The sequence below is a fragment of the Akebia trifoliata genome, chromosome 15 (genome assembly GCF_017979445.1).
Source record: "Akebia trifoliata isolate Shusen 1 chromosome 15, ASM1797944v1, whole genome shotgun sequence".
In the NCBI taxonomy this organism is placed as follows: Eukaryota; Viridiplantae; Streptophyta; class Magnoliopsida; order Ranunculales; family Lardizabalaceae; genus Akebia; species Akebia trifoliata.
The window spans coordinates 25,911,154-25,983,242 of record NC_141389.1 but is presented as its reverse complement, the minus strand read 5'-3'; the positions used below and the strand labels follow the sequence as shown (position 1 = coordinate 25,983,242).

Sequence of the window (72,089 nt, the reverse complement as noted above, 5' to 3'; positions counted from 1 at the left end):
AAATTATCTTCGAGCACTGAGAATGTACCTACAAAAACAATCCCATGTCCAAGTCATTAAAAAATACATTAGGAAGAATCTTTGATTGTCAAATTCTTTACCTATTTTCCCTTTTTATTGACTTTAGGAGCAAAATGATCATCCATGACCTTTACTCTTGGATTTTAGCCCCATATCATGTCAGTGGTGCTTGCCATGACATACATCCATAATTGCCAAGAGTGGTTTAGATATCCATTGCAATCGTAGGAATTGATCAAATGAATGCAACCAAAAAATCGTTTGTCTAAGTTCTGATTTTGAATCTATCAGATTAAGACGTTGAACTTAAGTATAATAACAAAAATCTGTGATTTTATGAACAAGCCGTGATTAAATCACAATTTTTTTCAAAAAGTCATGAAACTTTTGAATAATCACAATTAATCAACAATTTTTAAAAATAAAAAATTATGTGTTTTGTTTTGTTTTTTTTTTTTTAATTTCATTTTATCATTTAGTATATGAAGTACATATTTTTTTTTACACTTTTTATATGTTATATATATTTAAAATTTATCCGTAATTTTCCCAACTTTATCTATCTTTTTTCGAAGTTTTCTATTGCCAAATTATTCCCAAACCCCGACTTTATCATTATGAACTTAACATATAACATTTGACTCTAAGTATGGATTTGAAATCCTGATTTCTTATCTCGTATCTCGAAGCAACACATGTTATTCTAATTTATCCCCACACCCAAGAGACTTTTTCATCTCTTCTTTCCTATTTATAAGACCCCACCACAAAGACTTTAGAGATCAAAAATCAAACCTTGATCAAGGATTCATTTATAGTAAATGTGGGGGAGAATATTTGACTTTTGAGTCCAAGCCATCATACACGCCTAATTCTTCATTTTGTACCTAAAATATCAACAAAAGCAGCTTTCGACCCTTTATTACTGAAAATTGCAATTTTAAAAGTCCTTAATATTTTGGCCAACACACGAAAAGCACAAATCCTACACATTTTAGTTGATTTACACGCTTCAGCCAAATACCCTTTTTAAGTTTTTATTTTTTTATTTTTTTATTTTTAATCTTAATTACTTTATCATCTTTTTAGGTAAAATACAAGTGATTTGATCCGTATTACTTTAATAACATATTTAATTAGATCACAAAAGAGAAATGCCAAGACCACAAGTTAGCATCATAGACTAAAAGTGCACTGAGTCAGGCATAGTGACACAAATCACGATTTTAATACTTGTCAATCAAATCACGATTTTTCCAAAAATCATGAAATTTTTGAAAAAATCCTAGTTTATATATATAATCATGATTGATGATTTTTTTGAAAATAGTAGACTATTTTTGTTTTTAGCATTTTTAAGTATTATTTTTCATTTAATAGATCAGAATCTGATTGAAATCTTAGATCATAAACAATTTTGAATCAGATTCAGATGTACCACAATGCACTCTGAAAAAATTCTGATCCGAACATCTTTTAATAATTTTTTATTATTCATAATTTCATATAAATACATATAGATAAAATACTTTAGTCTTTTTGGTTTCCCTCTATATTTTTGAATTGGAAAGTGGATTTTTTTAAATTTTTGAATGATTTTATATTTTGAACATTGATAATTTCAAAATAAGGCATGTGTTAGGATTAGTTTCGGATTAAGGATGAAATGAAACAGATCTGATTCGATTCATATATTCATTAATTCTATCGAATCAGGTACATGTTTAAAAAAATTTGGATCGATATTAGAGTAGTATTGATCCAGTACCAAACCAATCCATTGCCAATCTTAGGCTTAAGAAACACACACATATGTTGGGCCTAACCTACTTAATTAAAATTGTATATTTTGAAATTTAAAATTATAGAGACATTTTCAGGGATAGAAATTAATGTTGTCTTTGTATTTACTCTTAAATGTATATATAATACTAAACATAAATATTATAAGTCATCGAAAACATTTTCTCTACTCTCACCCTTTCTACATCAAGCCAAATAAAAATAGTCGCCAGCCCACAACCAGTAAAAGACTAAAAAAAAAAAGACTAAAAAAAAAGAAAAAGAAAAAGTAGGCCTTTTAATTGACTTCCAAAGTTACATGTAATGTTTTAGAAGCCAAATCGAGGATCCTCTGTAGCACACGGTTCTTGTAGCATCTTGTAGCACAAATCCAAAGGATGAGAGAGAGTTATATTGAAAAAAAAAAAAAAACATCTCAACCTCTTCTTGTAATCGTGATTTAGATTTGATCTAAAAAAGATCATTTTTTTTTCTTCTTCCAAATTCATGTCTTTGAAAATGAACGGCTACTGAACACCCAATCTTTTAAGTGAGGGGATATAAGTGTATGACTAATGTGGTGCTCTTTCAATTGTTGGATCTTTGCTACAGGGTGCTACAAGGACCTTGAGCTACAGAGGATCTGCTTCCCCAAACCAAATGATGAGCTGAAGATTTATCAAATTAGTGGCACAGTGGTTGAATCCTGGTTCAATCAATATTTATGTAAATTTATATTTCTTAATTTACCTTTACTTACTTTTATGGAAAAATAAGATTCACAATATCAACTAGTTCACCAATTTAATTACATGATTTAGTTGAACCTGATCGCACCAATGGTCCCATTCAATTTTTAAAATACTTCAACAATAAGTATATTTGCACAATCTCTTGATTAATTTTAGAGCAAGCTCTTAGAGCCCATGGAGGCAATACGTCAGGTCCAAGCACATTTGAGGCTGTCATGAAGTTGTAGCATGGTTTCACCTGCAAAGGATTATAATGAACTCGAATTAGGTTAGTGTTATGCAATTGTCTTGCATTCTGTTTCTTTTTTAGGATTACTAAAACGGGAATTATGTAATATTTTCTTTTAATTTTTTTTTTCTTAGAATTTCTATTTTTGAGGAGATAGACACCTTTTAGTAACTTCTGATTTTATAAATAAAGATCTCTAAGATTGTAAAAACTACAAAGGTTTTCTTCTTCTAGGGTTCAAGAGATAAAGGAAGAGGGATGTACAAGGATTCTAGGGTTTGGGTTTGGGATTAAAACATTGTGTTTTTCTTGTATTATTTTGCTTTGATCTCTTAGTGAAAAATATTAGATTTGTCTGAGGACGTAGACAAGGGTGGAACCAAGATTTTTTGTTGGTGGGAGTTAATTGCTTACGATGGTTGACCAATAAACTCGATTTTCTTCTATACATATATTAGGTTTGTCACTGACCTAAAATCTTACTAAGTATTGTTGAGCTCACCTTGAGGCAACCAAAAGCATGATCTGATACCGTAGGGATATAGAGAAGAAAAAAAAAGTTGACGAACTTTGAATTTTTTTTTTTTTTTTGTTGATAAAGACTTATTTTCGATGTTGAATTTTAACTTTAAATTCAGAGGTTTAGTGGGATTTCAGTCGCCATTTTCAAGACCTTGGATCAAACTTAAAATTTAAAACAAAATTTGATTTTTTTTTTACTTCTTAATATAAGTTTTTCTATGAAATCTAGAGGGTTTGTGGTGTTGAATTGCATTCGTAATCCATTTGAGCTCAACGACCCTTAGTAAGGAAATTGTTTGGCTAATTTTTTTAAGAGTGGAGTGGCACTAGGTGCTTTGCATAACGTCAATTAGAAAAATACAAGATTATTTATAATATTTAAAGAGTAGGGGTTGATAATCGATTTTGTATTTTTTTTTTCAAAAAAATTAAGTGGGGGATATAGCCCCCACTAGTCCCTTCTTGGCTCTGCCCTTAGATGTAGACATCGTTATTGAATCACGTAAATCCTTATATATTTCATGTATTTTTTATTCTCTTTATTGCTTCGTTGCTTTTATAGTCCGATGAGGATTTAATTAGGATCCAACCAATTTCATAAATTTTTGGTTGAATCATTTATTTAGTTTATAAAGGTGTTGCAGAAACATGTCCTTGTCAATCATGTTTGCCCATCTTTTATCCTACATTGTCTAGCAAACAACCCCACCTTTTATATATCTTTTATAACACCTGACATTTTTTTTTTTTTTTTTACACCTTCATTTGTTAACAACAAATCCATTCTCCTTTTCTTCCTCCCACCATTTTTCTTCTCTGCAAGTCCCTCTCGCCTCTTCATTGCTCTCACCATGTCCTTGGACACCCAATATCCTCTTTTCTTCCTTACTCCCAAAACACCATTCCGCGTGTCAAGACTTCATTCTACAATTGTTCCATCTCACCATTGCCCAACCATATCGTGCGACCCTACACAAACATGATCATTTGTCAATCAATTGGTGGAATGGATGGTGGAGGAAGAAGAATGTAGAAAAATAAGTACGAGAAATAACGATAATAAAAAATATGTATAAATGAAAGAAAAGAAAAACAAATTGAACAAGACAAATAGTTTATGTGATTTAATTACATGTCGAGGGACACTTCCATTACAATCAGGTTTATAATCTTTCAATTTCAATTTCTCAAAGAAAAATTAAATTTTTATTGAAGAAATATTAAAATGAGTAAGTTTTGTTACAAATGCATAACGCTTGAATTTATTCTGTCAGATTAATATATACTTGTCTTTTTCATTAAAAAATAAAATGAATAAAAGTATTATTAAAAAAAGAATATGATGGATAATGTTAATGTCGCGTGAGGTCTTGGACTTTAGTATTCCCTACATATATATATATATATGGGTCAGGTTCAAAGGACAACCATTTCAACACACATATAGACAACGTGTTTTGTCTTATATGGGCAAAAATGTTTGGAATGGACTGATTTTTTGTGAGGATGATCTCTGTGATGAGGGGATCATCCTGGCAAAAAATCATCCCATTCCAAAACTTGTAACCCCATCAAAATTGATTTACAAAAATTGGACGGTCTATAATTTTTCAACAAAAATTGGACGGTCTAGAAGTTTTATAATGAGCTGATTTTTGGCAAGGATGATCTCCTCATCACAGAGATCATCCTCACAAAAAATCAGTCCATTCCAAACATTTTTGCCCATATAAGACAAAACACGTTGTCTATATGTGTGTTGAAATGGTTGTCCTTTGAACCTGACCCTATATATATATATATATATATATATATATATATATATATATATATATATATATATATATATATAAATAAAATCAGTCAGAACGTATCAATTATGAAATTAACAGTCCATTCTACAAATATAATTGTGTGTTAATGTAATACAAGGCACAAAAACAACTAAGAAGAAGGGAAAAATCGTTTTCCTTGCTAAGGAAAGTTTCCTAATGGACCATTCATAAGTATGAATTTTAAGAATTTAAAAAAGAAAATAGAAAAAATTATGTATCATCGTTAGATTTCAATTTTAAATTTGGCATTTTGTCGTTGTCCACTTTAAAACCTTGGGATCAAGCCAAAAATGCTTCTTTGTTTTGATTTTATATATTTTTTAATCTAATCTAATCCCCATGACCTCTAGAAAGTTGAAGTGTTATTTGGCCAACATGCTCGTCAATGTCGGACTCGAGAGCCTTACATCTTACTATGTTAGTCGTGCTAGCTCAACTCAAGAATAATGGCACTTCAAAGAAAAGAAAACTATAGTATATTGGTAATTCTTGGACAGTTATTACGTCACTTTAATAGAGTATTTATAGAGATTACATTATATAAGACATAAAAATAAATTAATAAAAGATCCTAATTAAGTTAAATTATGAGAGCTTCTATTGTCACACCAAATCTTACTATGAGCACCCAAGATGAATGCTAACTCTTCCTTAATATCTGGGAGTTAGTGTGCTCTTATTAAAAGTTGGCATGGCAATAGAATTTCTCTAAATCATTCTTATTATCTTAAATATACTAATCATTAGTACCTCCTAATATAAATAGGAAAATGCTGAAATGACTTCCTTCCACATTGTGCTCACGTGGCAAGGTGTAAAGAATCGAGAAAAAATATAGAGTGCTGATTTTTTAATTCAACGTGACAAGGGGACTCAAAACTCACCAACATGACATGGGTAAAGAACTGTAGATTCTATCCCTCGAGATATACAACCAACCTGCCATCTGTAATTATATATTCTGATGGTACAATTGTGTAAACCGAGCGAAAGTTTTTTGCATGACATGTCATTGAGTTTTTAAGTTCAACTGTCTGGTTGAGTTCAAAAATCATTAATCAAAAATATATATTTCTCTACAAACTGTCACATCAAGAGTGATTTTTTGCTCACAACCGTTTTAAATGTGACGCACAAGACATAAGTAATAAGATAGAAAAAATTTTCTCTCCAACCTACACTAGAAAATGAAAATCTTGTGACATTTAAAAATATGATCTAATGCCACGAGGTCGTAAAGAACGAAATTCTATGAGTTTTGAAATAAAATAAAAAGAGTCATTTTTCACTATTGAAATTTATTTTTAAATTTAGGTGCTCCTTAATTGTCCATCTTCAATAATTCCATGGGTCATGCTCGAAAAGCCTCCTTTTTTTTATTTATGACGAGGGTTCTCATAAAATCTAGAAGGTTTAGGTGTTAGATTGCCAATCCACATGAGTCCAAGGATCTATTTTAAGATTTAAAATCTTAAAATTAATTTTTGGGGGTAAAGGACTTGCAGGTAGGAGAGATAAATTTTCTCTGTAGCACATGTCATTTGCGCTACAAGTCAAACAATTGATGGGCTGTGTGTAAAAACTCACTCGTCATGTCAGTATTGTGTCGAAGAAAGTCATGTATCCCTAACTGTATGTCTTTACATCTCAACCTTTCATCTATGATGGGATTGCATGACAAAGATAAAGAGTGTTTTTTTTCTTACAAACCAATAGTCATTTCGTATGCGGCGCAAATGACATATGCAATAAAAGAGAAAATTTCTCTCTTACACATGATGGAAAAAAAGAAATTTTTTTATCAGATCACTTTATGTCATTCAAAAATATAATTGATATATGATAAAATTTTATAAATTTTAAAAAAAAAATTATTTTTCATCTGTTCATTTATACTTCCCTGGATCAAGTTTGAATTTTTTTTATTTTAATATGAATTTTTTCATAAAATCTAGAAGCCTATGGTATCAGATTAACAATTTGGTAATTTACATGGGACTCAATGACCTATTTTATATCTTAAAATTGAAATTTGTGAACAGAGAATGTGCGAAAATTTCTCTTTATTTGGTGTCATTTGCACCACATGTCCAACGATTGTTGAGTTGTGAGCAAATTTGTTCATAGTCCTATGATTAAATTTGTTCAATCCTGTGATAATCGATGCTTGTTGTACTTCTTCTGATGTGGCAGTGCATAGAATCATAACTCTTTTTCTCATGTATCTCGAAGAAAAAAATCTATGATTCTCTACACTCCCACATCAAGAGCGTCAAGTTTAGAGCATCAATTTATCACGACTCATGATAATGCATTGAATAATGATTTTCAGACTCTCCTATCATAGAATCATAGATCATTTGTCTCGGGATACATAAAATTATAAAATCTTTTTCTTGTGTATGTGACGTATGTGTGAAAGCCTATGGGCCTAACTCATCCTCACAAAATCGGTTTGCAAGGAGAAAGTTGCTCCCACTTTATACATTGCACCTCCCAATAGTACTCAGGCAATGTGGGACTATTCTAACACTCCCCCTCAACGTCAGGGCTAGAGACAATCGACTCTCCCCCTCCACGCAGGGCTGGAGATACTAACCCTACCCATCCCTGAGGTCACCCGCTCTAATACCATTTGGGAATCAAGAAAAGTTAGGATTTCTTATTCCTATAATGACTCAATCATTATGTTATATAAAAATTGAACTATATATAAAAAAATATAGAAAATAGGAAATCTATCAATCTACTAATAATAAAAAATAAATAAATAAATAAAAATAATATAATCTAACAAAATGATTACCATGACTCCAATGTATGTCCTTCTAATACTTTTATCATTACACTTTAGTTTATATTTTAACGATTCACACATTTTACAGGAAAGTATAAATTATCATAAAGAAGAAGAAAAATGTCCAAAAAGAGCCGTATAAATAATTTTGGAGAAGCATTTCAAACTTAAACCTCTTTCTCTTTCACACCAAACGAAACCCCAAACAAAAAGCTGAGTTTCCATTAATTATCAGAAACCGCAAAGGGACATAAAAAACAAAACTAGTTTACAAATAGATGCCCGCATAAGCCTCTGTCTGTCTCTCTCCCTCTCTCACTTTTTGGAATTATTTATTTTTTACCCTCCCTTCTGGATCAAAAGATTTCAAGAATAACTCACCAACAAGGAAGGCATCCGACGAGCCCCCAAATTATTTTCTTTCTTAAAGTAATTATTGTATATAAAGAGGTCCCATTTCCCAAAATTGCATGTTACCAAGTTCATTGAATCAGAAGAAATCCCTACTAACAAACAATGATACTTCTAAAGTCTCACATTCTCCTAATTTCTCACTTATTAAGCTCATTTTCTTCCATTATCACTGCAACCCAGTTGAATCTCACTCTTCCCCACCAACATCCCAACCCTGAATCAGTTGTTCAAGAACTTCATAGGTGATTCCCATCTGGGTTTTTGCATTTCTTTTAGTTTCTTCAAATGGGCTGCTCTGTTTTTCTCTATTTTTCATTTTTTTTTTTAATATTGGTTGCTCTGTTTTTCAATTTTTTTTATCTGGGTTGCTCTGTTTTTCTTTTCCAATTTTTCTTACAGGAGAGTGAATGTGTCGGTCTCAAGGAGGCAAACTTTGGGGATTTACGAGAAGGATCAATCTTCATGTCTAACAGGCAACCCCATTGATGATTGTTGGAGATGTGACCCAAATTGGCAATCTAACCGACAAAAGCTAGCCGACTGTGGGATTGGATTCGGTCTGGACGCATTTGGTGGAAAGGGTGGTCAATTCTATGTGGTAACCGATTCTTCAGATAGTAATCCAGATAACCCAACACCCGGTACGTTACGATACGGAGTGATCCAACCCGAACCACTCTGGATTATTTTCTCAACAAACATGCTTATAAAGCTTAAAGAAAGACTAGTAGTTAAGAGTTTCAAAACCATTGATGGTCGTGGTGCTAACGTACACATAGTTGGTGATGGATGCATAACAGTGGAGTACGTTAGCAATGTTATCATACATAACATACATGTCCACCATTGTGATCCATCAAAGGGCCACATGAAATCAGACGGTGATGGTATCTCCATCATGGGTTCTAGTAAAATATGGGTGGACCATTGTTCTTTAGCTGATTGCAGGGATGGTCTGATTGATGTCACAGAAGGGTCCACAGGGATCACAATATCAAACAATTATTTTACACATCATGATAAAGTTATGTTGCTTGGGCACAGTGATAAGTTTGAGGCTGATAGAGGGATGCAAGTGACCGTAGCATTTAACCATTTCGGTCAAGATCTTGTAGAGAGAATGCCAAGGTGCCGATTTGGTTATTTTCATGTTGTAAATAATGATTATACACAGTGGAAACAGTATGCTGTTGGTGGAAGTGCTAACCCGACTATTAATAGTCAGGGTAATCGCTATTTTGCGCCTTCGAACGACGACGCCAAGGAGGTATTCTCAATTAGAATAATGATTTTCTGACACCCCCCACTAACATATGCCCATCTCAGACCCATAGATCATTTGCCTCGGGATATGTAGAATCATAAATCTTTTTCTTTTGTATCCCAAGGCAAATAATCTACGTTGGGGACATATGTCAGAGGGGGGAGTCAGATTGTCACGACTCTCAATTATTGCTTATTTATTGTATAAGAATGGGGTCTTCTATTTTTTATTTTTTTCAAAACTTGGTGGGACATATTTCATATCCACATGATATTTTCACATGTCATGGTGGATATAGAAGTAAAATATTGAGCGGTTCTAAATCGACTTCCTTATATCTCAAGGACAAAATTTATTATTATCTGCACACTACCACGACAACACAGTGAAAGGCTGAACTGAATACCAGTGTGTAGAGAATCATGAATTTTTTTTCTCTGGTATCTCAAGGAAAAAAATCTATGCTTATTTACACATAGTCACATTAGTATAGTGTTTAGTTTAGAACGATTCTAATTTTTAAAAGACTTTTCTAACCTCAAACGAATTTTAATCATAATAACAAAGTTTCGATTTGATAATTATTCGATGAGGTTCAATTTGGATAAAGTTTGGAAATTTTTAGTAGAAAAATTGGGAAAATCTTAAGCAAGATAAAAAATGATGGTTATGGGTTTCTTACCAAAATCCTTTGTCTTTAACCTCCATAAAAGTCTTGAGATTTGAATGTTGAAAACACTACTATTGAGGGTGAAGGGTAGAAATATTACGTTATCTTGTGATTAATTAAAAAACTATTCATTAATTCGTTGATTAAATCGGCTAGTCCCTTATTCAAAGAAAAGTTTATGACTACTACGTTTTGATGAATAGAGATTTGTTACTAAGAAAATTTTGTGATAAGTCGATGAACCAATGTAATGACACCTTGTATATTGAAATTGAAAGACTAATTAGTCAGGTGGAGAGAAAATTGTCGACGACAATTCTAGAGATTCATTATCCTTAAGAATCTTTAAAGAATGTCCTCTAGTTTCAATAGTTGTTTTAATGGAGAATCTCATACGAGGCATCGTCCTTTATCTTATAGAATTTTCTAACCACTAACAACGTTCGAGATATTATTATAGTGGTGATGTTTTACTTTAATTTTCAATAACTTGAAATCTCCACAATGAGCACTTCGATACACAATTGTTCTGGTTCTGTTTCTTTCATTCTCTTTGTTGTATTAAAACATCGATGTGATATTTATCAAAGACTCTCTCGTACTTAAATTAAATTAAAATATATATATATATATATTTTAATAAAATATTATCAAATATTTTATTTATAGGTGATTTACATTTTGGACCCTTCTTTACAAAATTGATTGTCATGTTTTATTTTTAGGAACTTTGCTATCAAGTGTTGGACAGCAAAGTTCTAAATTGCTTTTGATGTGGGATTGCAGGTAACAAGTCGTATGGACGCGGACAAGGAAGAATGGAGTAATTGGAATTGGAGAAGCGAAGGGGACGTAATGGTCAATGGTGCGTTCTTTGTGCCATCGGGAGATGGGCTTGGGCTTCAGTTCTCCAAAGCGTCCAGTTTGGAGCCCAAATCTGCTGAAATTATTGACCAGCTAACCATGAACGCTGGCGTCTTTGGTGATGACAACAGGTATTACCCACAAAAGTTTGAATTTCCTAGGATCCAAACTTGATGGTCCTCGGGATTTGTGTGGATCCCACAAACTTGAATTTTCCAAGGATCCAAACTTAATATCAAATCATATTTCATTAAAATTGATAGTTATCATTGCCACACTACCTTTTACTAATGTCACACCAACTGTGTGCAATTCCTTGGTGATTTACATGGGGAGTTGGTGTGGCATTAGTAAATTTGGTGTGGCAATAATAACTCTATTAAAATTTAATGATCTATTTTTAACTTTTTAACTGCTCTGAATATGATTTGGTGTATCATTGTACATCTTATTATAATACTTCATAATCTAATACTTTCTTTGTATGCCTTTTTACTAATTAATTTGGATGATTGAACAGAGGGCAAAATACCAACACGCCTTCCTCAGGGTCCAATGGCGGTGGGACCAATATTGGTGGCGGAATGGGCCCATTTGATGGTGGTGAGGGACGAAATGGAGGCTACTTCGGAATGATCTACGGGAGTGGCACACCTCCGCCACCGTCACCACCACTTGCCTTGCCTCTTTTAATTATGTGTTTTATGTTTATGTGGTTCATCACAACCACCACCCAAATTGTTCATCAAATATTGTAACAATAATAGAATATAAAAAAAGAAAAAGAAAAATCAAGAATGAAGTTGTACCTTTCTTGTCTCTCTTATTATTGATCTTTAGGTACACAAATTTCCCATATATATGTATATCAAATTAAAATTTTAAATCACAAATATGAAGAAAATGCTAGATAACAAAAATGCATAAGAGAACATATCAAGGGGAAATAAAAACAACAGCCAACAAATGGATATAATCTAATACTATTACTACAAAACTTAATTCTCTCTCTCTTTCTTTATATATATATATTGACACCCCTTGCATCGCACGACCTCGCTTCGAACGACAAGCTGTTCTCATTCCAAGAAGGGCTCAAGCCTTGAGTTCAGACAAAGCTCCAACGACAATGTGTGCAAGATCTCGTGTCTGTAATTGCAGCAATCGAGCGGTTGATTGATTATACTCCGACGGAAGGGAGTCAGCAGAGTGTATACCCTCAGTTGAAGGGTTACTCGTAGCAACATGAGAACACAAAGAAGTTCTCGAATGGTAAGAATGGAGGACACAGACAAAATTCTAGTCAGGGATCCTCACGGAATTCCTCCCCTTCACAGAGTAGAAGTACCTCACCAGTCAAGCGTCATCACAAGCATGTATGCGTTTATATATATATATATATATATATATATATATATATATATATATATATATATATATATATATATATATATATATATATATATATATATAATATATATATATATATATATATATATATATATATCTATATATATATATATATATATATAAATACAACCCTTTAACAAATCATTTACTCATTTATTTAGGGTGTCAGAGTTCACTCTCCACCACCGTCGCGTTAGAGGTGTCAATGGGTGCCCATTACCGAAATCAAGAACCTCAGTTCCAATTCATTTTTATTGAAGTCGGTTAGAGTTGGGTCTAATATGAAATCGAACCGATAGGAACCGAAACCATTTGGTTCTATCTGATGGGTACCCGCGGGTACCCCAAATCGATTAATTTTTACATTATATATGATTGAAGGTTATTCTATATTTTAAAATTAATATATATGATATAAAGTTCTTCAAATTTCATATAAACTAAATATTTAAGCTTAAAATGAGTCATTTCTTTTTAAATTTATTACTTGTAAAGGAGATAAATTTTAATTTTTGAAAATAAAAGTCATTAAATCATCTTTTTAGTGGAACAAATTATTATTAAGTTGATAATTTAAAAATTATTATTATTTTTTAGAAGGAATTTTTTTATAATGATTTTAAAATAATTTTTCTCACTCGATTCTTGAGAATCAGAACCGACAAGTACCCATGATTTTTGGCAATTTCAATTCTGGTTCCACTTATTTTAAAATCGGAATCAGAATTGATAAAATATAGTGGTTTTGGTTCTAATATTCATAGGAATCGAACCATTGACCCTACTTCTTACAAACCGTTGTTCTCGGTAGCGGCGCCAATTTGATCGTGTAACTTTTGTAGATTTCAAAAATGTAAGATTGAACAAATAATGAGATAAAACTTTGGGAGTAAGATTCGTTCCACAGGGACAATGGAGATTCAATTTTTTTCGAATTGAAACCAAAACAGATTTTAAAACAGATTAGAAAATTTGCAGTTAAGAAGTAAATGAAATTAAAGCAATATAAGAGTAAAGAGATCAAATCCACCTGAGTAAATCCTCTCCTTAGATCAATTTGTCATTTACTTGTATCAATCCTCTCAACAAAACTAATGTCGATGGATCGAAAGATCAAACAGTTAAATCCAAAATGAAATCTAAAAGTTTGTGAATAAATCGATAAGATGAAATTAAGGGATTTGTATTTAATGTTCTTGGTGAAACATGGTTTAGCTTGAACTTATCTAAGAATAAACCATCAAAATTAGGAAACCAAACACTCAACTCAAGTATTCCTACTTAAGAATTCTCACAATGAAAACTATGAAGTAAAAGGTAAATGAAAAATTAACTCTGCGAGAAAATATTACTTCAGCTTCATCGACCACTCTAATGGAGGGTCTAGTCGTTGATCATTGCAAGAAACAACAAATAAGAAAATAAAATAAAGATGAAAGGTCTTCTTCATTGATCTTGAGCGTAAAAATTAGCTAGATCATCTTTCATTACAAAACGCCTAATTAAACTAAAAACTAAACTAAGATGAAAAGAAGAAAAGAGAAAAATACAAAGAAATTAGGAAGAAGAAGAGGGACCCCTTCTCTTAGGGACAATCACTCAATTTATAGTTTTTCTATTCAGGTTGTTGGGTCGGGGTTTCGCTTGAATCGATTCGAGAAGGACCTTCAGTTACAATGGCCAAAAAGTCTGGAAATTACAGGTCGAATCTCGAGATAAAATTTCTTGAGATTATCACGATGCAGTGATGTGGCGACTTTTTACTCCTAAATTTGGTTGGATGCTCCTTCTTGGCTTGTACATTGTAACAAAAATTGTTACAAAAATATTTAGTCTCTAATTTTACTTTTTTCACCTGCAAATAGTAGGAAAAACTATTAGTTTCAATATTTTAGCAAATTAATATAATTTATGACTATTTGGGACAAATATCAATTTGATGTTAATCATCTTTGTGTAATTTCAATCTCAAAAAGTGATTTTACGGGACCTTATCACTTACACACACATTTAAACATTATATCCCCACGTCACCACAACTAAGTTTCAACCAACCACAAATTAGTACTTTAATGATAGAATTGATTATTCTAATAAAGGAGATTTTTATGCAATGTCTTAAGGGAACACAAAAGAATTATATTAAAGTGAATCACTCCATTAATTACTATGTTTTTATTTATTTTATTTTATTTTTGTCTTTCAGGAATCTACACACATCAAGATTCTTATTACAAGCAATTTGTGTTCAATTTTCTTTTCTTATCAAAACACTGGAGTAATATTTATCAAAGACTCTTGGATGCTTAAGTTACGTTCAAAATTTATTTTTATTTTGAATTGAATGAATAAAATAAGTATATATTACTTATATTTATATATTGACTTTGTCTTTTTTTCTTGGAAATTATCCTTGTTAAGCACCTATTGCTTTAATCATATTTGTATGCATCCATGATCATTTTTATCTATCTTCGTGAATCTCACTTTGTATAATACATGGGTGTTAGGGGTTCTTTACTAGATTACACTCGTTTAGTACTTTGAGTTCTATTGATAAGGCATGACTTGTATTAGCCTATCAAGATTCAACAGATATTGTTGAATATTTTCATAATAAAATTCAATTTTTGGGGCTTAATTTTTTTATTTTTCTTAAGTTAGTTTTTGAGAATTTTTGTGTACAAAGTTTAGTGCCGCATTGCTCACAAGTGAGAAAGTGGGGTACCTTATAAGAAAAAGTCAATATAGTTAATTGTATTTGTGTCACACATTTAAGACTTTGATCCGGTGCTTTGTGGTAGTGGCACGAAGCACCACTCTCACACGCGTGTCTGACGAAATAGTGATTGAGAGTTTAGGGTGCTTTGAGACGCACTTTGGACTTCACACGTACACATCATCGTGAGGAGCTGGGGAGCCTTAAAGTTTTTGGGATACGAAAACATCCAATAGTTGTGGTTGATCCATCACGTGTGATGGATCGGATGTGATATGTACCACGTGAACACATTAGTATCCGATCGGGAATCGATCGTATACAATGGATCAAAATAGTACCTCATTGAGAATGATTAGTTGCATTGGGAGCTAAGGAACCTTAAAGTTTTTCGGATACAAAAACATCCAATAGTTGTGGTTGATCCGTCATGTGTGATGGATCGGATGTGATCTGCACCACACAAACACGTTAGTATGGATCGGGAACCGATCGAATACAATGGATCAAAATAGTATCATATTGAGAATGATTAAGTGCATTGGATCAAGCTAGTACCCAATCAAAATTAATCAGGTGTGTTGATTCATGATTGGTGTCTAATCAGGGACGATCAGATTCGTTAGACCAAGTGGCAACCGATTGGATGCACAATCAAAACCATTAGATCACACAGATTCAACTAATAGGTGTTGATTAAAATGCATGAGACACATACATTCGATAGGGTGCAATCTAGATCGGTAGATCTGAGATCAAATACAATCCAACGACTTTTGAACCAAGAGACATTAAATCATGGCTCTTGATCAACAGACACAAAAATGCCTATCAAAAATTGATCAGAAATCAAATTTATTTACTAAAAATTTTTGTGTTTTCCTTTTCTAAGCTTAAGTCTTTGGCATCTTTAGTTTCTAATTTTTTTCAAGTGTTCAAGATTAAATTGGATTGTACATATTTTAATTTAATAATTTTAGTATAGGCTTCTCTATATCCTAAAGGCATTTGTTCGTTGACCCTTTGTGTATTGTGGTTCTAACTAGTAGGGGGAATATTTGTATGAAAGAAATCGAATTTGATTTGAGCCTTGAACTCCTAAACAAAAAAATCTCCTTCATCGAATTCTTTTAGTTCACAGACATTTCCAATATACTATTTATATGAAAACAAGAGAAATCAGAATAATAGCACACCAAATTGGTGAAACCATTGAAATACTCTCAAGAGACCATCTTTGTGCAACACTGCATTTTGTTCAGGTACTTCCTGCCACATAATCATATTAAATATCACCAATAATTTGTTATTACAATAGTCATATTAAATGTCATAATTGTAACAACTATTAAAATTGTTTGATCGAGTGTTATAATATTTGTAATGTTGAGATAATAATTTGAGCCAAACATTTGTAATGTTTGAATGGCGTGTTTTAATTTTTAATTGGGTGATAAATATTTAAGAAATCCGGGCGTAATAAGTAAAAGTTTTGGTGAATATGATTTAGAGTGTGCCACATTATTTTGGTGAGATGATTTGTGCTATTGATTGATGTTTCTACTAATATTTTTGTTAGCATTGGTGACCTGAAATGACTTTTTTTTTTTTTTGATATCACGAGATAATTTTTACGTCTATCACATTTTTTTGTTGCACTTAACACTTGCATATAGAGCTTGGACAAAATTCATTTGGTGAGAGGATAAAGTCAAAGAGAAAAAGAGGCCGCACTCGATGCCTCTCATTACAGAATCTAAAGTCAGGAGAAATATTTGAAATAGTGCGAGATAACCATAAGCAACCTGTAGGGAAGCATGTGTCTAAGCTCTAAAGATACTTTGGTGTATTAGTTCGCGATAGCTATTTGTTTCTCATTGACATCCTTGATTGGCATGCAATTCCAAAATCAATGAAGAAAAATGTATGACAGAAAATATTGGTATAAATTAATTATAATATAATATTAGATAATTTATGAGTTTAGCATTGAACAATTTTGTCCCCATAATTTTCAATTTATTATTTGATGTAGGCTAAATTTGAGATCCCGCCATACTTAAATAAGTTGTGTTACAATTTATCGGCAAGAAGTGGAGGGATCATAAATTCAAATTGAAAATCAAATTTTATGATAAATACAAAGATGATGCAATCTGATGTGCCAATCGCCCATCCGATGTTTTAGAGACTCAATGGTATTCTCTCGTGGCCTTTTGGAATTCGGATGAAGGGTAGGTATATTTTATGTTTGAATTTGTACATATTGAGTTATGAAAATTTGCAAACAAATTATAAGGTACTTTATATCTCATATATTTAAATTCTCACAAATTACTTAATGTACAATCTCAGAGTCATAGAAATAAATCAAACTGTGCTCAACAGACAATGACCCATACAGTTGGGATGAAGAGTATAATTTGTATGAGATATGATGAGGTATATATTTTAATTTTTTATGTTGTCTATCAATTACTTGTCCAAATATTATTTCTATTATAAACTAATCTTGTTGTCATTATCTTAACGTGATACACATAGAAATTGAAGAGTTTAATGAATACTAAGCCAAGTCGAGAAACCTTATTTCTCATGACACACAAGCTTAATGATTTGGCCACGACGAAGGAGATTGTAAGTTTATTTTTACAATTAGTTTATCTTTGATTTTCTTCTCTATTTTGGTTTATATGTTGGTTATGTTTCCCTTGTTGAAATAGGTTTATGCTTGAAACCTAAAATGCAGCCCCTCTCTATACATGTAGTGTATCAAATATCCTAACATTTTCTTTGATTGAAATCAAATACCTCTCTAAACTAAGTTAAGACCTATGATTAGAAGCACCCACCCATGATCGACAGTGGTAGATTAGAGTTTAGGGTTATTTGCCCATTTTGAGAATTAAAAACAGTGCTAGGATCACTAATAGCTCTATTATCAGATTATAAGTTGTTTAAGATCATTCATTTGTTGTTATCAATCCAAGAGCTAGTGCATCAATCAGATGGTACTAGGGAGTGTGGAACCTACTTGCATTATGGTGTTATTGAATAGATTGATTACTTGTTATGACTTTGACCCGTCTAAGAGAAAGGCTATGGTTCCAAGAATGGGAGAATTAGACAAAATCAAAACATCCTCAAATTCTCTCTCTATCTCAAAATAGTTCCAAATATTAGGTAAATTTGCCTCTTTTCAGAGATTCTTGGGGAGGGGACTTTTAAGGAGACTTTTAAAATTGAATTTATAGGTGTTATTGGATTGATTTATCAAGCACGTTGAGTCAAAACAACTTCTAATTGGTGTGACACGTGATGTTATGTAGATGAATTTGAAGGTATTAAGAATTTTTTTAATATTTTGCAGGACAAGATAAAAGAACTTTTAAATAAATTAGCAAAAGGCTCTCAAGATATTGTAGGGAATTCAACCTGAAATTCTCAACCTGTGAGAAACAAAAAAATAGAGAAAAAATACACGTCGAAAAAGAAAACAATCACACGCACAAGACAGTATTTACGTGGTTCGGCAATTTACCTATGTCCACGGAATTGTAGGGATTCACTATTATCAATAAGAAAATAAAAGTGCGATTACAGTCTTAAAAAAATGACAACCAAGACCAAAGACCCTAATCACCAAAAAAACGATTTCTATATATTGCGCATAGGATTCACAATAGGCTACAAAGCCTCAGAAAATCTCCCATAAAAAATCACGCAATATTATTCGGGTCAAGTCGTCAACCGGATCAAACATAACTAGACTTCACATAGCTCAACAGATATTACAGGTCGAAATGATGTATTCTCTCAAGTTTTGGGTCCTGATAGACATAGTCATGGTTCTAACCAGTAGGGGGAATATTTGTTTAAAAGAAATTGAATTTGATTTGAGCCTTGAAGTCTTACACAAAAAAATCACCTTCATCAAATTCTTTCAGTTCACCAAGACATTTCCAACAGATATGTCCACGATAGGTCGTTGTTTGATGCATACATCCTGTTTATATGTGTACGATCTATTGTATTTCAAATATTGGTCCTTACAATTACTCACTACGTGAAAATGGGTAAATTCGACGCCAAGGACCTTTGAATTTACCCTTTTTCTCACGTTGTCACTCTTAGATATTACTTGTAACAAATTAAAACAAGTTAGATAGTAATAGGGTAGTGATAGACTGACTACAAAAAAATAAATTAAAAACCAAATACTCAAGTGACGTGTAATGTGCACATAATAATAGATTTTTTTCCTTACTAGTTGAGTATATTTGAGTATCTTCTTTAAACAACACTTTCCTTACTAAGTTATTTAAACCTTACTAAAAGTCATTTTGCTCAAATGGATAATCACATTGGCAATCCGAACACCAAAGCCCTGTAGATTTCATGGAGAAACTTAGATTCAAAACAAAACAAAACAAAAAAATTGATCTTGATCCAAGGTGTTGTAATGTATAGTTACAAAACTTCCTCCTAACTCCCAAATTTAAAATTAAAATTCCATGGTGAAAATTAATATTTTTTTATAAAAGACTCAAAATTCATAGAATTTTGTACTCTACAATCCCAAAGCATCAAATCATGGTCTTGGATGCCACAAATTGAGCTCAATAACTATTGGTAAGGGTTAAATCCTTACTAACTTAATAAGGCTAGTCCATCATTATTCCCAGTGACATAATCAAAACCATGAGCTCCCAACCTTCTGTCCTTGTGTTTGTCGGACTGGATCATATGCCATTATCCAATTGGTCTTATAGTGATGTTTTGGGATTTGATAGAGAATTGATCTGACGAATTATCATTTTTGATTAATCCAATCTATTTATTTTTTAGAGTATCAATTAAATGACTCCCCCACGTGACATACTCAATCGACTCCTTTAACGTGACATGTGCTAGCATCGTAGATCTACACTTCTCAGGATACACAACTGCACATCCTCATAAATATATATAATTGTATATCCCAAGAAATACAAATCTACGATTCTAACAAATGTCACGTCAAGAGAGTCGATTGAGTATGTCACGTGGGAGAATCATTTTATCACGACTGTATGTTTTAATCAAGAGTCGTGAGAATCTAACCAATCCACGTGACACACTCAATCAACTCTCTTAACATGATAAGTTCAGGAACCATGGATCTATACACCTCAAGATAAATGGTTCGATCGGGATACACAAGTTATGTATCTCGAGCTGTACAAATCCACGATTCTCGAACTTGTGACGTCGGAAAAGTCGATTGAGTGTGTCACATGGGTGGTCGAATTATCACGATTCTTTAATCAATTTTGGATTCCCCAAGTTGAGCTCCGAACTATCCATTAACAGCTTTCCATAGAGAGTGCACATGGTAACAGGAGAAGAGACAACGTAACATTTACACAACTCCCAAAATAGATTACGAATTTACTATCTGGTGTTTGATTGGTTGGATATCTGTACTGTCCAACTGCTCCTCACAATGAGGATAAGATTCCATGTGTCTTTTAGAGACTTATTTCCACGTGTCAATATTTAATTGGTGTGGGACATTTAAAGAACCTAACTACTAACTGCTGGTGAGATGAATTTGTTTGACAGTTAAACAGTCCCCAATATCACGGGAAATGTTACTGTTTTACTGTAAACCTTTGAGAAGAAAAGGGCATTTTCGTCAAATAATGTGGAATTAAAATTAAAGTCCCGCACTTGGCCTCTCATATGCATTAAAAAATATAAAATCATCATCTTTTGACTCTCATTTCCAAGTTGGATAAAAAGAAAAAATATTGTGGGCCCACCCAAAAAACTTTCCAAGATGGATTGATTCGATTAGATTAGATTGGATTGGATGCTCGAGAAGAACGTAGGCCCCTAAAAAGATGCCTACGTTTCTCCTCAATTTACGTTTGTTTCTTTATTGTTTGAACTTTGAATCTTTACCATCACTTTTTAGATTCATCTCCTCCATCTCGAGGAAATGCACCAATACCTAAAACATGTCCATAAAGTATAAGATGGATTAAAGGAAAAGCAAGGCAAGAATGTCACATAATTTAGTGATTGGTCCTATAAAAAATTTGTTTTAATTTAATAATGCATGATCTTGAGATATGTTGGGAACTTTTATGGGTAAAAGTTTGATGTAGGTATCAATAAAAAAAAGTTTGATATCGACATATCCAAAATTTATGGGCCCATTCACCTTATATGTTAGCCTACAAACCGAAATTTCAAGATGACTGGTGATTTAGTTTAGAAGTCATACCTTCTTTTTTCTTTTCTTGTTTGGCTTATCATGGGTATCCCCACCCTTCGAGTGAGACTAATCTCGCAGTCATGCGCACCACCTCAGTCAAGGGTCAACTAGACCCTCAAGGGTGGCCTCATAGCTTCATGGGTTTTGAATACTTGACCTACCCTCCTGGGAGCTTATAAAGGCTCGGCTTTGCACTAGGCCAACCCTATGGGGTTATTTAGAAATCATACCTAAAAATGCATAAAACAAGAGTTTCAAAAAGTCATATTAATGTGATGATCTTAACTTTACTCTTTATTGTCCTGCTCAAAATTCTATTGCATGAAGTATTATATTTGACCATATAGAATTATGTACCCTTTTCCTTCATTTTTATGAGCATCCAGGGTGGATTTAAGTAGTCAATTTTAGCTATTTTACTCATGTCATTCATACTTGTATATCCTTTAACCACTTAGAATCGTGTTCCTTCCAACAACGCATGCATGCGTTTGAACAATCAATGCATGGGTTCCCTTGAATAATTTTTTACCTTTTGTCCATAGAGTTGGGAGAGCCTCCCTTTTCAGGATTTAGACTTTCTACCATTAGTGAACTGTTTTTTTATGATTCTTGCCTCCTATCGTAGGAATCCTAGGGTTGTCATGTAGACGTTGGCAATTACGTATCCTTTTTGCATCGTGCACTTCAAAATTTTAGGTTGTTGAACGATGAATGTTGGGATCAAGTTTTATAGTATGGGATTTATTTTTCATTGAGGACGATAGACCCTTAATCAATGAGATAGCTTTCCTTCATGTGTACTTGTTTAAGTAATCTCTCAAGAGGGAGATCTTTCAAGATTCTTTCTCAATATGTGGTCAAAAAGCCAAAATAAGTGATTTTAACTATTATCATAAGAAAACGAAGGTGAAGGCGGGGGTGGGGGGAGAGGGTGATGCTAGCACAATTGATAGTTATAACTCCGGAGAATTGGTTGTAAACTACTACCTTATTTCTTTTGTGCACCACATGGGATACTCTTTATATTAATGATTCATGTCCAACACAAACCAAAATGGAATTCACCACAATTGGTTGGCTTAATTAGGATGAATGTGGAGTTCATGGACCAATAGTAGATTTCATGAACCAAGTAAATTCAAGTATTAACCTCAAGGGGTTTGGCCTAGTGGAAAGTCGAGCCTTGATAAACTCCTTAGGAAGGGTAGATCAAGTGTTCAAAGCCCCACGAAGCTATGAATTCCTTTGGGCCACCCTCCAAGGTCCAGTTGACCTTCGACTCAACCAATTGCACGTAGGACTTTCCAAGAGAGCATTGTGTGTGACTATGGGTTTAGTCTCACCTGAAGGGTGGGGATACCCACGATAAGCACAAAAAATAAAAAAGTAAATGCAAGTATTCCCTGGACCTCAATAGCATTTTAGGAAGATGCTTTGGGTACATGTAAATCTTTTGATGAAGTATATATGTATACAATATGTAAACTAAGAATGTAATGAGGTGGTTCACATTTTGGCTCAATATCAAAATGGAGTATTGTGGGGGATATTTCTCTATCAATCCATACATCTTGAGATCTCCACTATGATCCTCTTGATTAGGGTCTTCTTCTCCACCTTTGGGCATCGATGTAGGACCTACCAAATAGCCTCCGCCTTAAGTCAGCTTCAATGTGTTTTAGGTTTTGAAATCAACCAAATAAAATGAAGAAATTTCTATTCTACTCTTTACAAGTTTACCTCTTTTTTCTTGAGTATGTAGTTTTCTAATTAACTTCTTCCACTAAGATCATGCCAACAATGCTTTCCTTGATATTGGGCGATTATGGTTTCTAATTTCCTGACAATTACATGTTGATGCGAGACTCTCAACCATGATGTTTACAGTTTTTAATAGGATCTCATCCATGTCAAGATGCTTCCCTTTTCGAGTTATTGTCTGAGTCTTGATATGTACAAGGTATCATAATTCCCACCACAGTATCTTGGTTATTGGGAATGCTTAAACTCGCCCCTCCCATGACTACGAGTTTCAGGACGACACAAGTACATCTAGGCAGGAGTGGAGCCAAAATTTTCTTATAGTGCAAGCAAACTATAATTATTGGTACAGGTGAAAAGCTTGAAGATTTTAGAGATTTTTGGTTGAAAGTTGAAGAAAATAATATCTAGATCATTTCCAATTAGTATATGAGAGAAGGCAATGTCATCTTGAAAAAATGAAGATGGGGGAGGGGAGGGCAAAAATTGGAGGGAGGTGAGGAGGTAGGGGTAGGGGCAAATGGGACAGCCCTCACTGCCTCCTTACTAGCTTCCCCCATGCATCTAGGATACCTCTTAACTTTTTACTCATACAAGTATCTTTTTATTCTTTTTATTTAAAAAAAAACTATAATAAAAGCACTAATTTCACTAATAGAGACATTAAAGTTTTTGACATGGCATCATATTGGGTCTTCATAGTCTCTTTGACCCATCAAACATTTCTATAAATTCACCTTCCCTAAGATAAAGGAATCCCTTATAAAATTCTCCACATGAGAACAGTGCTCGTATCTTTATCACCTCCCATCTCTTTATATTTTCTTCTTATGGGCTATCACATTTCCCCAACTCTCTAGGTCTCCTTATGATCTCTCCCTCCTTTTATCTCTCATGTTAAAATGACCAAACAGACATTAATAACGTTTAGGTGGAAGTCAGAGTCATCCTAACTTGAACCATCACTCTACTTGAATAAAAACCTATCCACCTCATCAACAAATGACCATAATAAATATATGAGTCATGATATATGACTCGCCAGGTGGCATACTCAAATGACTCCATGACGTGACAAGATCAGGTACTGTAGATCTGTATGTCTCGGGATACACAATTGCACTTCTCCATAAAAAATGTATCCCAAGACTTACAGATCTACAATTCTCAAACTTGACCACCTCATGGAGTCATTTGAGTATGCCACTTGACGAGTTATATCATCAGGACTCAAAATATATTCTTACGTATATAACACCAATCTAGATAAAGATATGTCGTAAAAGTTTTCATCCAATTGAAAAGGCGAAGGGAATGACACATCAGGCCGTCAAGAGAATCATAAAAAGCTTAATCTAAAGCTACATTTTAGTGATCCACATGTGCAATGAACTAATGAACTTACAATGAATTGTGCTAGTTTGAAAGTAGAAATCGCTTTCTCCCACTATTTATGTCATAAGAACTTTCTTTAAATCAACAAAGATACAGAAAGAGAAAGATAATTTTTTTTTGTTCTTAAATTTTTTTTTTTCAATAACAAAAAGGGACCCGTCTCTTAGGAAATGTTGAGAGAGAACAAGGGGAGAAGAATATTGAATTTTCAGCCTAATAAATCAACACAAGGCTGCATTTTGTAGAGAAAAAAATGGATGAAAACAGCTTAATTTCATTTTCAACCATTAATTGCAATTGTTAAAGTCTTCTCTAACATTTCAACCGACTCTCAAGAAAAGCATAGATCCTACGCATTTTGGTTGGTTTACACGCTTCAATTTAAAAACACTTTTTGCTTTTTCTATCTTAATTTCATTATTATATATTAAAAATAATAAAATATAATATCTCTTTTTTTTTTTTTTTTTGCTTGGCTGCCGAAGTTTAAATTAAACAGACCCCACAAATTAAAAAAACAAACAAAAATGCCCCAAACCTACGACTTTTATTCTATCTCCAAAGAATATATCTAAAATGGAGAGAGAAAATTAAAATTTATTTGAAATAAAGGACTTTTTCAGATAAACCCTCTATCTTTCCTACTTTTTAACCTTTTAAGAACAACTTTTATAGTTTAGAGTTGCTATTGGCACCCCAATTTGTTAAATTATTTATCATACCTTAACACTCTTCAAAAATTACAAAGGTTTGTCTCGTATTTTAATTGCAATATTACAAGACATTATAACACTCGTTCAAATAATTTCAATACTTGTTTAAAATTATGATTAGACTCATGTAAAATATTAAATCCAAAAAATAGAAATCTAACCAAAAGAAAAATGGAAAGAGCTTTTATTGGCACTCCAACTTTTATTTATTTATAACCATTCGCTTAATTAGGGCACCACAATTGATCAAAGCACCCTCTTCTTTTTTTTTGTCAACATGTTCATGTCATCATTGACCATGCAATGTCAACATGAACATGCCGACATGCCTCCTTCAATGTCGAAATGTTCATGTCGACATAGGTGGGGTGCTCTAATCATGGTAAAAATTAAGTTTTCAATAGTTTGTGAGCGCCCCTAACCGTTGCCTTCATTTAATTATTTCTTTATTTTCAATTGGAGCATAATAAGTAAAAGTTGGGGTGCCAATAGCAGCTCTAGAAAAAAGCGCAAACCAAGACCTAGATTCTATCAGCAAAGAATATATCTATAACAGCAAAAAGAAAAATTAAAATAATTTTGAAATAAAGGACTTTCAGATATTAAATAATCTATATAATCTACCTTTCCTACATTAGCCTTTAAGAATGGTTTTTAGTTATACTCTCTCAGTTTTTTGGATAAAAAGGTTCCAGAATGATTAACAAGCAAGGTAGGAATGTTACTGAGAGAAGATTAAGGGAGAAACAAGAGATAGATTGAGAGGGAGAGGTGATTCTCTCTCAACTCTCATCTTTCATCTCTATTCTTCCACACCATTGCTCCCTCCCTTCTTCTTTTCTTCTACTTCAAATAAACAAAACCCAAAACCCTCGCAAGAAAGTAATGTAATAAAATGCATTATTATTATTGTAATTATATATAAAACTTCCCCATTTCTCTAAATTTCACTTTACTTCATTCAAGAAGAAGAAATCATTGGGTTTGCAGACATTAATTCAAGATGCTTCTCAACACCTGTGTTCTTCTTCAACTAATTTGTCTCTTAAGCTTTTTATTTTCCATTATTAGAGCAACTCATCTCAATCTCACACTTCCTCACCAACATCCAAATCCTGAATCAGTTGTTCAAGACGTTCAAAGGTAATAAATAAATACCCATCTTAAATTTTGCTAATTTTTTTCAAAATTTCAATCTGGGTCCCTCTGTTTTTTGCCAGAAAAGTAAGTGTGTCCATTTGAAATTTGCTATTTTGTTTTTCAAAATTTCAATTTTGGTTGGTTCCTCTGTTTTTTTTAATAGTAAAGTAAATGTGTCCATGTTAAATTTGCAAAAAAATTTCTAAAATTCAATCTGGGTTCCTCTGTTTTTCAAAGTTTTAGTCTAGGTTACCCATTTTGTTCTAGAAAAGTAAATTTGTCCATCTTAAACTTACTATTTTTTTTTTTTTTCAAAATTTCAATCTGTGTTCCTCTGTTTTTTCCAGGAAAGTAAATGTGTCTATCTCAAGAAGGCAAATGTTGGGTCTTCAAGAGAAAGACCTCTCTACATGTCTAACAGGCAACCCCATTGATGATTGTTGGAGATGTGACCCAAATTGGCAAGCTAACCGTCAAAAGTTAGCCGATTGTGGAATTGGGTTCGGTCGAGACGCATTAGGTGGCAAAAATGGTCAATTCTACGTAGTCACAGATTCATCCGACCTTGACCCAGTCAACCCAAAACCCGGTACGTTACGACACGCAGTAATCCAAACCGAACCTCTATGGATCATCTTCTCAGCTAACATGCTTATAAGGCTCAAAGAAGAATTAATCGTAAACAGTTACAAAACCATCGATGGCAGAGGAGCTCACATCGAAATCATTGGTGGAGGATGCATCACTCTTCAGTATATCAGCCACGTCATCATCCATAACATCGACATTCATCACTGTGTCCCTTCTGGTAAAGCTAATGTCCGTTCCAGTCCGACCCATTTCGGGTACCGATCCGAATCAGATGGTGATGGGATCTCCATATTCTCATCAAGTAAAATATGGATTGATCATTGTTCTTTATCATATTGTAAGGATGGTTTGATTGATGCAATAATGGGGTCCACTGGGATTACTATATCAAACAGCTATTTCTCGCATCACAACGAAGTTATGCTTCTGGGTCATAATGATAACTATATACCCGATTCGGGAATGCAGGTTACCATTGCTTTTAACCATTTTGGTGAAGCTTTGGTTCAGAGAATGCCAAGGTGTCGACGTGGCTACATCCATGTCGTTAATAATGATTTTACGCAGTGGGAGATGTATGCGATTGGTGGTAGTGCGAATCCCACGATTAATAGCCAGGGTAACCGTTATATTGCGCCTCCTGATCCCAATGCCAAAGAGGTAAATTTTACAGAGGACTTGAAAAAAATAAATTACTTACAGAAAAATTAATTCAAGATTTCACAGAATCTCGAATTGATCAATCACATGAATTTGCGTGTATTAAGGGCATATGTTAAAGTGCAATAAATACACTTTTGAAATTGGAATATGGGGGTATTTTGGTAAAAAAAGATAATTTTTTAAGGGCATTTTTTATACAAAAACCCATTTCTACTAAGGCACACGTTAACAAGGCCCATTTATAAAACTATTCTCATTAGACTTCATGCAATTGGTCATTTGGAATTCTGTGAAATTTTAAGATTAACTTTTCTGTGAACAAAAATCTCTCATATAATTTTCAAAATGGTACACGAAAATGCTGAGTGGTTCATTTTAATTCTAGAAATTTATCATTTTTGAAAATAATTATCATTTTTGAATCAAATGATTGTCATAGTTTTGATCTATTATATTAAAAAGGGTATTTTGATAATTTAAGATTGATATTAATTTAAGGCAATTTTAAATTTGCATGAGACCCTTATCCCTTACCTCATTATAATGTTAAAGATCAAGGTATTTTTTTTTAAAGGTTAAAAAGATATTTTATAATTTTAACAAATTAATTAATTAGTTATGGAAGTGTTTCTTTGTAAATTTATATGATTTAATTAAAACAACTGAAATATTTAGTAAGCTTAAATTTATTATGAAAAAAAAAAAAAATTGAATAAAAATTTCGCTACCAACAATCCTCTACTCCATCTCTTATCATTATAACAAATTATATTCGAGTCGTTGATTAAAAGCATCTACGATCTCTGCTCACTTCCACGTCAAGGATGTCTAATATGAGGTACAATCTGAGGTCATTTCAGTATTATTCATTATATTTTTCGAAAGCTTTTAAGAGTTGGTTGAGTGGTAAAATTAACAATAGGGATTTGTTTCATTTGATGGTGTGTTTAAAACTTAATTTAACGAGTTGCATATTGGAAAATTGTTAAAATATATTTTCTTATTTTGTTTTATTTATTTATTTTAGAGGATATAAGTGTAATTTTACTTGAGATGTTTTGTAATTTAAAAAATAATAATTTAAATTCTTGGTAAAATATTGAATTTAAAATAATAATAAAAAATAAGAAAAACGTTGTATAATAATAATAATAATAATAATAATAATAATAATAATAGAATAATAGAGTGCGGGTTTATTTGTGGTGGGGGCAATAGGTGACGAAACGCGTGGAAACGGAGGAAGGAGAATGGAGTGATTGGAATTGGAGGACAGAAGGGGATATGTTGGTAAATGGAGCGTTTTTTGTACCATCTGGGGCAGGACTTGATCTACAATACGCCAAAGCTACTAGCGTCGAACCCAGATCGTCCGCCGTCATTGATCAGCTCACCATGAATGCAGGCGTCTTCGGTCCAATCAGGTATGTTTGTTACTTTCTTTGATCAGCTCACCATAAATGCATGTGTCTTGGGTCCAATCAGGTATGTTAGTTACTTTATTAACTTTCTTCCAGTTCCACGTTATACATGCATACATTGATTCGTTGGAGCAGCCAATAAACCGTGGATTCCAAACTTCGAATCCCATTTACCAATGCCTCTATCATTAGCCTTTTTCATATTCGTCTACTTTTTTTTTTTTTTTCCCAACAAGAACGAAAACAAGGTTAAAAAAAGTAAATTCGAATATATATATATATATATATATATATATAGAGAGAGAGAGAGAGAGAGAGAGAGAGATAAAGAGAGAGAGAAGAGAGAGAGTTGTGCCGGGGTAGCATTGAAATGTACATCATGGGGATATTTTTGATATGGATGTGTGTCAGAACTATAAATGTTTTTCATTAAGTTATGAGTGAGATCTCGATGAAAGCATATATTGGTTCTGACGCACACCCACGTCAGAAATGTCCTCCACGATATACATTTTAATATTACTTTAGCATTATCCATATATATATATAATTAAATTAAAAAATAGTCGATATTCTAACTCTCCCTCTGACAAACTCCCTCCTCAGGATACACAACTGCACATATTTTATGGGGATGTGCATCCCAAGAAAAAATCTAAGGTTTTATGCACAACACCATCTCAAGAGAATTTGAGGGGGAAGGGGGGGGTCATTTTATCATTATTCATATATATAACTTAGAAACATTTCAAACCTTATCAGGGTCGTTGAGTTCAAATAGACTGGTAAATTGGCAATTCAACACCACAATCTTTTAGATTTCATTAAAAATTCAAATACAAAAAAAAAAAATTGCTTAATATTTTTTTTTTAACTTGAGTCAAGATTTTGAAACTGAACGGCTACTAAGTTTCTATCAAACTCTTAAATTTAAAATTAAAATTTATTAGTAAAAAATAATTTTTTTTAAACTACAACTCTTAGTAACATAGTACTATTTCAACTCTTACTGAGTTACTCAAAAAGCAAAGGAAAATTCAGAAAGGTATTAAGGTAAATTCAAATAAACATAAAACAGTTGATATATATGATACTTTGGAATTTGGATAAATATTTTAGGAGGTGGTCGGGTCGGTAATTTCGACAAAATACATGACTGTTTTTGTAAAATAGGCTATTCTTTCCTTTTCTTAAGACACGTAGGTCTACATCAGCATATGTAACCACACTTTATCTTTTCAAAATCTAGTGACAAATCTAGCATGACTAGGCCTGTCCGAATCATATTGACAAAAATTTATAATTTAAAATAATAATAATAAATAAAAAAGACGTCGCTTTTGAATCACGATTTAAATCTTATCGATTAAATCACGATTTTTTTTTTCTTCAAAAAGTCGCAAAGTTTTTTAAAATATATTTGATATTTTTAAAAATCACTATCGTGATTTAATCAGTAAATTTTTTAAAAATTACGATTTATTTTTACACTAATATTATTGTGAGATTGGATTTACTGCGATTCTCACATTTCTGATGTGAGGGTGCATACATAATCGTAGATATTTTTACTCATATCTCGAGAAAATGTAATAAATCCCAATGTTAAAAACTTTTATTATTATTATTATTTTTTGAAAGTGTTATTTTATCATTTAAAATATAAAAAATTTATACTTTAAAAAGTTATTTTTATTTTTAATTTCTCCATTATTTTTATGTCTTTATCAATCTTTTGCCGACTTTTTGAAAAAAAAAAAAAAAAAAAAACTTTCTATCACTATAGTCCGAATGACAGCTTGTTTTTATTGGGATATTTGGAGAATTTAAATGGGAACGTGATTTCATTATATTCTCTACTATTGGCTGCCAGAGAATCTATTGGACCCAATTTTTAACATTTCTGCAGCCCACCATTATTTTATCTATATTCTTCATCTCATAACTTAAAATAAAATTTATTTAATTTTAATTTTAATTTTAAATATTTCAAGTATTTAATATGTCAAAGAAAATGTTTATTACAATAAACTATGCTTAAACTAAAGGAAACATGTGACACCTCGAGATATATGACGAACCCAAGATGCAAAAAACCCTATTTGAGAGGTTACTAATGACATTAAGTCTATAATTGACAGATAGTTTAGTTCATAATTGGGTTAAAATTGTAATATATAACTCCCAAGGCATGGATGATTGTCCAGAGATTTGATCACAAAACTTATTTAACTAAATTTATTGCAAGTTATTCAATCAAATTAATGATCTGGACCATAGTTTAAAAATAAAATAAAAATAAAAATAAAAAAGTGGCATAAACCATGGGTTAATGTTTGATGAATGATTTAAAAGAGTAACTAGTGCCACGCCAAAATTTACTAATGCCACACCAATTCTTATATAAATATCACTAGTCTTGCTGGAGTGACCTTACGATTGGACTTTAGGTTGCATATCTTGACGTGAAAGTGAATAGGAATCATATAAGATTTCATTCACTTTCACGTCAGGATGAGTGATGTGATGTGAGGTCCAATCTTGAGGTCACTTCAACATTATTCATGAATCACAAAAGAATTGCACATGGTAGACGTGTGTTTGAAGAATGGATGAAGTGACTTCAATTTAATTACAATTTGTTGTGTTTTTTGGATGACAGTCAGAGCATATCTTATCCGGGATTCAGCAATGGTGGGGCCAGCACCATCCCCGGCAGCAGCGGGACAGGGACGGGGACGGGGACGGGGACAGGTACGGTGGTGGGGTCGGGTGGAGATGGTGGGGGAGGAGGAGATACTAACTACTTTGGAATGATCTTCGGGAGCGCCGCATCACCACCACAACAACCACCATTTATTTTCTTGTCTCTTCTAATCATATCTTCTCTTTTGATTTTGTCCACCACCACCACACAAATTGCTCATCTATTATTATAATTTTGATTATTATAGAAAAAGGGAAGGAAAAAAAAATCATAATTAAAGTCTTAAAATCTCTTTTTAGTCATCATAATCATGATTAATTTGCTTGACCATCTCAAACATAATCAATCGACTATGGGACTATTTTGTCAATCTTAGCTTTAGCATCCACATGTATGATTACTCGAAGGATGAATTCCTCGGGAAAGTGAATTTTGAGGTTTGATAGCATCATGAAAATGTCAAAAAGTGCGTTCGCTTTATTGTTTTCGGGGTTGAGGTGACCATTAGAGAATAATATCGCTAAAAATTGCACTTTTCATGGAAAATTATTTTCTCGCATCATTTCCATGAATAATCATCATACCCTTAATGCTCTGTGTGGCCGTTTCACACTCTATTTCAATCGAGTCCAACAACATGCTTTCTGAATCAAACCAATGAACGAAAAGTTACCAAATTGATTCAACCTTGGTTCAATTAGTCAAAGATCGATTTGTATTTTTATTGGGAAAATTACTTAAAGGACACTAATGTTGAGATTCGAAAGTTACAATGTAATAAATAAATAAAAAACATCTAGATGTTCAAAATTAAGAGAATATCATTCTCTATTCATCATTCGTGATCAAAGATTTTTGAAAATGATCGTAATTGCCGTAGAAAAACCTAAATATGTGAAGAAGATGAGAAAATGATAGTTTGGGTATTTCAATGGCTGCCCAAAACTTAGAGACTAAATGCCCTATGTGGCCGTTTCACACTCTATTCCAATTGAGTCCAACATCATGTTTTATGGATCAAACCAATGAACCGAAAACTTACCAAATTCATTCGGATCAATTTGTATTTTTATTTGAATCGATCTGATTTTCTTATAAAATCTGATACAAACCAAGTTGGACTAATGGGGAAGGTTGCCTTTGGTATCCCATTCCATCAGAGGACCTCTCGCTTTGGACCATTTTTTTTTTTCTTCACTTTCAAGCAAACTTTAGTTTGTTTGGATGTTTCTACAGCACAACATGGCATGTTGGGGTGTAAATTGACATTATTGTGTATTTGTGATAACCAACTAGTTTTGAGAACCTTCTGAATTTTGTATCCATAACCCTGGAACTATTTTATTAAAATACTACCAATTCTACTAGTTGTTCGATCAAAAGAAGATAAAACTGATGTAAAATCGATTGGTTCGCCATCAAAGTTGAGAGACAGTAGTAACTTAGTGTAATACTATGGGGCTGATAAAGAATTATTGATGGACTAGAGAACTGATATAGACTGTTCATTTGGACCCCAATTGCAAAAATATCTTACTTTCTCAACTCTCCAAGAGCCAAAACTTGGATGTGACTTAGAAATTTTTGATTCTTAGATGGGATTGTTCATTGCTACTAAGAAAATTGGGCACCCATTAGTGGACCCATGTACCAAAAATTCAGCCTGATTGATAATTTTCAGCCGTTGGATTTGAGCATTTTTCATCATTCAGCTCCATCGAGAGATCTTAACCCATGCTCGAATCAAATAGCGTAAAATCAACAATTTGGGTGTCTAAAAGGACCTGATCAAGTATTGTGGAATCAAATGTTGACCCAATCTGATACGGATATGATTTAATAACTCATTGGATCGGCGACAACAGCGAGGTCCATTGCAAATCTCACACTTATTGGGTAGCCTGCATTTACATCAAAATGGGGATGGATCTTTGGAAAATGCTTTCACGCCCAAATCAAAACAAGGGTTCGAAAAAAATGGTTTTTAGGAAAAATTGGGGAAAGTTTTACATCTCGTAACCCTGTTTCAATATATTCATCTCTTCAATAACCCTTAGTGTGGTGAGAGACTAGTGAAATTATTTGCTTTTGAGCTAATGTTGTGCTGGTATATACAATTCAACGTTAAAACACACCATTTAACAGCTTCATAAGGCTCATGAACTCATCGAAATATCAAAATATCATACACAGAGATTATAATTCAAGAGTCGGGATGATCTTAAATTCGTATATTTTGTTGATCTGTTCATTTTTGGGTTCAGAATCAAACTTCTTTCTTTGTTACAATAATAATCTGACTAGAAAATTTTCACTCAGTCGACGAGGCTAGTGCAGAGTCGTAGATCTTTTTCCTAGTATATCCCGAGGAAAACAGATCTATGTTCTAACACATGCCATGCCAGGGGGCATCAGAAAATCGCGTATATTTAGCCCAGGAACAAGAGAACACATCAGAAAACATCCTACCAGTTATTATTTGTGTAAATAAGTCATTATGAACAGCCAAACATCTCAATAACAGATTACTTTTCAATAATTCCTTCAGCAGGAAAAAAATTTGACAAGCATTCACAATCTGTAGCACATTATCCACATTTTTTTTTCTGATACATTTCTAAATTACACTGCTTTGATCGATTTCCCCGGCACTATTTAACAGACAAATAAAGAAGCAAACACAGCCGAAACAGATTGAAGAGAGAAAAAAAGAGCATTACCCAACACAAGTTGTTCGTCAGTTGACCATAACCATATCCTCTCCTCCAGCCTTGGCTGCACCCACCTCCTCCAGTCTCTTCCATGTCAACTGTCGCTGCTCTTCCAAGTCTTTGGCCCTTGACTCTTTCTCGAGATACTGAAGCTGACAATCTTCAAACAGCTCGTTGTCCATCTCCAAGAACATCTTCCGGACGTTAGTAGTCAACCCATGTATCACTTGGTTCCAATGGCTCTGAATGTTCCTCTCCAATGCCTCGAAGATGATTGGGAAAATCACGTTGCGGTTCTGAGCGATTAAGCTCACAATATGGTCATTGTTCCACAAAAAGAGGGCACGTTCAGCGACCTGACACGTTAGCTTCACCTTAGCAAACATGCTAAAGAAAATGGGTATCCATGCCAATTTTAGAAAGAATATAAAGTAATCATTCCTCTGCAGCAACCATATCTCCCCTTTGATCAGCACAACAATGTTTCCCTTGAAACACTAGTCAATTATTTCTACTTCTCTATAGCTCGACAATTTAAACATAGTTGACCACCATGACATACAGCAAGCATTATTGCTCCATAATAGAACTAGGATACAACATTTTTATAGGCTTTTTGCCATGGACCCATATCGAATCATTAATTGGACATCCTTTATTTTGACAATTTGCTAGATCTAGTTTTGTTTGGTAAGTGCATAGAAATGCATTCTTTTACCTTTTGTATATTTCTTTCTTTTACTAATGTATGGACATGGCAGGGTGTTGTGCTTCTCAAAGGCACCATGTCTAATGCCTCATACCAAAGCAATAATTTCCACTTAGGGACTTATATTTCTATACTAAAACAGAATCATCAAGACAGTACAAATTGGTTTGGAATAACGTGAACTTCAACTAAAACCAAACCAGTACAAATTATCAAAAATGGCAAATGAATAGCATTCATGAAACAACAAAGATAGCAAACGAAAAAAAAAATCCAGTAGTAAAAGTTGGTTTGGAATGAAATTCATGCAATTCCATGCAAGATCATCATCATCAAACCCATATCCCAAATATTTAAACACAGAAATATTGCATGATTTTATTGTTAGAGAATAAGATGCATCATAATATGATGCATAAGATACATTGTATCATTATCAATGTATCTCAACACAAATGGTAGGTTGTGATGGAGAATGATATATTTGGTATAACAATTAGGATTCGCCACATTAGGAAGTATTGATTATTAAGATATTTAAATTTAAATATTAGGAGTGATTATGTTAAATAGGATCTTTATATCAGACCAACCTTTATATCATGGTTGATGTAATCTATAAATACCTTATTGAGTTCATGTAATAATCATCCAGGAATCATTAATAAATTCATTTTCTACAATGTATCAGAGACTAAGCTCTATTGAGAATGTACAATCCTGGTGCATCCTTCTTCAGCCCATACCCATATAAATCTCATTTTTCTTTTTTTCTCCTTCACCATTGTTTTAGTTCTTCAATAAAAATCACACGTTCCTTTATATATCTACAAACTTCCCCAACCCACACACTCATGCCTCACGATCTCTGTTCCTTTTATTTAGAATCACTACAATGAGAGATTTTCATTTAAGCCACACAATCCTAATGTGTATACTTTTGGGAGAGATCATACATTCTTCTTCCGGTTGTCAATACTCAATACTAAATTAATACTCATACTAGATCTTGGTTCTACTTATTTGAAAGACCTTAGACTCCAACACCTCTCTCTATAATTCTAGTTTTGCGATGACTCCCTCTTTAGTCTCTTTAATTATAGTTTAGTACTACACCATCTGCAAATAACATACACTAAGGAAAGTGCTTTAAATTATAAACATTACTTCATCTATAACTATAGCAGACAAATATAGACTCAAAGTTGATCTCTAAGTAGATCAATCGTAACTGGAACTCATTTGCCTCCTCTCTATTGCTCCCACAAGAATCACAACACTATGTCAATATATCCAATCGGGACTCATTTCCTTCCCAATGTCCACAAATTTAGCTCTCCAGGTACTTTGTCATATGCTTTATCAAAATCATAGAAATATTCTTCCCCGTTTCTCCTTGTTTTTATATCATGTCTAAGTAGAAAGATTGCCTTGTTAGTTGATCTACCTGGCATAAGATCAAATTGATTCCTTGATATATTCATTTTTTTTTAACCTTTGTTCAATTACTATTTCCCATAGTTTCATAATGTGGCTCATAAGTTTAATAACTAGATAGTTGGTACAGTTATCCTATCTATTCTTACAAATAGGTACTACAGTGTTTTTTCTCCATTCATGACATCTTCTTAGTCTTTAAAATATTATTGAATAACTTCAAACTTTTTTTTTGTTTTGATAGGTAAGTTGGACTTGAACCCACGACCTCAGAGTTGTTTTGCAATGTGTCAAACCAACTGAGCTATGGGTCTAAGCCCCATACATACTACCCAATCCTAAGGCCCTGCCAGCTTTTATCTTTGATAGAGTTGTTTTCATTTTTGAAAACCTAATTCTACGAAAGTATGAATACTCTCAAATCTCCATGTCTCTTGCTAGCCCCAAATCACTTTCGTGATGCTCATTTGGTAATTCTTGAAAATAACCACTCCACCTTTCTCTCCATTCCCTCGCTAAGACTCTCTCATCTTCATCTTTAATGCACCTAAAAATATCTAAGCATTTAGTTTTTCTTTCTCTAACTAGCATCAACTTGTTAGACATCTTTCTTGTCAACTTGTAGACATCTTTCTTGCCTTCTCTAGTACCCAACATTTTGTATAGAACCTTACATGCCTTATCCATAGCTTCACTCTTTTTTTCTGTGTTTTTATGTTTTTAAAGTTTTCTTTGGTTCTAGTAATTTTTCATGACTTTGTTTTTTTTTTTTTTTGATAAGTGTAATATATTGATGAGAAAAGGAAAATCAAAGTACAAGGAGGCCAAGGAAGCCTCTCAAAGAGCTACAGGGCAAAGAAAAACTAAAGACATCAATGATTACAGGGCATAAATTTTTCATGACTTTGTAATGGATGTCTTTTTTTCTCTAATGACCTCTTGGAAATAACATTTCACCACCAAGTTTCCTTGTGGGTCATTTTTTCCAATAATTTTCATTCCTCTCTTAATGCCTTTAGCTACTTCATCTCACATTATTACAATTTCTGCCTCTTAAGTTTCACATTTTTTTTTTCAATTTCATTGCAAAAGCCAACATCTCTTCTTTTAGGGTCCACCGCATTATTCTTTGACATCCCCTACTTTCACATTCTCTTCCAATTACAGATATAAATATGGCTCGGGGTCAAAGATAATATTGTATACGGATTTACCAATATGGTTGTTTATGAACCTAGGTGTTATCTGCAAGAAGAATGATAGGCCAAGTGACTTATATTTTGCATTGTTGCAACAAAAAGCTAGTGAAAACATTGCATGGATTTGGTTGTTTAAAAGAAATTATGTAGCAGTGAGGAATCGGCATTGTTTTGAAGGGAAGTGTGTGCTAGTTAATGATTTGATTTTGTCCTTTTTTAGCCTTTTGTATTTTCATGTAAGGTCTGCATAGAGTTTAGAGGGGTTTTCTTTGAAGATTTTGTGGGTAGGTGGGATTGAGTGCATTGTATTTCTGACTTTTAGCTTTCTTGCATTGTACTCCTTTGTAGCTAATAATCTCGACAATCTATTTGAATGGATTTTTTTACTTATAAAAAAAAAAAAAAAAAAATGCCAAGCACAAAATAGCTAGGAGGTTATACCCCCCCCCCCCCCCAACCTCCTTTGGCACCAACTCTTTGTTGAGACAATGCAAGTTTTTAACATGTGTTCATAGTACAAACTACAAACACTTGACTAATTGTCTTAGATTTTGAATTATTATTATTATTATTATCAATGAAACAAAACCAATTTATACAGCGAGACGATCTTTAAAGTTGACTTAGCTTTCAATATGTCCAACCTTGGGTTTGAGGCAGGGCAGGGGGTCTATATCTGCATACGACAAAGGAAAACATAACCAAAATGTTTCCTCATCAGAGGCGACCACTAGCTTCCATTGGTTCTTAGTGTTGGATAGGCTGTTTATGTGAGGTATTTAACACCCTGCCATGCTTTCACATGCCAACCTAGTTGGCAAATATTCAATGCCAGCTATAGATATTGATGGGCTTTTTAATGCTATGCCTGTCCTTCTAGATTACCCAACAAATAACAAACAGAACAATACTCCAGAGAACTCTCTTGGATCCCCTGAAAGAACCCCACTTGGCATGCCGATGATGTAGTAACATGGGCACACAACACAAAATTCCATCACATAACGTGTCATAATATATATACACACACACGTTTGCATTTCAGTATAGTGTGCAACATGTATATGAGTCATCTTTACTAACATATGTTTTGTATAAAGGGTCCGACTGCAAGTTTGTAATTTTTTGTACTACTTACGGTTGAATTAATTGCAAATATCAAGAAGAAATCATTTAATATATGCTATTTGAAGATGATGTAGCATTCGTCAATGAAACTAGAGATACTGTAAATTCAAATTTGGAAATATGGAGTGATACTTTAGAAACAAAAAGATTAAGATATATAGAAGCAAGACAATAAATAAGGTGAAACTCTAGTAAGGACACTCCTAGGGATCAGACTCTAGTTAAGATTGACGAAAGAAATAGCCCAAAAAAACCTTCTTCCATCATTTGGGTTCGATTATCCAAAAATATGGGAAAATCGGTGAGGAAGAAATCCATAAAATTGGTGATGGATTGACAAAGTATGGGGAGCTTTCAGAGTATCATGTGACCAACATATACTACTCAAACTAAAGGGATAATTTCACAAGATACTGAAAAACAAGCCTTGCGCCCTTGCCTTAAGGAGCTAAATGTAAGGAAATCAATAAATATGTTCATAGAATGAGAATAGCAGAGATGAAGTTGTTGTCTTGTTGAGATGGATGAGCGGTACAACTAGAAAAGACAAAATTGGAAATGAGCGTAGAGCTGAAACATGGACAAGCTCAACCAGACCTCAGAGAACTAGACTTAGCATTGGGCCTGGCTTAAACTAGAATATTTAAGATTCAGATTGAGTATGGGCTCAAGCTTAACCTCATATGCTATAAAAGAAACCTAGATTTAGGGGGTCTCTTTCTTATGTTATGATCATCTCTTTTTTCTCCCTTATGCTTCTCAACCCCCCCCCCCCCCCCCCTCGCCCCCAAAAAAAAAAAAACTACCATCACCTCCATTGCACCTTTTTCTTCCTTCCCTAGTTCCCTTTTTTCATCATTTGAAACAGGTATGACCAACCCAGGTCGGATTTAGGGTAAGTAGTAGCTTAAGAACTCAACCATACCAAACCCACCCAAGTTGCACATCTAATGAGCACAATTGAGGGACTTAATGAAAAACCACAATACAAAATAAAACAATGAGGATTGACATGGTTTGGCGTGTACAACAAACACCATGATCACACCAGCGAGGAGTGCACTTTGGCACAAGTCCAGGGCTCTAAACTGACGTTGCTGCAGGTAGTAGTAAACAACATGACGACAAGGGCCTTGAGATATAGTGAAAATAGTGTTGAATGGAAAAATTGGTGGCCATGGAAAACTGAGAGGCACAACAGCCTAACACCTTGGAAGTCAATGAGATTCGAGGTTCATAAATGGAGAGGGGTGGGGAATCCTAATACATAAACCAGATAAAGAATAAGAAACATAAATAAGTAAAACATTGAAAACACATAAACTCAAAATCAATCCAATTCAATTAAAATGCACAACTCTTTAACCGAGATAGAGTTGCCGCATTACATCTACTCATCCAGAATTAAAACAAATTTCCTTTGTGTGAAGATGTTAACTACTTCACTGCCAAAACTAATATGCATTTTCTAGATGAATCATTTTAAACCACTACCAGTCTTCACGAACCACGATACAAAAATGAATTTCATCATTCCAACAAATGCATGGAAAAACTTTTTTTTTATTAACTAGAAGGTGGCATGGGCAATCACACATGTATCAAAAGGGCTTATTTGTAATTTAAAATATTGATTAAAGGGTTTTTTAAGATTACATATTTATTGTAATTTTCTTGGGTTTTTACCAAAACGACCTGATTATATTAAATTTAAATATAAAAGTGGAAGTATTTATGACCACTCAAATTTTGGTGCCGAACCACTTCTACTCCGCCTTCTCTCATTATAAAAGTAAAGATATAACAAAACATAAACCTATAGGATGGAAAATAATTAAAAAAAACATAACCCAAACCTGGAAATGAGAACTATTGAGGCAGCGACCAATCTGTCTAAAAAGAGGAACCATGCAACGTTGAAATTCTGCAGAGTGGGTTGCCTCCAACACTTCTTCCAGTTCCCCGAGAAAGAGAACCTCCTTCTGACAGTTCGTCACCGGCCAATACTTCAACAACCCTCTTATAACAGTATCCGCCAGCTTGTAATCCTTTTCGACAAACTGAGTAATGCAATATGACAGCTGTTGATGATACAAAGCAATAGATTTTGGCTTGTGAAGTGGGATAAGAGCCCGAACAAGGAACAATTTATGCTCCTCTTTCATAGGCAAAGCAAACCCATTTATTATACTTCCAAGAATTTCCAACAACTCACCAATTCCACTATGCCTTTCTGTCTCAAATATAAACCGATAAAAAATATTATTAATTGCTTTCCTAATAAATGGGCGGTGAACCATGAACTTCCCATAAATTCGATGAAGAATAGTTTTCAAATAATCCCGTTCACGAGGATCTTCAGAATCAAATAAATCAAGGAGCTTTAGAACGAAAGAATGATCGATATATCGTTTTGCAATCTTAGTGTCGGTATCCGACGATACAATGTACCTCAGAAGCAATTCATATACAATCTGTAAGTGTGTCCATGAAGGCTCAAGATACGGGTCGTCTTCTTCGGGGTCGGTGTTCTCAGTGCCCGTGTTTTCATGGGAAGCAGGGGGAAGGCAACGGAAAACATTGATCGAAATCATCCGTATCATTTCTTCCTGAACAGTTTCCGTGATCTTTGCCGAACCAGATTGAACAAAATCTACGAGCTCAAGTAGGGTTTGTCGCTTAGTTTCCTTTTCTCTAGCGGATTCCAAAGTATCCGAAAAATCAAAGAGGATGCAACAAATTTGAAGCTTTCTGAGAAACAAATTTTGACGATCCGAAACTGCAACATCTCTAAATAAGGGAAGGATTTCCACGATTCCAGACGACAACGAGGTTCGATCCGGGCCAACAGCTGCAGCATTTGAAACTCCACCAATCTGTTGTTGAGAATTTACAACAGAGGAAGAAACAGTGGTTCGAGATGCGTGGTTTATGGTGACATCCGACGATGCACCGTATCGAAAAATCGCAGGCTCGTTCGGATCCGACTTCGAGACCTTGCGATGCCCTCGCTTTATGATTCTATTCAACATCTCTTCTTAAATAAACCCTAACCTTAGATCGTCTGTGTTGGAGATTAATCAATCGAAACTCTAGAAATTGAATGAAGATCTCGAACAACTAAATAACATTGATGAAGAAAAGTAGAAAACAACCCTAATTTATCCAAATTTTGATTTTTTTTTTCTCTCTAATTAAGATCATAATAAAACTCTGTAGAATTTGAAACAAATAGATCTATAAACAGGAATCAGAGGAAGAAGTACCATTTTGGATAAAATCGAGAATCATAAAATTGACTTCTGGCCTAGGAAATCGAACTTCTGAAACGATCTGTAAATGAAGATCAAAATATGAACAAATCGATCAAAGAAAGTGGGTTTCAAACGATCGATTCTAGGGTTTTGTTTGTGTGTGTCGATCGATCTGGAGAGAGAGACAGAGACATAGAGGATTTGGAGTGAAGAAATCGAGGAAAATAAGCTCGAAGAAAAATGGAGGAAATTTAACGAGGGGAGGAAAAAAAAAAAAAAAAGAGTTGCTATTACCACATCAACGTTTACTAATGCAACACCAATTCCTATACAAGTCATCAAAGAATTCCATAGAAGTTGGTGTGGCAATAGTAATTCTTAAAAAAATATAGGAGAAGTGCTCTGTCCACACCTCATTTGTTTCGTCCAACGAATCCAAGTTACGATTTGAAATCTTGGTTTCGCGTCTCGTCTCGTTCACCTGATGCCGAGTCGAGATGACTAGTCCGAGTCAAAATTAAATTAGAAATAAATTAAGAAAAAAGTAATGTAAAAAAAATCACTCAGATTTATAATAATTATTCCTCAAAAATCTGTACTATTCCACCTCAATTGCAGAATGATTTCTCTTGTAAAATTGGTTACCGCGTGGGGAGATAGATTGCCCAATTTTGTGGCAAAGCCTATAAAGAATGATAATTGATATAAGTGTTAAATAAGGAATGATTAGAAGATGATTGGTGAACCATACAAAAACAAAACCCTAGTTTTTTATCAAACAATTTGCTTAATTTGTGAATTTTGGATTGACTAATTCATGAGCTTTATGAAATATTGAAAGAAAGAAAACAGTTTTTTCCAAGATCAATTTTTAGAGTTCAGGTATGTTTGATTGCAAGAAAAATTAGGTGAAAAACGATTTGCCTTGGAAAATGGGTATTTCATGTGTTTAACGTAACAAATAAAAAAAAAAATACAAGAAAATCAATTTGCCCGAGTACAGGATTTTCCACAATCATAGGCAAATCCAATTCTTAATTTGAATGTATTAGAAAAAGATTAATTTTTAGAGTATAGGATTCGTTTGATTGCAAGAAAAATTAGGTGGTAAACGGGTATTTTCATGTGTTTGATGAAGCAAATAAAAATACAATTGTAAGGAAATCAATTTATCCGCGCAGAGGATTTTCCACGATCCCCCCACACCACACACACACTAAAATTGGAAGACTACGAGTTGAACCTCAAAAATTATCTTTTTATTTTCTACTTTTGCTTGCATTGTGTGCTTGTTACTTCCTATCTTTCTTTTTTTTTTTCGACAGTACTCCCCCGTTAACACGACCATCTTAGAATAGAGGAAACTTGAGGTGTTAGCCACCGAGAACTCTACTACAAAAATTACATGAAACCTGCAAAGACAGACATCATAGAGCCGAAATTTGTTGTAATGGTCATCGACATGCCATTTATATGGGCCAAGGGGCAAAGGTATGCCATCATCACCTACAATTCCATTACACTTGCTATCCTTCACACAAAGGGGCAAAAGGGTACTAAACACTCAACACCAAGCATATTTGAAATAATAAAAGCAAGACACTGGAAGGATGAGAGGTTTAACATTCCTTACCAACTTTTACTTAGTAGTACCAATAGCAAAACCACCAATTCACTCGATTCGATACTAAACTTAAAGGTTAGATCAAGTAGTTGTTTATCAAACAAACGAAAGTCGGCAATCAAACAGAGACTGATTATAAACCACGAGATATCGAAGTAAAGATTACCCGATATTTACAACCCTAACTACCTACCATCAAAAACCAGAAAAAGTTCCTAGCCAATGTACAAGCATCGTGCCTTGACGACTTTCAGAGCATCACCACCCTCCCTTTCCACCGCTTCCATCTTTTTTTGTTGCTTGATCCCAACCCCCACTAGTTTCTTTTGCCGCTGTCGGTTTGTTCCAACCAGAAGATGTGGGTCCAACAGGAGCATTTGATCCATTCCCTGACCCCTGACTATTCCAACCACCAGCTTGTTTATTGGGTCCACCAGCTTCTTTAACTGAACCTTCTTCTTTGTTCCAACCACTGCTTCCATCTTTTGTTGCCGCTCGATCCCAACTGCCACCTGTTTCTTTTGCCGCCATAGGTTTGTTCCAATCAGAAGACGCTGGTCCAACAGGAGGATTCGGGCAATTCCAGCTGTCTGAATCCCTATTCCCTGACCCCTGGCTATTCCAACCACCACCTGCACGATCATTAGTTCCAAAATCATCTTTAGTTGAATCAGGCCCTTTCTTCCAACCGTCAGGAGCACATGATTGGTTCCAATTGTTTGCTTTAACTTTAGTCTCACTTCCTTCCGTTGCCAAACCTGTTGTTCCTCCGTTCCAACCTGAACCCTGGGATGATTTCCAACCATTGTTTCCATCACTAGTTCCACCACTTGATTGGTTCCAGCCAGACCCCTTGTCATTCCAACCACCACCTTGACTACTAGTTCCACCGGTTTCTTTAGTTGCACCAGATTCTTTGTTCCAATTCTGCCATTGTCCCTTACCACGACCTCCTCCTCCTTGGTTCCAACTTCCTGAACGATCGTTACTTCCCCAATCACCCGCATTATCAGTTGTGTCTTTGCTACTCCAACCAACTGATTGATCCTCCCCATTGGTTTTTTCTCTGTTCCAGCCACCAGATTGATCTCTCCCACCTCGACCACGACCTCGACCTCCAAAGCCACCCCGGCCTCGACCTCTATCTCCAAAGCTGCCGCCTCGACCTCGACCTCTATCTCCAAAGCCGCCACCCCTACCAGAACCAAAAGACTGTCCCCTTCCAAAACCTCTAGGTTGGTCCGACGAATCCACTGGATCACCAGCATCACTATCAGCATTGGATCCTCTGTTCCACCCAGAGGACCGACCACCACCACGAAAGAACTTGCCTCCCCTCCAATTATTATTATCTCCATCATCTCCATTCCCAAATGTTGTTTTGTTCCAGTTGTTTGATCGATCTTCATTTCCATCAGTTGTATTTGGTCCTTTGCTCCAACTGGATGATCGATCCCCCCCACCAAAAGCATTTCCTTTGTTCCAACCAGTTGTTTCATTTGTTGCTCCGCTTTTCCAACCAGTTGCCTGACCACCTCCATCAGAAGCTTTTTTCCTGTTCCAAACATCTTCATTTGAAGCAAATCCTTTATTATTATCCCAAGCAGAGGTCTGGTGGCCAGAAGAATCTTTTTGAGTATTTGAAATGTTTTTGCTGCCCCAACCAGATGACTGTTCTCCACTCCCACCAGTTTCATCATTCTCAGACAATCCTGGATTCAAACCTGATGATTGCTTACCCTTGGAGTTATTCCAATTACTGGCTTTAGTATCCCAACCAGATGACGGGTTTCCACCCATATCACTTGTTCCACTCTTCCACCCAGAACCCTGATCCTCACTGGAAGCATTCCTTTTGTTCCAATCAAATCCTTCATTTCCCCTCCCACCCATCCCCTTATTAGTAGCTGACGGTCCTTGATTCCAACCAGATGAACTGTTTCCTTCAGTTTTATTCCAATTACGGGCTTTACCATCCCAACCAGATGACTGATTTCCACCTGATTCTTCCTTTGTCACCAATTCTTTAGTCCATCCAGATGACTGCTTTCCGACAGAAGCTTTCGATGCAGACCAATTGTTTCCTTCATTATTATTCCAACCCGACGAATTGTTTCCAGTAAAACCTTTCTCACCATCTGTATGTTCTGCAGCTCTTCCTTTGTTCCAATTAGATCCATGATCATCACCCGATCTCGGTTTTCCCCAACCATCTCCTCCTTGGTTTCCATTTCCACCGGCATTTTGTTGATCCCCATCAAAAGCTTTGGTTTTATTCCAATCATCTGCTCGGTCATTGCTCCATCCAGATGATGGGCGTCCAAAAGACTCCCCATCACCAGTCCCACGCTGCTCGTCATCTTTGTTCCAACCAGATGATCGACCTCGACCAAAGGATCTTCCTCCGTTAAAATTACCTCTATTTCCTCCTCGAAATCCCCCCCGTCCTCGTCTTCCACCCGAACCCCGACCCCCATCAAAACTTGGTCTGCCCCATGTGCTGTGTTGATCTTTATCCTCATCTCCTTCTTTATTACCCATCCTTCCTTTGTTCCAGCCAAACTCTTGATCACCATCAGTACCCTTTGATCTATTCCAACTTCCATCTCCTGTAACGGTAGCAGTTCCCTTGTTCCACACAGATGCCATATTAGCACCCTCGCCATCAGTCGCACCTCCGGCATTATTCCAGCTGCTTACTCGATCTATACGTGCTGATTCAGTTTGGGTACAACCACCAGTTGAATTATTACCCCAACCCCCCGACTGATTCCCTTGTGAGGCTGACGCATTATTCCAACCACCTGTCTTACTTCCACTTGAGCCATCTTTTGCCTTCCAACCATCAGAAGCTTTGCCCCAGGAGTCTTCTGGATTTGATTTAACAGTATTTTCTTTTCCTTGGATCTCCACTGGTTTGCCCCAAGCACCTGTCTTACTTCCACTTGAACCATCTTTTGCCTTCCAACTATCAGAAGCTTTGCCCCAGGAGTCTTCTTGATTTGATTTAACAGTATTTTCTGTTCCTTGGATCTCCACCGGTTTGCCCCAAGCTCCTGTCTTACTTCCGCTTGAGCCATCTTTTGCCTTCCAACTCTCGGAAGCTTTGCCCCAAGAGTCTTCTTGATTTAAGTTAACAGTATTTTCTTTTCCTTGGTTCTCCACTGCTTTACCCCAAGCACCTGTCTCATTTCCAATTACACTTTTTCCTTTGCCCCAAGCAGGCTCCGGGTCATTACTTGTACTGTTTTTCTTGCCCCAACTGCCCATTGCATCGCTTGAACGATCTGCCGAACTTCCAATTTGGAGTTTGCCCGTACCCCAGCTATCTGTCACATTGCTACCAAAGCCTGTATTATTAGCAGTAGGTTTGTTCCAGCTGTCCGTACTTTTTCCCCAATTGTCAACTTGATCAAGTTTAGCATCAGCCGATTTGCCTTCAGATGTTGGTTTACTCCATGATGATTTTAGATCTGCACCAACGTCGATTGCTTTGTTCCAGATGTCTGTGGCTTTCTTAGAAGCTACCTTGCTCCCCCAAGGGTCATCTTCTTCATCTTTACCTTATAATGATAAGAGAATCAGAAAGTTGTTTGTTTGTATTAATAAGAAACTTTTTAACATGAAGTACTGAATTTCACATGAGTCATTGTATGTAGACATGCACTCTAAAAAAATGACGATGAAGTTAACAAGGGTTTGTCTACTTGGAAAATCAATTTCATGGGAAAACATGGTTTGCCCTTGTTTCTTTCGCCATTTAGCAAGAACCAATTAAGGGAAAATGATTTTCCAGCAGGGAGAGAATCCAAAGGCAGTCTCTCTCACGTTGACCAACGCCCAATTCCGATTATTTTCATCAGAATCTGATTTTCCATGTGCAATCAAGTGCAGGAAACAATTTTTTGACAAATTATCCCAGCAATCATACATTACTTAAAAGAACTGTAATACACTGAGAGATGCTTGGTGCTACACCTTACCTTTTTTGGGATCATCATCATTAGCCAGGGAGCCAAAAGGATTTGAAAAGGTGGAATCTAGCTGAAGTTCCAACAAATAGAAAATCTTGAAATTAGAAAATTCTGATAATTAAACAAGGAATTTATAATAATAAATGTAAAGTGAGTTAATAGGGAGAAGGTTTTGAGCCAACCAAAAAGCCAGATGAGGCAGGGAAATCAGGCCAAGAGCTCCTGCAAACATATGGCTTCATGTTAGATCCAGGAAACAATTAATGAAGTCCACAAGTACAAATAAAGATTGCCAAAACTTCAAAGCCATAGTTAACAATTAATTAGGGGTAATGAAAGTCTAATAATGGATTCCAGGAATAATAGACTAATCATGACATCTACTGAATATAGTTAACCAACTCAATAAGAGGATTCATGGTTTTAAATTTTGAATTAATTAGCTGGAATTTTTTTACTGGCCAAATTAGGGTACAGCTGTACGGGTGATTGAAATTTGTAGGGAAAAAATCTATAATTCAATGTATGAATTAGCATAAATTTTCTAAATTATAGAGAATTTTTTGTAATTTTGTGTAGAAAAAATACTGGTCAAAGTCCATGTGAATTCAAAGAATTTTTTGCAAACAAATTTATTGACTTGGGAATTTCCAGGGAATAATTGTCAAAAAGTAGAAACTAGGAAACACACTGATATAACGATATCTCAACAAATGATAACTTAAGTATGAAGATACTCTCATAAATCATTATAATGTACTTAACAGCCATTCAGTGACCATAATTGGAACTTTCACGTCTTCGATACACACTGAACCACATATGCAAGGTCAAGATCCGTATACGTATGGAAAGTTTATCTCTGTGTCCACTCCTGGCCATTGTGCCTACATGGAGATGAGCCAGTGACTTGTTTCCATGAGTATCATCCCCATAGTAAAGAAATTGGACAAAGGAGCACTTTTGAAGTTTTCTGATTGATGTGTACCAAATAAACCAAAAGTAAGAGTTCATTAGATCAGCCATGCTTTATGGAGAGCTGAGTCTAAAGTATCCAAAAAACCCAAGGATGTTGCCTGCGATTAGGTGACTGTTTGTGGAGGATCAAACATTTAAATGGTGATTTGTCGAGGCAGAGTTAGTGCTGTCTGGGAGGCCCTTTTCCACACGACCACACCAACTGTTACTAGATTATTATAGACTGAATAAACATCATTTGTTGAACCACACAGTCTATATCTATGCTTCATGAGCAACTTAGTCATTCTAAGATCAATCACTCCCCACTTTACAGCTCCAATATTCTTCATATTAAGCAACTACAGTTTTTTAAGATGATTTTTTTTATATGGCTCTTACAACTTAGTTCTCTAATATCACGAATCCAATGGATCCTCCATATACACCATAAGTAAACGCATAAATTTTGCTACATCTACATGAAAATTCAATGGCACTATATCCCTTGGATAGCCAATCTTAACATTGTCTAACAATAATGTATAAATATTAATGTATAAATATCATAAAAATTGCACTTTCATTCATGAAACCATAAAATATGCAGTAATACGTATAATACATGCAGTAAGAAATTTACTCAGCCCTATATAGAACAAGAAGACATCGAAACTAAGCATTATGTTACTATGCAAATCACTACAATTTATGACACTATTTCACACACAGTTGATGTATACCCACCAATAGCAGTACGCAAGATCAGAGACAAACAAGGTTAGTAAAGAACATTTATGTGGAGGGACATAAAATTCAGCCAAACATTTCATAAACCAAAAGCAATTTGGTCTTCTACGGATGAACATTATCTTTACACAAAACAGTGAATGAAGAAAGTAAAAGCATTCTAAACTCTCATTTTTTTATTAAGGGTCAGTGGTTAGCAAATGAAGTTGGGTTCAAGGGGATTTGAACCAAGGACGTGGGAACAACACTCCACAAGTCTTACCACATAGCTAAGTTGGCAATTATAAAAGCATTCTAAACTGATCAACAGTATCTGGTTAAATAGTGGCAGAGTACAAGTAGAACACAAGTTAGTATATGGCATTAATATACCTTCCCGTCGACGGCACCGCAGAATTCCATCCATTGCTCTCTGCTAGAGTTCCAGATCCCTCCCCCAGACCTTCAATGTAAATGAACAATCAAATCAGACTATATCACGAGAAAGTAGTAACGAAGTGCCGCAGAAACCACATGCACAGATTTTTTTTTTCTTTTAAAACATGTGGAAGTGAGAAAACATATAGGAACTTGGGAACTGTTGGTGTGCATTTGGCATGTAGTAGCAACATATTGCAAAATCAGAGAATTATAACTGATTTAATACCTCGAAATCGTGTCCTAAGAGAAAACTGACAAGGTGGATCTAAGGGGGGTAAAGTTGTTTGCTCAAACAAAATAAGTTAAAATGTACATATTGGTCTGACAAAGAAATGGAAGGGAAAAAAGAAAGAAAGAAAGAAACTAAAGCAGGATTAAAACGCATGTACCTCCAGAGCTTCCTTGTGTTCCAAATGCATCAAATGGTTTTGTAGTATTGCACTCAGGACCCCTGATATTGAAAGGGGAAAATAAACAAATAAGAAAAAGGAATAGTGACTACTACCAAACAAAAACAACTGAATCATTATTTTATTTTATTTTTGATACATGGGTATCCAGACTTGGTTTGACTATTCCCATGGACAGATGAGTCACCCCTTCCAATACGTGCCAAGTGTAAAGTAATGCAACCCACCTTAATCAGACTTAGGCAACCCGCCTTTGTTTCCAATGAATAATGTAAAAAAGAAGAAAAAAGCATACCACATAGACTTCACACCAGCCTCAGAAAGATGCTCGCGTTTAACTGAATATATTACCATGTAGAAAATTTTCAGAATGAACATCGATATACATGTGAAAAGAACCAAATATGCGCAATTAACTAACCTTTAATGATGTTCATTTTAGAATCAACCTTAACTGTAACTTCAGAGCGATATATGGCAATGACCCGGCAAAGATGCCCCTTTAGATCACCCACTCGTATTCTCAAGGATTGACCAATTGAAAAGTCTCCCTCTCTATCCTCTTGGCGACGACCATTAACTACATTCAAGCAGCTAAATTAGTAGGGGAAAAAACTTGACACTTAGAACCAAGCAGCATGTCTAAATATGGGCCTTAAAACACTTAGAAACATACAATCACGACGGTTCTCCTTTGCTTGCCATGGTTTGTTTGGGGATGTGGCATCCTCAAAACCTGCAGCACCTGATTCATCACCCTGAAGCAACCAAAGGAACTTGAGAAAGGGAAAATATAGCACTAGAACAAATCTCATCTCTGGCTTTAAGACATACAATATTTTCCTGATGGGCATCAATAGAATGACTAATTTTCTCACACAACTGAGCCTTGGCACAGAAATAACCACCATTCTCCAGTTGGTTCTCATCATAGATAAAGATAGTCCCTCGGTAAATTTGCCTAACAATCCCTTGTTTATCCTGCAAAACAAGTACAACAAATACAATAAATAAAAGTCTTTAAATGTGTATACACTTAGTAAAATACACCATAAACCACAACAGAAACTTGTTCAAAAATAGCGGTACACCTTCAATGGACCTTCCAAGACACAGACTGTATCGTTGACAGATATGATCTTCATGTTCTGGTCTAAAGCAGTAAACTTTTTATCGAAGGATCCATTCTTTATCTCATGGTGCTCAACAGTCACTACTTCCTCTTCATCCACGCCATCTTTTAGAATCTAACAAACAAGACCGATTTGAATAGCCAAAATGTAAACAGCCAAGTACAGAGGAGCAAAAAATGAATAATAAACACAATGCAACCACCTGGAAGTTGTCATCCTCCACACCTATGATCACACCAAAATCTTTCCGACTGCAAAGGAAGAAAGAATAAAAGTATGAAAAACACATAATATCTCACCGTAGCTAAAGAGATGACTAAGACCACATATGGTCTTACTTGACTTACCCAAAGAAAACAAGGTCATGCAATTCAAAACCATCCCCTTTTGTAGTCCCTGATGTACCCTCTCCTTTGGTTGTCCCTTTACCCTCTCCTTTGGTTGTCCCTTTACCGCACTTAAAAAGACTCTTTTTCTGTTGTTCACCATAAAGGTTTGACAGCCACTCCATATTATCAGACGCATCTTTACTAGAAGTCCTAAACTTCTGGAGCTCCATGGCTGAAGGTAATACATCCAAGTAGGTTAATGACTCAATGGGTACTCTTTTATACAGATAGCCATCCTTGAGCATTAAACCATCAAGTGACTCAAAGACCATTCCACTTTGACGATCACGCTTAGATTGAATATGAGGCCGAAAGTCCCTAAACAACATGAATTACAAAGAAAGAAATCACAACTAATTACATCATACAATGTCATTGTAGACACAAAATTATGCACATTACTCTAGTTCAGTCGAGCTGATCAATCTTGGCACTGGGACATCAGTTTGCTTCACAGTACCCCCACCACCCTGCAGATGAAGTTCAAATTCCTTATCATATACATGACACAAATAGTAAGGTACGTAGATTTGACGTTCCATGTAAAGAGAAGATTTCAGATTACATACTTATCAACAAAAAAAAAAAGATATTTCAGATTACATAACCCATATGAAAGCATCATAAATTCACATAAATAATAGCAGTAACAGCAGCAATCTTCCAGTGAAACATGCGTCAGTAGGACTGTCAATTATTGGGACATGTATGCCATCATATAATACGCCATGAGCCCAGATATGGTAGTGAGGCAGGGCAACAAAAGGATAATTTAAGGTTTTTAAAGGGTTCGGTCAACATTTCTTGGTGGAGTTGGTGGAAGGAGGTTATCAAGGTAAAATATGGCAACTGGAATTTTGGATGGGAGAGTGATGAATTTAGGACTTTTTATAGGAGCACTCTTTGGAAAGGCATCTCTTAAATCATGCAAGAATTTCAGTGAAGGGATGCTTATAGAATTGAAAAAGAAAGAGGGTGAGATTCTGGGAAGATCGTTGGTGTCAAATTTCACCACTTCGTATGCAGTTTCAATCATTATTTGTCTTCTAAAAAAGAATGTGCCAATAGATGAATTCATTGTTTGATATGGGGAAAAAGTTGTCTTGAAACCTTGGTTTAATGAGAGGCTTTAATGATTGGGAGATCCAGGGAGTTTTCACTGTTGAAAAGGAAAATAGTAAAGGCCAATATATCACTACAAATATAAAAAATGAAACCTAATAAAATAGATGTCCAAATCAAAATACTGATAAATTTTGAAGAAAATTGCTGAAACACTCGAATGAAACAAAGGTCCAGAAAAAAGTTGACTCAGAAGGACAACAGATGATACATGTCCATGAAAAAATAACAATCACTTCCAAAAGAATTTATGGAAGAAGGAAATATCAATACAAGTTTTTTTGCCAAGGCTTGCAGATCAATTCTTGGGATAATCTTTACAGTTGCTCTCTTTACAGTTGTTTTTTTCCGTGAATCATCAACAGCCACAACCTACATAAACAAAGTCAGACAAAATAATATTAGATTTAGACCCAATAAACTGGAAACCAACAATTCCAACTAAAGAATTCACCCCATACCTGTGCTAGGTCCCCTTTGTAATTCCCATACTTCACACGGACCCACGTGCCCTTCGAAAGTTCAGTTGATGTGTTCCGCAAAGAGAATAAATGGTGAACTTCATTTGTTGGGACACGTGACATTCTACTTGAATATATACTACAAATCCCTTTGCATGCCTGGAATGAGAAACATATCTTATTATTCTCGGAAAAATAGTAATAGAAGCGATAGTTAGAAGAAGTGATAATAACATTAAGAACAATATCTCTTTAAATTACCTCAACAATGTCAGATTCCCTGTCAGCTTCAATATAGATATGACCCTTTATATGTTCAAGAACAAATGCAGAAGCTATTTTCAGTTTAGTTCCAATAGATTGCACATCAACATACTTCTGCATAAGGCAGAAGGCTGTCTGCCGCTCCCGTCCAACCTTCAAGCAATCAATATTTAAGTAACATCAAGTGGACTACCAAAATGCAACTGGTTTGATATTTAACATCTGGGAATAATTAAAGGGTTGGGTTTCGGTGACTCATGAAGAATGACTCATGAGAAAGCACATGATCCCAACCGTTTAGATAAAAAATCTAACAGTTGAGATTAATGTGTATCTTGATAACACATATTTCTGAGATACCTATCCCGAGGATAAATCTCATCCATTGGATTTTGTGTTTAAATGGTTGGGATTATGTGTTTTTTCCATGAGTCGTTCTTCATGAGTCAAGGGATCCCGACCCATAACCAAATATTATACCATGCATTTGACTCTCCAAATAATTGGATCATTCAAGGAAGGCAGGAGAGAAATTTTGTCACCAGATCCTTTAGTATCATATTCATCTTCAGCATATACAACATTTCGTGAACCTGGCCTGTATCGCTCTTCCAATAACCTTTCAAGCTCATCATCACTAATCTCCTCTTCTTTCGGCAAAAAGGGAATATGATGGGCTTTTCCAGATTCATTCTTGCCTTTCGGCTCGGTATCAAGTCCATCCATAAAATCTGATCCCAATTAGGAAACAATAGAAATGGTCAGTGAATCTTAACATAACTTGTAATTTGACACATTGCACAAATAAATAAGACACAAGGAATGGAGACCATAAGTTATATTTAAAAAATCTACACTAAAGAAATGGGAACTCGGATGATAAACGTGCTTCATATCTTGTTTCAGGATACTATTATTTCTTACATCACAAAGGGTCTCGTGCAAATAGGCAATTAAGAATATAATTGAAAATTGACCACCAGTTTGGATTTTGACCTATCACACATCAATTAGACAACAGTAGACTCCAAATATTGAGAGGACAGTGGCCTGGCACCTGAGAAAAGAGGGCTCAATCCCAAGTGCACACTTCCACATATTAAAGAGGAGAAACAAAAGAAAACTCGAACCATAATTTATCCAATTCAGATCATGCTTTTAAATCTTGTCCGAGACTGAGATGACTCGCCCAAGTCATCATGGTCTCGTTCACCAACAAGCTGGATTTACACATCATCTTAGGATTCACACATCTCACGAGATAAACGGTATGACTTAGACGATATTTTGAAAATCTCAGCCGAGTCAGTAAAACTCATCTGAGTCAACTGGTATTTTAGATAACTGTAAACCGAGTCAAATGCGTTATCTCATCTGAGACAAGTTGATTTGTCCGAGACAACTCGGTCTCAACCATGAACGAGACGTCAAGATTTGAAACCATGATCCACTTGAGTTTAGATATCACACTTAGATTAATGAGAAACTTATAGATTCTACCACGATCTTAAAAACCCAGTAAAATATTAAACGAGAAGACATTAATGTCCGAGGAAAAACTAAAATATTATATCCCCAGAAGTAAATATCATTGTATCCAACAAAGATGAAAATTCAAATATAACAATGAGAAATCTGCAACATAATATATGAACAAAGAAACCTGCAAAAATTTGCAAACCCTAGAACATGTAAACATAAGCAAATTTCATAGAAAGACGCATTTAACATGAACCACGAACAAAACCCTAAATGCATGTACACATAAGCATACAAATTCACACGTACATTACAACATTCATGCTTGGTTTACTCATACCATCAACTAAACAAACAAAACAAAAAAACCCTAAATTGCAGTAACATTGTCAGCAAAATTAGTACAAATCAGGAGAAAAATAGCTAAAAAAACAATATCAAAACAGAACCCTAGAAATTGAGAAATCTGAAATAAAATCTTGAGGGAAATAAAAGGGTTTTACCGCGTTCAAAGTCATCATCTTCGCTTAAATCTTCGTCCTTGTCAACATCGGCGGAAACGTCGAAGAACTGAAGAACTCCGGGGGTTTTCTTCTTTCGGCCACCGGATTTGTCTGTATCATTTCGTTTTCTCTTCGATGTTGAAGCTTTTCCGGAAATTTCTTTCCCTTTTGACTTCATTTGCTACCAAAGAAGCTCAGAACCAGAAGAGAGAGAGAGTGCAGCGTGGGAGTGGGACTGTTTTTCTCTATGTGCCTTTTTATGGAAAAGGACAATGCTGTCATGGAACCAGGAATACTGAATACTCAGTGACCCTGCATCAAAGAAGCGCCACGTGGCATTAAGTTTGACACATTAGCCCCTGATTATCACTTTTTGGTGACTTTCACATTATAATGTAACTCAATTAGTGATTTATAAACATGAAAATCAAAATTTTCATCATGGAATCGAAACCTCGAATTCGGGTGGAAATTGTTGTTAATCAGAATAACATTTGGGTCGGGTCATGATTGAGCCTTAATCCGATCAAGATGGGCCGGGCGGGCTTCCGAGCTGATTTTTGAGCCTCAGTGAAATTAAATAACATTTTCTTTAAAATAATGAGAGCTTTCTTTTGGCAACCCCAACTAAATTTTGAAAAGTTTTGAAAGACTCTTTGATGGAAAGATATCGAGAGTGAGAGCGAAGTGTAGCAATTGGATCCTTAGTCGAGGAACGTATTTTACAATCTCACCCCTTTGGTTTGCGTTGTTTGATTTGCATTAGTCGAGTGCTACTACGATTTGAATACTATTTGAGATCGTCACCACTCATTTGGTCCAGGTATGAATGGTCACCTATGAAGAGATGTGTGATTTGCACAAAATTTGACTCTAGTCTAGTTTGGATTCAGAGAAATTAGATAAGAGACTCAATTGAGAGTTGAGGAAGGTGTTAGGTATCCTAAGTCATCCACTTTTGTGATTACTTAAATTTGTCAATAATTGAATTGGGTGTTAGTGTATTGGTTAAGCATTTGGATTAAACGAGAATTTGATGGTTCCTGTGTGTCAATAAGACGGATTAAGTGAAATTATCAAGATTAAACTATTTGGTACACAAGGACTTTCAGCTTAGGCATCAACACTGCCTTTCATCCTCACATACTTGAATGATCAAAGTTCTTGATTATATATTTCAATGATCTCAAAAAACATGATTTGGTTTTGCTGGGGGTTCAATGTTCCAATTTGTCTCCCTTTGTTCGATTTGGTAACGTGCATCGATTTGCTAACGTGCATCAATGTTCCAAGGGTATCTTGTAAGGGCTCAGATGAACAGATGCCCTTTAGCTCACCAACAACCTGATGCCTTCCAACGCATCCCCCAACAATACCTTCTATCATTCAAGTGGTCCACAAGCTTAAAACCAGTTACGACTCAATAGAAGTGCGCGTTGATATAGATTTCAAAAATTTCATGAAATTGAGTCTTTTTGTGATTTTCAAAATTCGAGGGACCGGTGGAATTTCAAACTATTTGAGAATTCTACTTCAAATTTTGAATTTTTTTAGTTCCCCCGATCAATTGAACCTTCGTTGGAGTTTCAAACGTTTTCGAGGTCTTGGGTACCATTTCGTCTTTTCAAAAGTGTATTTCCATAATTTAAAAAAAATCGAAGAACCCAATATTTAATCCACCCAGTCATGATGTTTGTATCTTTGATTCGATTGTCCCCGACTCAACTCAGAGTTGAAATGGGTTTGGGATCTAAAAAATTGGAAATCGAGGAAATGAACTTATGCGTGTTTTGTTTTTGTTTGATGTTGCTATTCTCACAGTTTTTCACCATTTTTTTGGGGATTTGGGATGCTGCCATGTAGAACATAGTAAAATCGTATCATGGTTCACATTTCAAGTTCATCGGATATCAACTCAATGTTTCACAAAAGAATCATGATAATCTCACACTCCTCTTTGTATGTTCTCTGGTCTGGCACTTCATTGAACCATAAAATCTTTGTCCTTGTGTGTATCTTGAATCAAAGGATCTATAATTCCGTGAAAGGAGCATACAAAAAAGAGCGTCAGATTATCACAACTCTTCACAAAATGTTGTCGATTGCATTGATTTCATCTTGGAATGAGATTTTCATAAATATCCATCGATGGTACCACCTCACCAACTAAGTGAGACCCACCACCAAATATGAACAACCATTTTTATTTTAAAAATTGGTCCAAAAACTAAAACAATCACAAGCACAAACCTCTAAGTGCATAGTGGCATGTTATTTCTCTCTATTATCGGGCCTAAGACAACCAAGCCCTAGCCTAGCCCTAATGGGCTCGGGCTTGATTCGGGTCGGATTTGAGCCCAATAGAATGACTACAATTCAATATTTTTAATGAAAAAATTATTTTCAAGTAATTTATCTTGTACAAGTTTAAATTAATATCTTATTAACCTATAAAAGTTATATACGAGAGTTAAATTGTAATTAGATAACATATTTTACTTTTATTAGAAAAAATATTTATCTAATTAAAAATATTTCTATAAGATTAAGTAGCGGGCCAGGTCGGGTTGGGCACTATAAGACCTTAGCCCAACCCAAATTTAACAGGCTAAAAATTATTAAGACCGGCCCTACCTTTGCGAGCTAAATATAAAGGCCCTAGCCCTTGTTTTGTTAGCCAGACTAACAGGCGAAGGGCTCAACCGACACCCCTACCTATGATAGAAAATGGTGGCATATGTCATCAGTTTGAAAAAATAGAGTGGTATCTAAAACATGGACTGAAACCCGAGGGATATGTCTAAATGACCTGTTTTTTTTTTTTTAAGCTTTAAGGCTTCAATCAAAGTTAAGGGTGAGGATCCCTCGACTCCTGAACAAAAAAAACACACGATCTCAACCCTTTAAATGCAAAATCCAATGGTTGAGATTTATCCTCGAGATAAGTATATCTGAGATTTGTGTTATCAAGATACTCATAAATCTCAACCATTGGATTTTGTGTTTAAAGGGTTAGGATCATGTGTTTTTTTGTGATTAACTCCTTATTGACGAGTACTATCAGGCTCCACAATCCACAACAATTGTAACTGGTTCGACATCCATAGCCAGGGCAAGCAGGACCTTCGAGTTAACCCACACGGGTTTCGAGCCAGATATCCCATTACCCACTTTGACCCTTACTACTCTATATGGAAGTAGAAAAAAAATTGGAACTTTTTGTTTTCTGGAAGATATCTTCTCTCATTTATTTATTTATTTTACAATTTTGATGGTAAGACTAAAAATGCCCAAATAATAGAAATTTATTATTTTCAAGAAAAAATTGTCTATGTTTCCACAAAAGGACATAATAGTGTCAAAGAAAGCCTTAGACTTTGATCACTAATTTCCCCAATCAAATATTGTTCAATTTGAGAATTCCAGTGTTTGTATCGATAAATGTTTGATTAAATTGGAGAACAATCAAGGATGTTTTTGTTATTCCAAATGAAACACAAAAGCCACAAGAACAGAGGAGCTAGCACATGAAACAAATCAAAGGCCCTCAAATGTTTGTCAATCTTTCTTTGGCCTTCTCATCAATGTTGGCTGTTTGGTTGTTGGAGTGGGACAATCCCAACTCCATCTCTGCTGCTTTGATCTCCTCTCTAAACTTCTTATAAATATCGCCTTTGTAGAATTCTCGTGTCCTTATCACCAAAATAAGAGAAGCAAAAGCCCCCGAAGCCGCCACCACTCCTAATATAAGAAAAGATAGTCTATAACACCTTACCCCAAGACAAGTTAATTCTTTAACTGATTCCCGTCCGAGTCCCTTAAGAGCAAGTTGCTTCAATGCCTCTTTGTCATAAAATTTCCCCGCAACCCTCACATTAAACACGTAAGACCCGAGAGGGCTCGCCAATTGACCCCAATTGAACAATGTGGCATAGTGTTTGAGCCCAAAGAGCTCGGATATAATTGTGTAGAGCAATGTCAATTGTGCACCATAACAAAAGCCGACGAGCACCGAAGCAATGTAAAGGGAGCCCGGGGCGGGAAAGGCTATGAGCATGTGTCCGACACAGGATAAGAGAAGTATAATTGTGATCATAAGTGGGCGAGGGAAACTAAATTTTACGAGAAGTATTTCAGAGACAAACCCAGCAAACACCCTTCCAAAAAAATTCCAAATGCTCACTAGCGATATAAATGTGCTTATGGTGAGAGTTGGGTAGCCTAATGACTCACCAATCTGACCCAAGTTATCGATGGCTGTAAGGTTTGTTCCGTACCCGCAAAATGTTACGATAAAGATCATTAACATGTCTATACTAAGAAGTGCTTGCATGATGGTGAAGTCTTCTCCCCTGTCTGGGGTCTTGAAAATATTGCTGAAGAAAGCAACTTTGGGTTTCTCTACTACTGGGGTGGGGCTCGGATTTGATTCTTTGATTGCTATCATAGCTTGGGGTTTAATGGGTTTTTGTTTCTTTAGTTTCCAAAGTACAAATTCTTCTTTAATTGCAATTGCGAGAGGAAGAGAGAGTAAGAAACAAACCACAACGGTACTCATAACATACCCAACATGAGAGAAGGCAACTTGTTTCTGAATTATGGTTATAACCATCAAAAATAGAGCTAATGCAATCGATATGAACAGGTAATGATAGAAGACTTTGGTGTCGTTCCCCAATCGAACAACCTTCATTGTTCGAATTGTGTAGACAAAGACGACTGATATAGCGGCGGGGAGCCAACCAATTAGGAGAATAAGAGATTTTGAGTCGTTTCCATAGACAGCAAGATAAATCTGAACCATGATAGCTCCACTAAGGCCCGTGAATCCCTTTAAGAGGCCTAACATGATTCCTCGGCTATCTGGGAAGTTCTTGACACATGTGACAACCACGCCCGTGTTGGCGAAACTTTGAGAATTAGCACCAATACATATGTACAAGCACATCTGCCATATTTTCGGCTTTGGGGTCTTGCCAGTGACAGCAAGCCATATCATGAAGTAGCCTACAAAGTTCGTGCCTGCCCCAACGATGAGCACGAACCATGTCGGGGTCAATTCAGCCATGACGCCGGAGATGACACCCATGACAGCCCCAAGATCTTTGAAGAAACCAAGCAAATTGAGTGTGGTTTGGTTGTATCCGAGTGAGGATTTTATCTCTTTGGAGTAAATCCCAAACACATAAGTTGCACCAGCGCCAACCATTATTAGGAAAGATGCAAACAACATGAACCATCGGCCTCGGATCACTTGCACTGCGAAATGAACAACCTCCATCTTTGTTTCTCTCTCTTAGACAAACTTAATCTCCATCAAAGAAAAATTGAGATCTTATAACACTTGGAGATTCATTTGCATTCTCCCATATTATTTTTTTCCTTTTTATCCATTTTGACATAGAAAGACAATTAAGATGAAAGTGACCATCAAAAATCAGTTTTACATCTCTAAATAAAATTACAAGAAATCAACAAAGTGATTAAAGAGTGCAAAACGAATATGGAATCAACTCGATTGACTTGATGTAAGTCTTAAGCTTTGTACAATTATTGGTTTAATCACGGGTAATGAAGACAAACAGCAATAAGAGTTAGAAGGTACCTTCAACATAAAAGTTCTAAAAGAGTCCAAAAAAGAGGAGACAAACCAAGTAAATAATTAAGTCAATGTAAGTGGCTTGGATGTTAGCGCAACAACTTCTTAAAATAGCAAAACAAATCATTCATTAAACAAGAGGGTTACTATTGCCACACCACACCACACCAAACCAACTGTGAGCAATTCTTTGGTGATTTACATAGGAATCGGTGTGGCATTAGTAAAAGTTGATGTGGCAATAGCAGTTCTCTTAAACAATTATCAATGGTCAATGAGAGGTGGTGAGTGTTAGGAATCATTTCACAGGATTACTGTAGGAGGGTTGTCCCAAGTTCCAACCTGCCTATCGTTGCCTCGAGATTTGCACCATATACCATACATACAATGATAATAAATTGGCATGAGCATGGAATGGGAGCAAATTTAAATCAGGCGGCCAAAGATTTTTTGGATAAGATTTTGACGACGAGGACGACAATGATTATAGTTGTAAAGATCTCTTATGGTAATGTGACAGAAAAATCGCCTCGTACACCTTGAGATGCATGGCATGAACAATAAGAATTTTACGGCCGATGCTTGCATATTCCATTCTGATATCCACCTCAATTTTCCATTCAAGCAAATTATAGGCTTAAATTCAATTAAAATTGAATATCCTTGCCCTTTTATTTTTAGAACGTGGTAGGTCGATTGTCAGCTCGTGCTAATCAGACTTCCAACCATTTTTGCCCCATGTCATGACTGCCATAATCTCCATCAATCTGGTCGGTCATCATTGTTATAACAATAGTCCCACATGGGTCTCAACATAGTATCAAAGCAAGTGTACCTCAAGGATGGGCCAGGTCAATATCTCCAGACCTACGTGGAAGAGAGTCGATTGTCTCCAATCCCAACGTTAAGGGGGAGTGCTAGCACAGTCTCACCCACATGGGCCTTAATATGGTATCAGAGCAAGTGTACCTCAAGGATGGGTTAGGTCAGTATCTTCAGACTTGCAATCCTGGCGTTAAGGGGGAGTGTTAACATAGTCCCACATCACCTAGGTACCCTTGGGGTTATCCAATATATAAAGCGGGGCAACCCTCTCCTTACATGCCAGTTTTTGTGAGGTTAAGTTAGGCCCATGGATCTTGATATGGTATCAAAGCTCACCGTTTCTGTTCTGGATGTGCGGGGGTGTTTTCCATGCCTTGCACATGGTGGTCTCCCATGAGCGAGGATGTTAGAACAATAGTCCCACATCGGTCCTGGGTACTTGATTTGTGCAGTATTTGAGGTGATGGTCCCACGTGAGTGAGGGTGTTAGAACAATAGTCCCACATCGGTCCTAGGTACTTGATTTTGGGTAGTATTTGAGGTGACTGCAACCCTCACCTTACGAGCTGGTTTTGTAAGTTTGACCCATAAACCTTAACAATCGTTACATTTACTATATAGGCCAGCTAACTCATGAATTTTTTATCAACCCCATGATGATTCTGATAAATGATTTCTAGCCATTGGATTCAAGCATTTTCCCTCGTTTTGGTTCGTTATTTTACATATCGCTCGAATCCATTGCTAAAGTTTGCTAATCAAATTGATTTTTTTGGAATGGAGATTCATAAGATGAGCAGAGATATTCATGATTTGTGGACTCTAATTGAGGCGTAAACCCATAAAGAAAGACCAAAAGTAGTGGCTACTGCTTTGTCCCATTCCCTATGTGAATTATTGGATTGGTCCACCTTTCACATTTCAAATAAGATCCCACAACTACAAAAAACAATAACAAAAAAACAAAAAAAAAAGCTTGGCATTCCATGGATGAGTTCAAAATGGTGGTGAAACAAACAGGGGATCATAATACATGATTATTCAAGATTAATAAATATTAAATTGTTGTCCAACAAATAATTTAATAATAGAAATCCTACCTGTCTTACTGTTGGATTAGTCCGTATCTGAGAGTAAAGTTCATATTTGCTTTCACTATCTCCATTCACGTTCTTTTCAGTCTTCCCCTCACTCCTTTAGTACTTTCAACTTCAATATTCATCTAACTTGGACTATAATTGATCTTCGTTAAACATACCCAAATCATCAAATCCATCTTTCTCTCAATCTATCACCCATTATCATGATTAATCAATTGATGAACTATTGAACTGTCGCACTAAATCACATTTCAAAATCATAAGACCATGGTCTCTTTGTGGATCACAAACTCAAGTTCCTTTCATGGGTATTACACGTGACAACCATAACAAACAAAAAGAACACATTTGATATAAGAGTAGTTATACAAATGATTTCGAGCTTTGTTCGACTTGATTAACCCATCCAAGGCATCTCAAGAGATCAAACAAAACATGGGAAGGACAAGTAATAAAATGGACAATGGAGACGCAAATAATAACAAATACAACCTTAAATCCTAGAATCAACTAGTAATTAAAACCACATAAGGAAAAAAACAATGTACTTATCGATAAAATGAGAAGATATGCTAACAGTGAAACAAAAAAAAAATGATGTACTCATATTTTACTGGTTTTAATGTATTAGAAGGATGAGTCCCCAATTTGGTGACAGTTTCCAACAAAACTTAAATAAATGGTTTAAGGAGAGCAAATCAAAGGCAACTGGTCATCCTTAGACAGGAATTAAGTTTCTTTTTCAATAAAACCAAGACTTGATGAGAAAGAAATGCAACAATGACTGAGCCCACAACACTAAGTTATTGTTCCTGATAAAAAATTAATCAAACAAGCAAAGCTTCGCTTATTGAAGATGAATTGGTAATAGAGAGGGGAAAAAAAAAACAAACATATATGGAGGCTATATAACAAAGACACCAATATGAACGATGGGTGTCCGATAATGATAAGAAGGGATGACAGATACATATAATTTCTTCCATATATTAATATCAAGTCTACTGCAATACATTTAGATAAGCCGATGTGGCAGTAAAATCTTATAAACATTGTATATATAATAGATTAGAACAAAAAAAATTGAATGAAACTTATATATTTCTTCAGTAAAAGTGTTTCGTCAGCTGTTTGAAAGATGAGTACAAAACAGATAAGGAGAAAGGTAGTAGATGCAATTACCCTTTGATCTCTTTAGAATGCAAAACATTCTCCACACCACCACAGCCCATCTATGCCTCCTCAATCTTTGTTTCTCTATTATAGATAAACTTAATCTCCACTAAAGAAAAATTGAGATCTTATAATGTCTGTGATTCATTCTCACTTTCAAAACCCACACTTGGAGAACCATTTGCATTCTCTCATATTTTTGTACTTTAGATCCATTTAGACTAATTGATCATTTGTAATTTAGTCTTCACACATACCGACCTTCATCAGCAGATGTGTGATGACAGATCCCAATTAAATGAAAAACAAATATTTTAAGCATGGAAGTGACCATCAAAAACCAATTTTACATCTAATAAAGAAAAATATAAAACGCGTTATCAAGCTGATTATAGAGTGGAAAGCAATAGTAAGCATACAAGATGTAAGTTCTAAAAGAGTTCAATAAGCAAGCCAATTCAAGTAGAACAAACATTAAACAATTATCAATGGTCCATGAGGTGATGAAGTCTGTGACACCAAATTATTCTGTCAAATTAGAGATTAAAAAAGGCTATTTTTTTATTTTTTTTGTTCAATTCTAAGGAAAACAAAGAGACATATGAGCAAAGAAGCAAATTTAAAAACAATTTGAGGGTCCGAAAAAATCACTAATCTTGATTTCTCTGCTTAACCTTACCCCCTCATCATTGTCTATCAATCTATATCTTCTTTGGGTCTTTCAGTGCTGATTGTTAGAGGACAAATCCTTCTGTGTTTCGATAGCTTTGGCTTCCTCTCTGAACTTCTTATAGATGTCACCTTTGTAGAATTCCCGTGTCCTCAACACCAAAACAAACGAAGCAACAGCACCCGAAGCTGCCACCAATGCCAATATGATAAAAGAGAGTCTATAACACCTTATCCCAATACAAGTCAATTCCTTCACCGAATCCCTGCTAATGCCCTTCTTCGCTAATTGCTTTATCGCCTCTTTGTCATAAAGCTTCCCCGCAACCCTCACATTGAACACATAGGAACCAAGTGGGCTCGCCAATTGGCCACAATTGAACAATGTCGCATAGTGTTTGAGACCGAAGAGCTCAGATATAATCGTGTAGAGTAACGTCAATTGAGCACCGTAGGAAAACCCAATGATCACCGAAGCAAAGTAAAGCGACCCGGGGACGGGGAAGGCAATGAGAATGTGTCCGATACAAGATAAAAGAAGAACAATTGTGATCATAAGTGGTCGAGGGAATCTCATTTTAGCGAGAAGGATTTCAGATACAAACCCAGCACAAACTCTTCCGAAGAAATTCCAAATACTCACGAGTGATACAAACGTGCTTATAGTCAGAGTAGGGTAGCCTAACGACTCACCAATCTGACCCAAATTATCTATCGCAGTGAGATTGGTTCCAAGGCCAGAAAACGTCGTGATCAAGATAATTAACATGTCGATACTAAAGATTGCTTGCAAAATTGTGTAATCTTCACCTCTGATTGGCTTCTTAAATATATTGGAGAAGAAATTAACATTGGGTTTCTCAACAATCTGAGTAGGATTTGATGGTGGCAATGCGGGTGGTATTAATTCTTCAACGGGTGGTTTCTCGATAGTGATCATCGACGGTGGGCTCACAACTAACTTCTTTAGATTCCAAATCACGCGTTCTTCTCTAATAGCTATAAATAAAGGAAGAACAAGAAAGCCACAAACGACAGTGGTACTTGCGATATACCCAACATGAGAGAAAGACTTATGTTTCTGAATTATAATTAAAATCATGACAAATATAGCTAATGAAACTGCAACAATAAGATAGTAATAAAACACTCGAGTCTCGTTAACCCGTTGAACAACCTTCATTTTTCGAATTGTGTACACCGATACGATCGATATCGCAGCGGGTAACCATCCAATTAGAAGTATAAGAGATACAGAATCATTCCCATAAACAGCAAGATAAATTTGAGTCATCACAGCTCCACTAAGCCCAGTGAACCCTTTTAACAATCCAATCATTATGCCTCGGCCTTCAGGGAAATTATTGATACAAGTAACTAAAACACCTGTATTGGCAAAATTTTGTGAATTTGCAGCAATGCAGATGTACAAACACATCTCCCAAACTCTGGGTTTTGGGATTCTATTAGTTACTGAAAGCCAAATCATGAAATAACCCACAAAATTTGTTGCTGCTCCAGCTAAGAGGACAAACCAAGTTGGAGTTACTTCAGCAATTAAACCAGAAAAGATTCCAATATTGCTTCCAAGATCTTTGAAGAAACCCAGTAAATTAAGAGTGGTTTGATCATACCCAAGTGTTTTTTTGATGACTTTGGAGTAGGTACCGAACAGATAGGTTGCACCAGCACCAGCCATGATCAAGAATGAGGCGAAGAGCATAAACCATCTTCCTCGAATCACTTGAGCTATAAAACGAATCGACTCAGACCCATTACTGGGTTTGATTGAGTCCACCATTTTTGTTGAAAAAGGAGAGAACTTGGAAGAGAAGGAAGAAACAGAGAGAGATCTGTATCTTTTGTTTTGTTTTTTCTTTTAAGTATAAAAATGAAATATGGAAGATAGGATAGAGTCAGAGACATTTATTAGGAATTTTGGATAAAAAGGTCATCTTTTTTTAGAGTCGTGATTCGGTATGATATCCATCATTAGAGATAGGAACGACATCTACGTGGCATAGTTTGGTGGAGATTTAACAGATTCGGCTGCGTGTAACGTAAAGAACGGCTTTTTTTACTCTCCAATTAAAACATGCCACGTAATAACGGGACGTTAACCGAATCGTGATTCATCGTAGTTACACAGGAGTAATGGGATTATGTGGGTCTATTATCTGACGTGGAATTTTTAACGGTGTCGATTGCTGCCATAGACTTTTTTGCTGGTGTGATTGGATATATAAATTATTTTTAAGATATATATAAGCCCAAAATAAGTGACGTAATTTATACTCTTTCCTTATTTTATCTGGGGACAATGACGCAAAAGGCCTATTTTTTAAAATATGTAACAAAAAGCCCCTTATAAAAATTAAAAAAAAAGGGCTCTTTAATGTTAATTTTATCAAATATTAATCTTAAAAATGATTTTTAAGAAAAATACCATAATTACCCTTGCAACAAATTTTGAGGTTTAAAGAATCATGTTTATTTGAAAATATTCGAAGTAATCCTATGTTTTAAAATTATTAACATGCCTCTTGACTATGGTCATCTCTTATATAACATTGAAAAATATATATTTAAATGAAAAAAAAAATTTATTTTCTCTTCCCAAAATTAGTGATTTTTTAATTCACATAGATGATGATGATGGAGATGATAATGGTTACGGTTATCATCATCATCAAACTAATTTGATTTATATATATTAGATTTATGAAAAAAAAAATTTAATAATTATAACATTATTTAAAAACTTGAATGTTCATTGAATTGATTCAACTAAAAAATTAGCAAGTCTATTTAAATGATTCAAATAAAATTATATTGAATTTATAAAAATATTTTAATAAATAAAAATATTTATTTTTTATTTTTACAAAAATATTAATAACAAATAAATCGATCACTTTTTTTATTAGACTCGATATATTTTTAGATTAAATCACTTTGTAAAGTTGTTCAAAGGGTATTTTTGTTCTTAAATTTTTTTGAAAAGATCCTTAATAGGTGAATATTTTATTAAGTGGGACTTAAATGGTTTGTATTCTTTTCTAAGGGACTAATCGGTACATATTTTCAATAAAGAGTCCCTCATAGTCATTGTTCCTTTTATCTTCTAGTGCAAGTGTTGTCCTATTCATCTTGGTGTACGGCAAAATCGTTACAGGATTAATTTTAGTTGATTTAAAAATTCGGCCAAAAATTTGAAAAAAGGTAAATTATAAAGGCACCCATGCGAATTAATAAAGGCAAGCCGAATAGGTGAAAAGTGATGAATTTAATGTAAGTTTTACCGTTATTAGAGCACCCCACTGAAAACATTAATATTAACATTTAGAAATCGACATATATAAAAAATGTCGACAGAGAACAAAAAAGTATTGTGTAGTGTTGACATTTATAGTTGTCCGCATTTTTAGAAAAATACTAGGCCACTTTCATCTTCGGGGTTACCCTAATCGCGAATCCAATAATATGGGGGTGCCTTTATAATTTCTCTTCGAAAAAAAGGCAAAAATGTGATACGAGAATAGTTCGATTATAATTTGACTTTAATACTCTAATCAACTTTAAAAAATTTGCGTGTGTAGATATTAAAACTTTCATAGTACTCATATCCAAATACTTAGAAAACTCCCCTATCTTTTTAAGATTTATCATTTTTATATCTTATTTTTCAAAATTACTATATATGTACCCTGAGGGGAGAGAAGATATGTAAAACGAGTGAAAAATTAATTATTGATTGAGAATCGATAACATATAATGATTGGTGTGATAACAACCAACAATTAGTGGTTGTCTAATGATGAAACCTGTAAGTGTAAAGAGAAAATATTGAAAATACCCTTTTCACTCTATTTTATTATATACGCTTAGTGAAAAGAATATTTTTTTGATACACCTGGGACATGAATTCTATATGAACCTAGAAGAAGGTGACTCGCATAGACAACTGACTCGTTTTTAATAGAAAAGAATATTATCTTACGGTATTGATATAGAATTTTTGCATTGTAAAAATATGGGTTAATCTGTGTTTTTAACTCTCTTTGTAGAAAGTATTTTTGATTTGTTTTGTAGACACCCCAATTTGCACGAACCCGTTAGGAAAATCCAAATTTTCTCAAATTAATTCTGATTTAGAACTCAAGATTTTCGACGGGCCCACATTGCTATTTTGCATCATTTTCATGCATACATGCATCATCTCATATCATTGCATGCCCATGCCTTGTCCCTAATCCACTTAAACCTATGCTCATCACCCATATCCCAAACCTAAATCCAAATCCATGTCCTAATCCAAAACCAAGTCCATCCTAAGCCCAAACCCAAGTCTATATCCCTAACCCAAAACCAAGTCCATCCTAAGCCCAAACCCAAGTCTATATCCCTAACCCAAAACCAAGTCCATCATAAGCCCAAACCCAAGTCCATATCCCAAACTCAAACCCAAGTCCATCCTCTCACCCCTTCATAAAATGACACATGTTGATACCTCATAAGCCTCCAACACCCAATGCATCATCTAATTGGAGGGTCAACTTCTCTCTTGTGAAAACTCAAGAATGCCATTCTCAAAGAGCTTAGTCAAACCAAAAAGGTTATTTGGTCTTTGGTAATAATCCATAAAGGTGAGGGAACTTCCCTTTATGCCCTCAAAAGGTGAGAATCTTCAAGTACATACATGGAGTTCTCCCATTGGTCCATTTCAAAATTATACTTTCACCCTTGCTTTATTTGTTATTTACAAATGAACCAAAGTCTACTTTTCACCTACCACTTCACCTTTACACATGTCATCCTCCTATTCACCCTCCCAAATGTGCTTTTGTTTTCCCATTGGTCCATTTCAAAACTACACTTCCACCCTTGCTTTATTTGTTATTTACAAATAAACCAAGATATACTTTTTACCTACCACTCCACCTTTACACATGTCACTCCCCCATTCACCCTCCCAAAAGTACTTTTGTTCTCTCACATCTATTTACCAAAAAATCAAGAATCAAAGCATGCTTTTAGGGTTTCTTCACAAATGTCATCTTTACCCCCATACAAATGAAAAATTCAAAAAGAAATAACCTAAATCTCATGTCCATTTTCTTCATTTTTAGGGTTGGACCACTTTATCCCCAAAAGTCCTCCAAAAACTCTATAAATACCCTCATTTTCTATGAACAACTCATGCTCTCAAGCCCCCATCTCTCAACCTAAAACTCTACCCAAATTTCTACTCACTCTCTTATATTCTAAACTTCAACTCACTCAACCTTCAATCACCTCACTCAACTCTTAAGCTCACTTCTCAAGATCAAGTTCATTCAAAACCACCAAGGGACAAGGTAGGGTTTAACATGTAGTCTATCTATTTCAAAGCTTGCATCTTCTTCTAACCTTCTACTTTATTTTATTTTTAGAAAGCCTTAGGATGTAATGCATACCCTCTCCCATCCCTGGTAGATTGGACTAAGGTTCGATCGAAAGGATAGGGGTTGAAGCCCTTTTCACCTCAATCTCATGCATCATATTGTACACAATACACACACTCACTTATGCATGGCAATGATGAAGAAATGTGTCACCTTCTTGATGGGGTGAAACACTAAGTTTCTAGCCATGCATACATACATCATGGTTGTGACTTCAAGGGAACTCCATTATGGAGTCTCTCTAAGAGTTCAAACCAACATTCATTTCATAAATTTAATGTGATTATATGGGTCATTCTCTTCCATAGAATGTCCCTAATGTCACATTGAAATCAAAATCCCTTTTTAGGGAACATTTCACTTAATGCATACACCACTCTTACCATACATTCTCATGTATTTTAATATTTGTTTTATTGAGTTTTTTACAAAATAAAATGGCCAAGCAAGGTAACCACCTTTGGTGGAGAGGATGGGGTGCCTAACACCTTCCCCATCCTCTAACCGGACCTCCTTACTTAGATCTTAGGTAGATCGTGCCCTTTCCAATATATGAGAGTCACTACAATACCATGAAAAAATAGTTTTCAAAAAATCAATTCGGGTGCCCATTCACATCCATTTCAAAAAAAGAATGGTGGCGACTCCAAACAATGTAGCATTGAGGTTCACGGCGAACATTTCATGTCTACATGTTTAATTCAGGAAAAAAAATTAATCGCGAATGATTTGAAAATGTTCAAAAAGTCGAGAATTTTTAATAGGAATTGAATTGGATCGAAGTTTTAATCGTTTTGTGTATCATTCAAAAAATACGGGTATAATTCTCAAATTATTTGAAGAATTACTAACTATATGGTCCTACAATTCAATATTTAGTGAAATATTTTTGTTTGGATAAATTACACTTTGACCCCCTAATATTTGATAATTGCACTCATCTCCGCTTTCATTGACAGTGTTAAAATTTAGATTTTGTTTTACTATTTTACCCTCTTATCTATGTTTTTTATTTAAAAAAAAGATTTTAAAACAATAACTAAAATGCTCTGGTCAAAGCATTCATTGAACCCATTTTTAGACCATGATATTAGTCCAATTTTTGAAAAATATTTCAGATACACTTTATCTTTCCAAATTAAGATATTTATCATCTTTTGACTATCATAAATAAAATAGTCGTGCTAGAGTGACCTTAGCAGGGGACATCTTGACGTGGTGTAGCGTGAATGTCCATATATACTTTTTACTCATATCTCGGAGCATGTAATGGCATGTGCACCTCACCACGTTAAGATGTCCCTCGCTAAGGTCACTCCAGCATTAATCTAAAGAAAATTATTGATATGCTCTCATTTTTTATCTCTAATAAAAGTTGTTTTTTTTTAAATTTTACTCTTAAAGACTTGTTGTCTTTTAC

General features: G+C 34.9%; 6 protein-coding genes across 9 annotated transcripts; 2 read left to right on the top strand and 4 right to left on the bottom strand.

Moving 5' to 3' along the window:
• Positions 1–8,288: 8,288 nt before the first annotated feature.
• On the top strand, positions 8,289–11,976 carry LOC147384830 (putative pectate lyase 18). Of its 2 annotated transcripts, XM_086426274.1 has the most exons (5): positions 8,289–8,594; positions 8,752–8,993; positions 9,324–9,619; positions 11,073–11,281; positions 11,671–11,976. In XM_086426274.1, exons 1-5 carry the CDS (start codon positions 8,455–8,457, stop codon positions 11,906–11,908), a joined length of 1,125 nt encoding a protein of 374 aa, XP_086282400.1. In that variant the 5' UTR covers positions 8,289–8,454; the 3' UTR covers positions 11,909–11,976. The 2 variants fall into 2 exon arrangements, with proteins under 2 accessions (XP_086282400.1, XP_086282399.1); XM_086426273.1 differs by having other exon boundaries at positions 8,294–8,594; positions 8,752–9,619.
• Positions 11,977–26,044: 14,068 nt separating this feature from the next.
• On the top strand, positions 26,045–32,257 carry LOC147384829 (putative pectate lyase 5). The gene is made up of 4 exons (XM_086426911.1): positions 26,045–26,556; positions 26,901–27,804; positions 29,026–29,231; positions 31,891–32,257. Exons 1-4 carry the CDS (start codon positions 26,417–26,419, stop codon positions 32,165–32,167), a joined length of 1,527 nt encoding a protein of 508 aa, XP_086283037.1. The 5' UTR covers positions 26,045–26,416; the 3' UTR covers positions 32,168–32,257.
• Positions 32,258–34,447: 2,190 nt separating this feature from the next.
• Positions 34,448–42,608, bottom strand: LOC147384828 (serine/threonine protein phosphatase 2A 57 kDa regulatory subunit B' beta isoform-like). Its single transcript, XM_086426912.1, has 2 exons — positions 40,976–42,608; positions 34,448–35,002 (listed from the first exon to the last, which is right to left on the bottom strand). The coding sequence occupies exons 1-2, from the start codon at positions 42,149–42,151 to the stop codon at positions 34,673–34,675; spliced, it is 1,506 nt and encodes a 501-aa protein (XP_086283038.1). The 5' UTR covers positions 42,152–42,608; the 3' UTR covers positions 34,448–34,672.
• A 1,376-nt stretch (positions 42,609–43,984) lies between these two features.
• On the bottom strand, positions 43,985–56,099 carry KTF1 (kow domain-containing transcription factor 1). Of its 3 annotated transcripts, none has more exons than XM_086426907.1 (18): positions 55,860–56,099; positions 54,358–54,608; positions 53,875–54,030; positions 53,614–53,772; positions 53,426–53,524; positions 52,433–52,500; positions 51,989–52,348; positions 51,844–51,892; positions 51,600–51,755; positions 51,343–51,489; positions 51,185–51,284; positions 50,930–51,088; positions 50,804–50,846; positions 50,488–50,549; positions 50,051–50,120; positions 48,154–48,193; positions 47,981–48,041; positions 43,985–47,560 (listed from the first exon to the last, which is right to left on the bottom strand). In XM_086426907.1, the coding sequence occupies exons 1-18, from the start codon at positions 56,035–56,037 to the stop codon at positions 44,256–44,258; spliced, it is 5,463 nt and encodes a 1,820-aa protein (XP_086283033.1). In that variant the 5' UTR covers positions 56,038–56,099; the 3' UTR covers positions 43,985–44,255. The 3 variants fall into 3 exon arrangements, with proteins under 3 accessions (XP_086283033.1, XP_086283034.1, XP_086283035.1); XM_086426908.1 differs by having other exon boundaries at positions 43,985–47,554; XM_086426909.1 differs by having other exon boundaries at positions 51,185–51,266; positions 55,860–56,098.
• Positions 56,100–59,221: 3,122 nt separating this feature from the next.
• On the bottom strand, positions 59,222–61,391 carry LOC147384826 (protein NUCLEAR FUSION DEFECTIVE 4-like). Its single transcript, XM_086426913.1, has one exon. It carries the CDS (start codon positions 61,138–61,140, stop codon positions 59,407–59,409), a length of 1,734 nt encoding a protein of 577 aa, XP_086283039.1. The 5' UTR covers positions 61,141–61,391; the 3' UTR covers positions 59,222–59,406.
• A 3,688-nt stretch (positions 61,392–65,079) lies between these two features.
• On the bottom strand, positions 65,080–67,105 carry LOC147384825 (protein NUCLEAR FUSION DEFECTIVE 4-like). The gene has a single exon (XM_086426212.1). It carries the CDS (start codon positions 67,024–67,026, stop codon positions 65,278–65,280), a length of 1,749 nt encoding a protein of 582 aa, XP_086282338.1. The 5' UTR covers positions 67,027–67,105; the 3' UTR covers positions 65,080–65,277.
• Between the last annotated feature and the right edge of the window lie 4,984 nt (positions 67,106–72,089).

What these genes read in the sequence shown, in the direction of transcription:
- LOC147384830 (XM_086426273.1), top strand. Translation starts at nt 8,455, where the DNA reads ATGATACTTCTAAAGTCTCACATTCTCCTAATTTCTCACTTATTAAGC. An exon ending in GTTGTTCAAGAACTTCATAG is followed by an intron (nt 8,595 to 8,751) that starts GTGATTCCCATC and finishes TTTTTCTTACAG; the next exon opens with GAGAGTGAATGTGTCGGTCT. An exon ending in CGAACGACGACGCCAAGGAG is followed by an intron (nt 9,620 to 11,072) that starts GTATTCTCAATT and finishes GTGGGATTGCAG; the next exon opens with GTAACAAGTCGTATGGACGC.
- LOC147384829 (XM_086426911.1), top strand. Translation starts at nt 26,417, where the DNA reads ATGCTTCTCAACACCTGTGTTCTTCTTCAACTAATTTGTCTCTTAAGC. An exon ending in GTTGTTCAAGACGTTCAAAG is followed by an intron (nt 26,557 to 26,900) that starts GTAATAAATAAA and finishes TGTTTTTTCCAG; the next exon opens with GAAAGTAAATGTGTCTATCT. An exon ending in CTGATCCCAATGCCAAAGAG is followed by an intron (nt 27,805 to 29,025) that starts GTAAATTTTACA and finishes TGGGGGCAATAG; the next exon opens with GTGACGAAACGCGTGGAAAC.
- LOC147384828 (XM_086426912.1), bottom strand. Translation starts at nt 42,151, where the DNA reads ATGTTGAATAGAATCATAAAGCGAGGGCATCGCAAGGTCTCGAAGTCG. An exon ending in TCAATAGTTCTCATTTCCAG is followed by an intron (nt 35,003 to 40,975) that starts GTTTGGGTTATG and finishes CTAACGTGTCAG; the next exon opens with GTCGCTGAACGTGCCCTCTT.
- KTF1 (XM_086426907.1), bottom strand. Translation starts at nt 56,037, where the DNA reads ATGAAGTCAAAAGGGAAAGAAATTTCCGGAAAAGCTTCAACATCGAAG. An exon ending in CATGACCTTGTTTTCTTTGG is followed by an intron (nt 51,893 to 51,988) that starts GTAAGTCAAGTA and finishes CTTCCTTTGCAG; the next exon opens with TCGGAAAGATTTTGGTGTGA. An exon ending in CTGCCTCATCTGGCTTTTTG is followed by an intron (nt 48,042 to 48,153) that starts GTTGGCTCAAAA and finishes TTGGAACTTCAG; the next exon opens with CTAGATTCCACCTTTTCAAA.
- LOC147384826 (XM_086426913.1), bottom strand. Translation starts at nt 61,140, where the DNA reads ATGGAGGTTGTTCATTTCGCAGTGCAAGTGATCCGAGGCCGATGGTTC.
- LOC147384825 (XM_086426212.1), bottom strand. Translation starts at nt 67,026, where the DNA reads ATGGTGGACTCAATCAAACCCAGTAATGGGTCTGAGTCGATTCGTTTT.